General features: G+C 52.6%; 1 protein-coding gene and 1 long non-coding RNA gene across 8 annotated transcripts; one reads left to right on the top strand and one right to left on the bottom strand.

Moving 5' to 3' along the window:
* Positions 1–234: 234 nt before the first annotated feature.
* LOC147583429 (uncharacterized) lies at positions 235–22,947 on the bottom strand. 6 transcript variants are annotated; one of them, XR_015248197.1, is made up of 4 exons: positions 22,230–22,946; positions 14,600–15,021; positions 12,540–12,875; positions 235–762 (listed from the first exon to the last, which is right to left on the bottom strand). It is a non-coding gene; the product is annotated as an uncharacterized LOC147583429 (long non-coding RNA). The 6 variants fall into 6 exon arrangements; XR_015248198.1 differs by lacking the exon at positions 235–762 and adding an exon at positions 11,031–11,083; XR_015248195.1 differs by lacking the exon at positions 235–762 and adding an exon at positions 11,850–12,447 and having other exon boundaries at positions 22,230–22,945.
* Positions 22,948–23,113: 166 nt separating this feature from the next.
* KLF15 (KLF transcription factor 15) lies at positions 23,114–37,913 on the top strand. Of its 2 annotated transcripts, none has more exons than XM_086697255.1 (3): positions 23,114–23,342; positions 27,895–28,995; positions 36,677–37,913. In XM_086697255.1, exons 2-3 carry the CDS (start codon positions 27,920–27,922, stop codon positions 36,843–36,845), a joined length of 1,245 nt encoding a protein of 414 aa, XP_086553381.1. In that variant the 5' UTR covers positions 23,114–23,342; positions 27,895–27,919; the 3' UTR covers positions 36,846–37,913. The 2 variants fall into 2 exon arrangements, with proteins under 2 accessions (XP_086553381.1, XP_025778396.1); XM_025922611.2 differs by lacking the exon at positions 23,114–23,342 and adding an exon at positions 23,349–26,603.
* Positions 37,914–60,948: the final 23,035 nt, after the last annotated feature.

Genomic DNA, 60,948 nt, shown 5'->3' with positions numbered 1-60,948 from the left:
CACCCTGAGGCCCAGGAGAAGCAAGGGTGCTGTTTGTGGATGTGGATGTGGATGTGGGTGTGGACAGAGCGTGGGCCCCAGTGTTCATGCACGTGTGTGCTAGCCCTGAAGCTCTGGACGGGGCCGGGACAGGAGGAGAAGCAGGTAGACGGCGCTTCTGTTTCCCTCTCACCCTGGGTTCCACAGATAGTAGGGGTGAGCCTGCTGGGGTCAAGGGAGAGCAATCACCGAGGGTTGGTGGTGTTTCAGAGACATTCATGTGGAGCTACAAACCAGTGGCTGGGTGCAAAAGATGGGAATTCAGGGGAGAGGTCCCGGCAGGAGACGGAAATTTACAAGTCACTGGCAAAAAGACGGCAGACAAGGCACGAATACAGATGAAGTCACCTGGAAAGGCCAATCCCAGGGCATAGCATTGTTCCAAAGTTTTGATGAATTTCAATGAGAGCAGGGGGAAAAAAATGGTTCTCCCCTTGGGATAAATATCTTACTGGAAAGAGAAGTAAATATCAGAAAATGGCTGATTTCATTATTTGATGAGATGAAGAAGGCCTCAAATCTGTTACACGTGGACAAGGAAGATAAAAAGAAAAATCAACAAAGTCCAGGCGGTAATACTGGAATAATGGCTGATGTACGAAAACGGGAGATGTGGTTGACAGGCATCCAGAACACGGGAGTCAGAAGCTCGGAGGCCTGTGGACTGACACAGGAGTTCCTCTTCAGGGCAAGACAGATAATTGCAGCATAGAAGCCAAGGGCCTTTGGGGGAGGAAAAAGCAAGGAAGGATGTAAGCCAGCGTGGATGAAAATACGCCCACTAATAAACCAAACCAAACAAACTTGAAAACTCAGTGGTAACATACAGCTGGGACATGTTTACATATTTCGCAGAAAAATGCTGAGCCCCCAGAAGCTTGCTGGCAGAAGACAGAAATTATTTTTAAAGACATGAGCTTCGGGGCGCCCGGGTGGCTCAGTTGGTCAAGCGTCTGACTTCAGCTCAGGTCATGATCTCACAGTCCGTGGGTTTGAGCCCCACGGGCTCTGTGCTGACGGCTCAGAGCCTGGAGCCTGCTTCGGATTCGGTGCCTCCCTCTCTGCTCCTCCCCCACTCATGCTCTTTCTCTGTCTCTCAAAAATAAATAAACGTTAGAAAAAATTAAAAATAAAATAAAATAAAGACATGAGCTTCAAACTGCACCCCTGAGAAACAGCCCCGAGTGACAGAAGCCCTCCGGGAGCAAGAGTAAGACAAAAGGATTCTACAACCAGCTAAGTAGCGTTCCTGATCCTTTCTCAGAGTTGGAGTTATTGTCTGTCCCAGCCAGCTGCCCCTGGCATTTTTCTTCTCTATTTAACAGATGGGGAAACTGAGACCCAAACATCTGGAGGCCACACAGCTGGCAGGCCTCTGAGCTTCTGGCGGCCTCTTCCCCTGCATGGTTATGCCTTCCCCAGTGGTCAGTATCCCCTACATGTGGGCCCCCCTGTCACCAAGCATCCTTCATGTGACTGCTACTCTTAACTCCTGTCCGTCAACGCTTCCTCCAAGGCCCTGGGACGCAGGCTCCCCCTACCTCTGGTCCCATGTCCAACCCTGCCTGCCTGCTCTGTTGGGCAACCCGCACCATCCCAAGGGGGTGTCAACACTTACGCTCCTGAGCAATGCTCTGTGCCCGGGGCCGCCACCCTCCCGGGTAGCGATCATCCAGGCTCCCACCTCCAGTGCGGGGTCAGGGGTGGGGAAGTGGGACTGCCTGGCGGTCAGACCCGAGCTTGACCTTCTGGGCCTCTGTTGCCTCGCATCTCTGATGAGGACTCAGTCTTCTATTTTCTTTACAGATGTCCTCCCTCAGGATGAAGGTTGTGACTTTTTTTTTGTCCCAAACTTATGGTTCTTCAAGAGCCTGGGCTCTGGCTTCAGATGGCTTGCCTTCAAATCCAGACTCTGCCATCTTTCAGCTGTGTGACCGGGGGTGAGTTCCTTCACATCTCTGTGCCTCAGCATCCTTACCTATAGGACCGGACCATGAGTGCACCTGCTGTATAAGGCTATGTGAGCATTAAGTGAATTAATACTGGCAAAACTCTTGGAATAGAGCCTGGCCTGGGCTAAGCTCTTGGTCCCGCTGTGTGTCCTGCTGGATTCATGCCGCGGCCGCTCCCCTGCCTCAGACACCCTCATCCATCTTACAGAGTCTCCAAGTGCTCTCCTGGCTTCCACCTTATACAACCTCACCCCTCTCCTTTGACTCTCCCTGTGTTGCTGTGGCCACACTAACTTCCTTGTTTTCTCAGCTACCGCAGGCCGGCTGCCTCAGGGCCTTTGCACCCTATCCTCTTCCCTTCCCCTAGAAAGACTGCTGTCACTTCAACAAGCCCCACTCCCAGTGGCCTGTTCCAGACTGCCTCCTGTGTCTCTGGCCTGGCGCTCCTGAGCACAGCACTCTATTTCAGTTCTTCTCCACCGCGTATCCCCCTTCTGACCTCTCCTATCATTGCCTGTGTGGGCCTTTCTGCTGTTTTCTGTCTTCCCCGATAGAACGCAAGCTCCTAGAGGGCAGAAGTCTTTGCCTGTGTGTTTGCTGCCGTGGTTCAAATGCCCAGGTGGGGGCGCCTGGGTGGCGCAGTCGGTTAAGCGTCCGACTTCAGCCAGGTCACGATCTCGCGTGTCCGTGAGTCCGAGCCCCGCGTCGGGCTCTGGGCTGATGGCTCAGAGCCTGGAGCCTGTTTCCGATTCTGTGTCTCCCTCTCTCTCTGCCCCCTCCCCCGTTCATGCTCTGTCTCTCTCTGTCCCAAAGATAAATAAACGTTGAAAAAAAAAAAAAAATTCAAATGCCCAGGTGGTAGCGGACACGCAGCGGTGACTCATAATGCGACTGAACTGGGATGTTGTGTCTGAGGCGGGCACATTCTTCAGGGCCTTGCTCGGAAGGCGGAGGCCTGCACCCCAGAACTCCACCTGACTGCCACACGCCCCAGCGCCCGGCCCACAGTCGGAGGCTCACTTCTCGGGCCCCTAGCTGTTCTCGCCCCCGAATTCTCCTGGTTTCTCCGACAGTGGCAACACGCCCAGTGCTGTATGGGACACATTTGCTCTTGCAACAAGTGGCCAGAGGCACGGAATAAAGTCCCGGTGAGGACCGAACCAGATAAAGAGCTATTTTCAGGCAGCTAAAGAGGTCTTGCTCCTGAGGATGAAGGATGATGGCCTGAGGCTGGGTCAGTGTGGAGGGCCCAGCCCTGCAGGGGTGAGATAGTGATCCCTCTCCCCTCCTACAAGAGGAATGGGAGCCAGAGCCGGGAGCCGGGCAAGGCTGCTGGTGGGGCTGGCAGTAACTGGGCAAAGGGGTTAGGAGTGGGTTAACCCAATTCCCTTTGATTCTCTTATCAAGAGCCAGTGACACACCTTGCAGATGTTAACCCAACTTTAAAAATGCAAATATCCTTGACCTAGCTCCACCCCCCCTTCCCCTTCCCCTTCCCCTGCCCAGCCCATTATGCTACAGGGGGTGCTGGCAGTGAATGGTGAGTCACATGCACAGTGGAACTGAAGTATCAGGGAATATCCGCTGTATCCACACAGAACAACCCCAGGGAGATTGTTAAGAAGTGTGTGTGTGTGTGTGTGTGTGTGTATTAGAATCCACTTTGTGTATTAAAGATGGACACGCTTTTCTGCTTGGCAAACCCATGGAGATGGCCTCAGGGTGGCCTCTGGGCAGGGGCACTGCGGGAGGGGGTGACAGTAGGAGGCACACTGGCTCTTTATTGAACACCCATTTCCACTTTTTGACTTACTTGCTGTGCGCATGAGTTACACAGAAAACTCTGCTACCCTGAAAACAAACATAGGCGGCCACGGTCCCAGCAATGGGCATGCTGGGCACACAGTCACTCACCAGGCACGGACTTCCATTCCCTTCGTGCCCTGCTCGGGGCTCAGCACAGGGAGGGCGCCTCGGGCGTTCTGTTTTGGTTTTAAATGTTTTTTTTTGTTTTTTTTTTTTTAAATTTTAGTTTTTGGGAAAGAGAGAGAGAGTGCACGTGTGGGAGAGGGAGGGGCAGAGAGAGAGGGAGAGAGGAGTCCAAGCAGGCTCCGTGCTGTCAGGTCCAATGCGGGCCTCAATCTCAAACCGCGAGATCATGACCTGAGCCGAAACCAAGAGTCAGACAACCCACCGAGCCACGCAGGTGCCCCTGGTGCGTTCTGTTTTGAACCAGGGAGAACCCATTCATAAGTCACCAGGAAGCCGACTGAGAGAATGTGGCGGCCCTGGACCATGCGAGCCCAGGACCGCAGATCCGGGGCTGAATGGCAGGATAGTGAAGAGCTCTGTGCAACTCCTCACTGGCCTTGGCTGGAAACAAGCCCTTCCCTCTGGCCTGCTGACCTCTGCTCCACCGCCTGTGCTGACCATGCTACGGACACACTGGTGTTGTCTCGGTCTGTCTCACCTCAGTGCCTTTGCATGTGCCGAGCTCTTGGCTAGAGATGCTCTCGTGTGATTCTCAGCCTGGCTGGGCCCTTCCATGTAAGAGAAGCCTGTCTTGACATTGCAGTATAACTATGCCTTCTGCTCCTCTTTTTTCCCTGTCTCAGTCTGTGGCTGGTTTTCTTCAACCACGTTACAGGTAAGCTCTCTTCCCGACAGGTGTTCCTGTAAGCGGCAGGGAGCAGGGGCTGCGCTGACCTTGTCTGCTGCCTTCTCCTCAGCACCCAGAACGGAGCCTGTACCTGGTAGCTAGAGCACACACACCTGTCTCCTTGATGCCATCCCTCCCTAGCCCTTCTGCCCTGATTCTCATGACCCCAGAGCCCACAGGAGTCGGTAGGGGGAGTCCTCTCACGGCCCCAGTATACCCACCCCATGTGGCCTCCCCCATCTCCCCCCAGCCTCACCTGGGGTCAGTACCGGTGTGCACAGGCAGGGCAGGAAGCCATAGGGTCCCGGATGGGACATCCTCCTCCCTGGATTCCCTCCTCCCCAGTAAGATGGGGACAAAAACAGTCAAGAGGATGATGCGGTGAGCCAAGGGAGGGAAAAGCCAGAGAGGAGAGAGCTTGGGCAGGTCCCAGGGAGCGGGGACGGGACAGCAGCAGGATCTGGCCATCTGGAGCGAGAGTGCAGAGAAGGGAAGCAAGGACCCTTGTCTGCAAATGCAGTGACACCCCCCCCCCCACTTTAAAAAGTACCCGTCCTCTGGAGCAAGCCTGAAAGGGACTCTTCAGGGGACAGTGACTGTCTTGGTGCCTGCAATGAACTCCGATGTTTTCCTTCCTTTCCCTTTCGATTGTACCCTTCGGTTTTGTTCCGAACAAGGCTGATTGCACTTCACTAAAGGGATCGCCATGACCCACTTACTGGGCTCTAACTTGCAGCTGGACGTAGAGGTAAACACGTCTGGCAAGCGAGCATGGAGAGAAGGTGCCATCCAGGCCTGGCTCTGCCGCTTCCCGTGCCCCTCCCCCCAGCACGTTGGGGTCGGGGACATGATGAGTGTCACACACCTTCCTCCATCCTGCTGGGTTGGGCTGGTCCCCCCACCCCAGATGCCACCCCAGGCTGAGCTCGGCCTCTGTCTGGCCTCTGTCGTTTCTTGCTGTGCCTTAGGAACATTCCAGCATAATCCCCTTTAGCTCAAATGCCACACCTGGGTGGTGACACACCCAGGGCGCCCTGGTGTGGATGGACCAGCAGGGAAGAGCCCTGTCCCGACCTCCAAGGGTGCCCTGCTCCCAGCCACTCCTCTGCCCTGCGCCCCACTCTGCAACCCCTGGGCTGCCCGTGGCCCGGTGACGGAAGGGGGCACCTCACACAGCCTGCCCTGCCCTGGCACTCTGACCAGGGGACGCCTGCACCTTCCTGGTGGGGAGATACTCTGAGTGTCCCGGCTGCCCACGATGCCTGTGTGCCTTGACACCTGTGCTCTCCCCTCACCCACCCTGGGCCCCCACCATGTCTTGCATCTTGTGTTTTCCGAAGAGCCCCCAAAGTGGAAAAAAGCCCTTTCCGCAGGAGTCTAATCCAACCCAAAGGCTGGTCCTGGGGTTCCACACTTCATGTTCCCAAGGCCATTTCCTCTGCTGCTAGCCCGCCCCAGCCAGCGCCGGCTCTCACCTGGCTCTTCCATTGGCCACACTCCGCTCCCCACCCCTGTCAGGGACCTCTGCTGTGTCCTGGAGGCTGACCTTGCACCTCAGAGGGGATGTCTGTGTGATTGGGCCAATGAGAGGCGCTGCAGACAATGGGAGGTGGGAGCGGAGAGGGGTGAGGCGCTTCCCCTGAACCAAGGTTGTGGCCCGCTGCTGGCCCCTACCTTCCCACGCGGTTCCTCCAGCTCCTTCCGGCCTCGGTGGGGGTGACTGGTTGTGGGACTGCCCCTCACCTGCCCCACCTGCGCGGAGAGCCCTGTCTTTAACTCAGTATCACCCTTTTGAGGGCGTTGTCTGTCCTTCGGGGACTCTGGCTGAGTGACACACCCCAGACACTCCCTTTTGCATACAACAGCAGGATAGTCTTTTTAAAACCTCAGTCTGGTCCAGTCTCTCCCTCCCCTAAACACGCCGTGGACTCCCACTGTGCCGAGCAAACAAACAAAAATCTTTATTTCCATCTACAACAGCCTGGCATTAAACTGCAAGTTGCAGCCCCTCAGGGGGTCAGGAGGTTAATTGCAGGGGTTGCATTCCTTTCCTTTCTTTTTCCTCCCTCCTTTTGAGGAGAGCAGAGCAGAATAGACAGAATGGAAAACCCCAGCACTCAGTGCCGGGAGTGCGGGTTAGGTGATGGGGTGAGACTTTTGCTAACACACAAGCTGGTGAAGCCGGAAGGTGAAGTCTCACCGTGGGTTGCGGTGTGCTGAATGTTGGAATCCCTGGCCTTCTCTGGCCTCCTCTCCATTGCTCCTGCCTCACCCCCACAACTGCCTGGCTCACAGCCTCGGCTTCCTGTCAGCGTCTCAAACCCACATGCTCTTTCCCTCCTGAGGCCTTTGCATGTGCTGTTCCCTTGGCCTGGATTGCCTTCCGTTGGCTCCTCCTAAGAACTCCTCCTCACCCCAGTGTCACCTCCTCAGAGAGGCCCTCCCCGGTTGGCCACCCTGAAGCAGCTTCCCTCTGTCTGTCCTGGTCACAGGACATTGGTTCCTTAGAACCTCCATGAGGACATAAAAGCTGTTGGGTGAGTATTAGTAACTGTTCCTAGCACTTATTCACATGAGGAGTTACGCCATGTCCCTTTACTCCTCTCCTTGCTTATTCCCACTGGAATAAAAGCTCCAGAAGATGGGCTTTTGCCTCTAGTTAATGGCTGTATCCCCAGACCAGTACTGGGTACACGGTAAGCACTGCCGTATCCCCGGGCCAGTACCCGGCATACGGTAAGTTCTCCATAAATGCGCGCCAGGTAAATGAGTGGATGAAGTGCTCCTGTAACAGAGAACAGGGAGGTTTCAGGGAAGCACATCTCAGGATGCCTTGCGTGTTTGGCGACCCTGGGTGGGGGCTGGAACTCAGAGGAGTGGGTGTGGGTGAGATGGCTGAGGGTCCTCGAGTCTCAGGCTTCGGCCCCTTGCCCGCCCTGGGCCCTGCTCGTGTCAGCACCTACGGCTTGCAAGGTCCCACACAGCCCTGACCTGACAGCTGGAGCTCCCTACGGGTCCCTGCTCCTGGGACGGGTCCCTTCCTGTGGCAGTAACCTCGAGGATAGGCACCAGGAAAGCCCCCATCCTGCCTCTGCTGTGTGTAGGTGGTGTCACCAGACATGGTCCTCTGTGTGGCTCCCCCTTCAGCTGAGAAGTCAGGATGGAAAGCGATACATACTGTGAGGACCGAGGGAGATAGTGTGCTCTGCTGAAAGACTGATGTGCAGTGTGACATTGACAGTAAATCATCCCAAACTGGGGGCAGAGAGGGTGCCCGCCGGTTTGGCCAGTTGAAGAAGTAGCTCCTGGGTCCCACGATGGCTCGTCCATTACATGTCAGTGGTGGTTCCTGAAATGCCACTGTCTGGACCCTCCCCCCACCCCCAACCTGGTAGCTTCTCCCGAATCCTCTTCTGTAGGGCAAATGCCTTTGGGAAAGGCCGTGCGATAGGGCTCAATAGGGCTCCTGCTCGGCTCACAGTGGAAAAGAGTTTTTCTTGAAGGTGGGGATTATGCAAAAGGCCAACTCATGACGGGAGGAAGTGCTGAAGCCGGGAGAGCGTGCAGGGAAGACTGGTCATCCAGGGATGGCTGGCCTTGACTTTTAGACACAGGGGACGTCCTAATCTTAGCACACACCCATCCAAATAATCCCAGCTGGACTAAAGAAGCAAGTGAGAACACCGAACCGTGACAGCACTGGAAGCAATGCAACAGGGCGAAAATGTGACTAATCCACAGGTAACCCTGAAAGAGAGGAATTTGCTAGATATGACCCCAAAGGCAAATTCCTTAACTGCATTTGGCTCCATCAATCTAAAAAAAAATCCTGCAGCTTCAAAACGTGGCTGGTCACATCCCTGGTGCATAGAGTTCATGCACCCTTCCTGTGTAGTTCCTACACACCGGTAAGAGAAATATCAGTATCTCTATACAAAGTAGAGATAGGACTCCACGAAGAAACACAAACTGCCAGTAAAATATAAACACAGGAAAAAATGCAACTTCACCAATAATCCAAGAGATACACATGAAAACAATGGCACTTTTTAAAAAACCTGACACTCTGGCAAAAACTGCCCAAAATGTTGTCACTTTTTATGAAGTGCTAATATTCAGTACCAACCAGGATATTGGAATTTGGGGATTGAGATTCATTGATGGCAGGGATCCAGATTAATATAATTTTTGGAGGACAAATTGGTCAAAGAAACCAAATCTAAAAATACCCCTTGACTCAGAAATCTCACTTTTCAAATTTATCTTTAAGAAATAGTAGGATAGGGGTGCCTGGGTGGCGCAGTCGGTTAAGCCTCCGACTTCAGCCAGGTCACGATCTCGCAGTCCGTGAGTTCGAGCCCCACGTCGGGCTCTGGGCTGATGGCTCAGAGCCTGGAGCGTGCTTCCGATTCTGTGTCTCCCTCTCTCTCTGCCCCTCCCCCGTTCATGCTCTGTCTCTGTCCCCAAAATAAATAAAAAACGTTGAAAAAAAAAATTAAAAAAAAAAAAAAGAAATAGTAGGATAAGTACACAAAGACTATTGCAGTTTTGTATATATGAAAATTTGGAAACAATGTAAATGTCCTTCAAGAATGGATTTGGTAGAGGGGCGCCTGGGTGGCGCAGTCGGTTAAGCGTCCGACTTCAGCCAGGTCACGATCTTGCGGTCCGTGAGTTCGAGCCCCGCGTCAGGCTCTGGGCTGATGGCTCGGAGCCTGGAGCCTGTTTCCAATTCTGTGTCTCCTTCTCTCTCTGCCCCTCCCCCATTCATGCTCTGTCTCTCTCTGTCCCAAAAAATAAATAAAAATGTTGAAAAAAAAATTAAAAAAAAAAAAAAAAAGAATGGATTTGGTAGGGGGCACCTGGGTGGCTTAGTTGGTTAAGCATCCAACTTTGCTCAGATCATGGTCCCATGGTTCATGGGTTCGAGCCCTGCGTCGGGCTCTGTGCTGACAGTTCAGAGCCTGGAGCCTGCTTTGGATTCTGTGTCTCCCTCTCTCTCTGCCCCTGCCCCACTCATAGTCTGTCTCTGTTTCTCTCAAAAATAAATAAACATTAAAAAAATTTTTTTTTAAAAAAGAAAAACCAGATTTGGTAGGATCCCTATGTTATACAGCTGAAACTAATATAACATCATATGTCAACTATGCCTCAATAAAAAATAAAGATACATTATTTAAAAAAAAAAGATTTACCAAATATAGAATACTAGGCAACTTAATAAAAGTAATTGCTATTGGGGCACCTGCGTGGCTCAGTCGGTTAAGTGTCTGACTCTTGATTTCAGCTCAGGTCATGATCTCATGGTCATGGAATTGAGCCACATGTCCGTCTCCATGCTGGGTGTGGAATCTGTTTGAGATTTTCTTTCTCTCTCATTCTCTCTCTCTCTCTCTCTCTCCTGCCCCCCCCCCATTTGCTCTCTCTGTTTCAAAAAAAAAGTAAAATGTTTAAAAGTATCTGCTTTTGGGGCGCATAGGTGGCTCAGTCGGTTGGGCGTCTGATTTTGGCTCAGATCATGATCTCATGGTTCGTGAGTTTCAGCCCCACGTCGGGCTCTGTGCTGACAGCTCAGAGCCTGGAGCCTGCTTCGGATTCTGTTTCTCCCTCTCCCTCTGCCCCTCCCCTGCTTGCACTCTGTGTCTCTCTCAAACATAAATAAACATTAAAGTTTTTTTAAAAAAAGTAACTGCTATTAATTTATCATTATTGGCACAGGAAGAGGTACACAATATATTGTTCTGTTTGAAAAGGCTCTAGAAACAACCCAGGTGTCCATCAATGGATGAATGGATAAGCAAAATGTGATAGAATATGGTTCAGCCTTTAAAAGGAAAGAAACGCTGTCACATGCTACAACATGGGTGAACCTCAAGGACATTCTGGTTCATGAAAGAAGCCAGTTACCAAAGGACAAATATTGTATGATCCCACTCTTATGAGGCCCCTGGAATGGTCAAACTCACAGAGACAGAAAGTAGAGGGGTGGGTGCAGGGGCACGGGGAGGGGAATGGGGAGTTAGTGTTTAATGGGGACAGAGTTTCAGTTTGGGGAGATGAAAAATTTTCGAAATAGACAGTGGGGATGGTTGCACAACAGTGTGAATGTACTTAATGCCACTGACTGCACATTTCAATGGTTAAGATGGTCAATTTTATGTTACACGTTTGTAGTCACGAGTTTTACAAAGTCTCTAAAATAGTATGTATGATGTGTTTCCATTTTTGTAATATAGCAAGAAAACATTAACAATGATGGGATTACAGATGAGCGTTTTCTTCTTTTTTATACCTGTCTGTATTTTCTGATTTGAGGGCAGTGAGAGCATTTACTACTATACTAATAAAAAACCTATTAAAAAATAACATACCAAGTTGCACAAACGATATTTTTTTCTGGTTATAGAAGTAGGATATATTCATTGTAGAAAATCTGGAAAAGTGAAAAATAGAATGCTAAAAAAAGATCACTTGTAATCCCATTATTCAATGTAAATACTTTCATTTAAAAAATTTTTTTAGGGGCGCCTGGGTGGCTTGGTCGGTTAAGCGTCCGACTTTGGTTCGGGTCATGATCTCACGGTCCGTGAGTTCGAGCCCCACATCGGGCTCTGTGCTGACTGCTCAGAGCCTGGAGCCTGTTTCAGATTCTGTGTCTCCCTCTCTCTCTGCCCCTCCCCTGTTCATGCTCTGCTCTCTCTCTGTCTCAAAAATAAATAAACGTTAAAAAAAAAATTAAAAAAAAAGAAAAAAAAATTTTTCATGGTTATTTATTTTTGAGAGAGAAAGAGAGAGAGTGAGAGAATGAGTAGGGGAGGGGCAGAGAGACACACACACACACACACACACACACACACACACACACACACACAACACACACACAGAATCCGAAGCAGGCTCTAGGCTCTGAGCTGTCAGCACAGAGCCCAACGCAGGGCTCGAACTCACGGACCTTGAGATCATGACCTGAGCTGAAGTCGGATGCTTAACCGACTGAGCCACCCAGGAGCCCCTCTAATGTTTTCTATAAACATATATTCTTTACATAATCACATATAGAATAACTCCTACATAAATTTTTCATCCTGCCTTTTTTCACTGTAACTTTTATCAAATAGTCTTGTGAAAACCCAATTTAAATAGATAAATGATATTCCACTACATAGATGGGGCATTGTTCATTATCACTTTCCTTTGGCTGGACATTCATTCAGTGGTTTCTAATTTTTCTCAGCTGGAAGCAACATTGGGAAGAACAAGCTTGTATAGAAATCTGCCGACAAATCCGATCACTTCTTTGTGATCAGTTCCTAAAAGCAGACTTACAGACTGAAAAGTGATGTCTATATTGCAAGGTTGCTTTCTGGAAATGTACCTCTTCCCAACAGTGTTATAACTTAAAATATCCTTGTCAGTTGGATGAAGACGGCACGTTTTCATTTGTGTTCTTTTGATCAGTGGTGACGTTAGAAATTTCCCTGTGCACGCACTGGCCATTTGCGCATTCTGTTTACGTCTTTTTCCCACTTGGGTCACCGTTTTCCTTGTTGTGTTTTGAAATGACAAGGAATTCCTCCCTGAATCTGCCAGGTGGCTATTGTCAGGCTGGAATGGTGCCCGCCCAGTGCTTTCGGTATCTTCGTGTAAGTCCAAGATTCTGACACAGACCCCCCTGCTTACCTGTGAAGCCTGCCCTGTGGGTGCCAATCAGTGGTAACTTCCCAGCCCCACTGGTTCCCTGTGGTTTGCTTGGGGCCCAAGATAGCTAGTGACTTCCTGGACTACCAGGATAGGCACCTGGGGAAAGGAGATGGGGACCTCAAGTACAAGGGTGGCTTAAAAAGCACACACTAAACCTCGAGGGCTTTAACTAGGCAGGAATGACTCACCAACTCCCTGTTATCCATCAACATCTCCCTGCCAGAGCGAGGAGGGGCCGGATTTCACTGGGAAGGTGATTTTGGATCCATCTTCGTTTCTGCATGTGAATTCAATTCCTTCCATTGAACCGTGGCTCTGGCATTTTTCTCTCATAATTTCCGTCTGTTGCTCTGATTTGGTTCTCAGGTGTGTCCATTCTGCTATTCAGTCTTGGTTGGGTTTTCATGATTACTGTGAACGCTTACGTTTTCGAATGTTCTTTCCTGTTCTCTGAATGCTCCTTTTTCATAGTGGTTGGTTCTTGTTTTACAGGTTTGCTATTCCCGTGGTGATAACAACAGCGCCTGCATCACAGAGAAGTTGTGTGGCTTAAGCGAAGTGGAAGTTGTAAAGCACTTAAAATAATGCCCAGCATATAGAAAACACTCATAAATGCTAGCCCTTAGCTCCAAGCCTGGTGTATAACAAGCACTTAATAAAAGTTACCTGATGTATTAGCATCAGTTCATAGAAGCTTTTCCAAGAAAGCTTGGGAGCTCGGGGGCTGTGTCAATGGCCTGGGGTGCATTGCTTGCCCCCGGCCTCCCAGTACAGTCGAGGGAGCCACCCACAGACTGATTTCACCTTTCCTTCCCCAAGACTGTGCCTCAATGGCCTTGAGAGACTATTGGTTCAGAGTCTTCCACTGAGGACCCCTCAGAGGCTATTTTGGCCAAACGTTTGGTGCAGAGGGGAAAACAGTCCCACAGAGTATATATAGTGACTCGCTCTGATCTCTGCAGCTGGAGACAGGACAGGACTGCAGGTGTCTGGCTTCCCAGCCCCACTGGCAGACAGACACAAACCCGGCCACACAGCTCACACCCCAACCTTGTTTTCTCCCAGTGACAGTGGCTCCTTCTGCGTGGTGGCCTTAAAGGGCAGAGGCATCCCTCCCCTTTTTCTTTTCCCTTCCCATGTGCTAGAGCCCACGTGTAGCTGTGAGTCGTCATGTGGGAGAGGGCAAGACCCTGCGGGGAAGGAGCCTGGCAGGCAGCAGTCTGGCCTGGTGGGTGGGTGCGAGATGGATTCCTCTCTTATTTACAACGCTGCTAGTCTCGGAGCCAGTGTCACATCTTTGTCCTGGGCCTCCCCCCTCCCAACAGTGGGCTGGAAGCTTGGCTCAACCCCAGGCCTGTGCCCACTTGGCTGCTGGTCACTACTTGGACCTCCAGAGCCATGCAAGATCCCCTAGGCCTAGGTGCAGTGGGATGGTCCAGAGGTGTGGGGGTAAGGACAGTAAGGACTGAGTGACAGAAGATGCTGAAGAGGCGAATGCCAGGTGTCACTACTGGAGCTGGGCTTCATCTGTCTCCTGCCCTGGGAATTGTGTGAGGTCCGATGCCCTGACCCACCCCCTCCAGGCTCCCACCTGACACCTTGCTAGGGGACCCTCTCTCCAGACCCTTCTCCTACTGCCCCTTCCCAGGGTTTCAAAGCCTTCTCCAGGAAGCAACAGACGCCTCCCAAATTCCCATGACCTTGTTATTTTCCGGAACCTGGGCACCACCTCCTGCTGGCTGGGCTGTGTGATTTCTAGTAAGTGACTTCTCCATGCCTCTGTTTTCCCATCTGTAGAATGGACCAAGTAGGAGGGGGGCTATGGGGGTTAAATAAAGTCACCTGTTTAAAGAGATTAGCACAGGGGCCCCTGGGTGGCTCAGTCGGTTAAGCTTCCGACTTCAGCTCAGGTCATGATCTCACGGTTTGTGGGTTTGAGCCCTGCATCGGGCTCAGGGCTGACAGCTCAGAGACTGGAGCCTGCTTCAGATTCTGTGTCCTTTCCTCTCTCCCCCTCCCCACTCATGCTCTGTTGCTCTCTCTCTCTCTCTCTCTCTCTCAAAAATAAATAAACATTAAAAAAAATTAAAATAGATTAGCACAGCGCTGGGCATACTTCCTGCCTTCCCCTTGCCCACTTGACTTTTGCCCAGGGGACTCCTGCTGTTTCCAACCAGTGGGCCATTAAGTTGTATCCCATGCAGGGTTGCCGAGCGCCCCCCAGAGGAAGCTTCCCTTCTCCACTGACTTGCTAGGCCAGCAGCCAGCTTGGATGATGATGCTTCCCCCTTTCTGGGTACACGGAGATGGGGTAGATGCATCACCGAGAGCGCTGGTGGTCTTGTGAGGACTGCTGGTCCCAGGACTACAGGCTGGTGTGAGGTCTGAGGTGTGGGTCCGCCTCTGCTGCATCCAGCCGTTCTGGCTCCATCCTGACTCCTGACAGGGAGATCCTCTCTGAGTGGCAGAGAAGGGTACAGGTGGCCTGGGAGGAGCGGCAGGGTGAAGCGACAGTGGGGACACTGTCCTGGGGCCAAGCTCCACAGCCTGGGATGGGAGAAGAGAAGTCTCTGGAGCGAGATAGGTCTCAGTTCTCTTTTTGTCTTTGCCAGTGCATTTGCTGTGTGACTTTGGGTGAATTGTCCACCTCTCTGGCCTCAACTTTCTTTTCTGTAAAACGGGAAGAGTCACGATGTGAGCGCTGCCCCCCGTGTCACAGCGCCGGGCCCAGCATGCCGCAGACCCCGCCCTCCTCCACCTGTCTCAGAGTGTGTGGCTGTGAAGGGTCCAGCATAGACCCGGCACATGGTAAGTCCACCCTCTTTCTCCACTGCCCTCTCTGGCAGCCTGGGACTGGTGAGGCTGCTTGGCACCCCTTACCATGAGGCAGATCTGGGCTTCCTGCCCTCGCCGGTGGTGGTAGGTGTCAGCAGGAATTGGATGACTAGGGTGGGCTGGCCGCTGTGATTGGCCGTGCTGCCTCCATGACGTGAGTCCTCAGTGTGACCCTCACTGAGGGGGCCAGGAGCAGGGGCTCGAAGGCCTCCTTCGCCTGGTGGCCTGGCTCGTGTGTCAGCGTTGGGACAAGTGTCTACCTGATTTCAGCAGGCTGGCAGCTCCTGCATTAGGGGAGGGGCTGCATCTCAACACTCCCTTCTAGCCTGGTGTGCACTGTCCAGCGTGGTGGCCGCCAGCCGCATGCGGTACCTTACTGGACAAGCATACATGGAGCATTTCCTGCCTCACAGAAGGTTCTAGTGGATAGTGCTGCTCTAGATTTCTATACAACTTCACTCCATGAGCTGGGCGCTGCGGCGGTCCCCGAGATGGCTGAGAAAGGGTCCAGCCCCCAAAGAACTCATTCACTCATTCATCCTACAATAATCAAGGACCTTCTAGGTGCCAGGAGCACATGGTGATGACCAGGGTGGACCTGCTCCCTGGCTTCACAGAGCTTCCTGTTCTACAGGTAGCCAAATCTCTGCCGTTAACAGAGACTCAAAGTAGTGTTGGCTTAAACAAGCTACACTTTGAGTTTTCTCTCCTTGAAATCCCACGCTGGTGAGGCAGTGCACTCTGAGGCTGTTTGGGTCTGTATTCCTTCTACCTTGTCCATCCCTCCAGCAGACAGCATTGGCCTTGTCTGCCCGCATTCCAGCCAGCAGGGAGGAGGAGGGAACATGGAAGGAGGCACGCCCCTTCTCTTCCCAGGGGAACTCAGAAGGGACAGCCATCACTTCTGTGTACATCCCATTGGCTAGCTGCAAGAAAGGCTGAGGAATGCAAGCTTTCTTTGGGGCAATACTGTGCTCTGCTGAAAACTGGGAGTTCTGGGAAGGGATGGATAGGGATCTGAGGACTGGCAATCTTTGCCCCAGAGAGACAAGCGTGAAAGAAATGAACACACATAAATGGATAAACCTTGAAAAATTCTTTGAAGGAGAGGCACATAGTGTAGGGAAAACATATAAAGGAGGTCAGGTAGGCTTCCCTGAGGAAGTGACATCTGAGCTAACAGGAAAGAGGGGTTAGAGGGCTCACAGTAAAGGAACAAAGGCAGTGGTGGGTGCAAAGGCCCTGTGATCACAGGAAGCATAGCACACTTTGGAAACTTAAGAAGGCCTGGTCCACAAAAGAATACGCAGAAATCTATGGACAGGGCAGATACAGTCCCCAAGAATGGCCCTTAGAAAGGAGCTACGTGGTGTTGGGACTCAGATACCTACTCTGTTCCAGGCACCTTTCTAAGGTTTCTGTGTGTGTTAATGCGTTTAACCCTTGAACAACCTATGAGACAGCTACCCGGGCCAGTTCTCATCTTCAGAGAGCAGATGCCAAGAAGGGGTTAGACGTGCAAGAGGCTCGTGGGGCAGTGCCTGTGGAGGATGAGGGGAAGGAAGTAGGAGCAGGAACTGGCAGGGAGAGCCTTCGATCTGGGTGTGGGGTTGGCACCCGTGAAAGGAGAAGGGAGGAGGGAGGATGAGGAGGGAGAGCCTCGGGCTGCAGTGCAGCCGGGAGACAACTGGGCCACACTCGGTGGAAAGCCCCAGGGGTCAGCCTGCCTGTGGGGAAGTGGGGGTCAGGCAGGAGCGGCGGCTCCAGTGCCTAACATCCTGGCTTCTGGGTGAAGCTCGGCCAGATCCCCAGGTGGGGCAGCTGCTGGAGGCGGTCACTCAGCAGTGCTCCGTGTGGCAGCCCTTTAAGAGAGACTGAGCAGGACACCTGCATGGCTGAGGCACGATTGCTGCTGTCCCCGCATCGTAGGTATGGTGGCCCACAAGGGGAAACAACGCTCCTAGAATTACGCGGCTCGGGGGTGGCAGGAGCATGATGTGAGCCCAGGCAGGTCAGTGCAGAGTCCTTGCTGTCCTTGGGTGGGACAAGTGGGGCAGGAGGCGCGTCACTCAGAGCCATGGATGCCCGGGGAAGTTAGGGCGCCGACCTTTTACTGTGACCATGGGAGCCAGTGTGGGCTCTGAGGCAGGAGACTGCTCTGCCTGGCCACCTGCGTCCCCCTGCAGCATGGCCATCCTGCTGCCCCCACACATGACTAGGTGGGAATTGCTGGATGAAGCACTGGGTGAGGGGGGTGCCGGGATGGGGGCACCCTGGGGGGTTATGATGTTACTATATCCCCCCCAATTCGTACGTTGAAATCCTCAGTACCTCAGAATATGTACTGTATTGGGAGACACAGTCTTTACAGAGGCAATTGAGGTAAAATGAGGTCATTGGGGTGCCCACGCATCTCACCTGACAGGTGTTAATAAGAAGAGGAGGTTAGGGCCTGGCCCACGTGAAGAGTCGGAGAAGGCCACCATCCACAGAAGGAAGCAGAAGGAAGCAGGATTGCTTCATCTTGATCTCAGACTTCTGGCCTCCAGAACCGTGCGGAAATCATGCATGTTGTCTGAGCTGCCTGGTCCGTGTTACTTGTCACAGCAGCCTGGGCTTACTAGTACCCTGGGGCAGAGGGGCAGGCCTAAGGGGTTTTTCTTGGGACGCCTGGTGACATCTGCGAGCTGTCAAGGGGAGATGTCTGGGGAGGATTTGGAGCTGGGGGCTGGGGGGAGGCCAGGGCCGCAGACATCCCATGCCTCATGGACGCGGTTTATGGGACCACACACAGGGCTCCTGCCGGGGAGCAGGACGGCAGAACTGGCGAGGCCCACCAAGCATGTTCGGGACAGGCCCTGCCAGGCCTCGTGTCTCGTCCAAGCCATCTGGCTGTGGGTGTCCCGGGCCCTGCGGTGGGCCCAGCCCCTCAGCCAGGCCTCGGGAGCCCGCCAGGACAGGGCCGCACGGGCCCGAGGGGGCAAGTGTGTGCGGACCCTGCCATGACTGCGTCATTGGCCCCTGCGAACAGGCGCCCCCTCTGAGCATCATTTCCTCATCTGTGATGCCGGCCTCTGGGGTGCCGTGAACACACAACAAAGTGAGCATCTTTGAAGTGCGATGCGTGCGCCTCCATATTATTAACCCGAAAGCTGGAGATACCCAGCCAGGAGGGTTGCCCCCAGACGGGCCTGTGGAAGAGAGACTTTGGGCGAGGATGGGGGCGCGGTGGGAGGCAGAGGCTTTCTGGGCAAAGGTTAGGAGAGGGGGGGCTTCAAGCTCTGCCAGGCTCCCTGAGAGGAGCCATGCCCACTGGAGAGACACAGCCAGCTGACAGTGACCCACAGGGGACAAATGCAACGTCACGTTCCTCCCATCCTCACCTGTCACCAGTGCCTCCCACTGGCCAAACCCTCTCGGAAACCAAAGGGCCCCCGTTCACGGTCTGTGCAGATAAGCCTCTGGGGGCACAGAGCAGGGGCAGGAGGGCAGAGAGAGATCTGGAGGGGCAAACACAGAATGTGCAGCACACAGAAAGGGGCATCATTCGCTTCCTTTGTAGACACAAAAGAGACAAGCATAGTATGTACAATTAGGTCACATGGAAACAGAAATGCTGAGTGGAACTGAGGCCGAGTGCAATTTTACTCTTCATTTCATGCCTTTCTACAGTGCTTCAACACTAAAACAATGTGCAGGCGTTACTTTTAAGAGGCTCAAGGGGTGCCCGGGGGGCTCAGTCGGTTAAGTGCCTGACTCTTGATTTCAGCTCAGGTGGTGATCTCAGTTTCTGAGATCGAGCCCTGCGTCAGGCTCTGCGTTGATGGTGTGGAGCCTGCTTGGGACTCTCTCTCTGCCTGTGCGCTCTCTCTTTCTCTCTCTCAAAATAAATAAATAAACTTCAAAAAAGAAAAGAATTATTCAAACAAATGGCTTGGATGTCAGTCCAAGTGGCTTGGGCTTGCACCTGCAAGGGGACAGAGAATCTACACCTTTGGTTCCATCCACAGTGTGGCCACTGTTTCATAGGCTGTCTTGTATTTTCCGGCATTCCAGAGCACGTCCTGGACTGCCTCCTCTCCAAGGGGGCCTGGACATACGCTTCTCAGCAAAGTTGCTCCCTCCTCCCCAGGAGGGGCTCCTTGCTGCCCTGTTAGAGCTCATTTACTGCCATTATCCAGCTGCCCCCTGGGTGGGGGGTGCTGTGTGCCAGGCTTCCCATTCCCCAGCATTGCCCAGTGCTGCTAACCGCCTGTCCTCAGTCTCTGGACCTTTCCAATGCCTTTTCCCATCTATTACTGTTTTGGCTCCTCCAACAACCCTGGGAGGTAATGAAGTCAGGGGTCCTGGCACCCATTTTATAGATGAGGAAGCTGAGGCTCTGATGGGCAAAGTAACTTGGACAGACTCTACCAGGACCGGAGGCCAGGCTGCCATAAACACAGTCCCGTCGGGCTGAGACCCAGGCTGCCTCCCAGTCTGGAATTCTAGCAGATGCCAGAGAGACCACCATTTATGGCAGAGATGGGGAGGAGGGAAGCTGAGGAGCCCTCTGTCTCCCGGAGCTGTGCCTGTGTCCTCGAAAAAGGGAAAGCTGGAGCCCCTGCCCTAGAGGTGAGCCCCACTTCTGTCCCTGGGGTCTTTGCAACCGTTCAGGGCTGGACAGGCACCAGGGACCCGGGTCCTTTTCTGTGGGAGATGATGTACAAGTAGGGAAGGAATTAATTGCATGGGAACATTGGGGGTTTTCATTGCTATGAAGAGAAATATTTCTTTCTCTTTGTCATCTGTTTGGAAAACCACTACCTGGTTTCTTTTTCTTCTAACAGAGTCTCCCCACAATATGGGGAGAGTTTTTCTCCTTAGATACAGCCATACCTAACTGCTCAGGTGGACATTCAGCTACTTAGGCTGCCAGTGTCCCCACATTCACTCATTCATTTATTTATTTTCTCAACAAAAGTTTACTGAGGCCCTACTACATGCCGGGCACAGTGCCACAAAGGATAGGCATGTGAGACCTGGTCTTGTCTGGAGGTGGGAGAGGTTTTTACGGGACTATGTCCCCAAGAAAGGTAAGTTTGAGCTGATGGCTGAAGGATGAATACAGTTCACCAGGCCAAGGTGGGTGCTGGAGGGAGGAGGAGACTGAAGCAGAGAGAAGGCACCCTGTACAAAGGCAGTCCTTGGAAACTAGCTTGAGGGTGCTCTGGGTCTCTTTGGGGAAAACCGTTCTAATTTCTCCAGTGGCCAACTCCTTAACTCATTTGGGGTAGGTCCCTCAGCCCTGTTGAATTCCTCTCAAGCCGACCTTTTTGCTTTAAGTCAGAAATTCATTAATTCAACAACTGAGCACTTACTATGTGCCTGATGCTAGAAATATGAAGGGAACAGGTGGAGAGAAATCACTGCTTTGGTGGCGCTTACATTCTATTAGAGGAGACAAAAACAAATAAAATATAAAATATATAATACATTAGCAGGGAATAAATGCCAATTAAAAAGTTAAACAGGATAGGGGAATAGGAAATACTAGGGAGAGTGTTAACATTAAGAGAGAGAGAGAGAGAGAGACAGAGTGCAAGTGGGGGAGGTGCAGAGAGACAGGGAGACACAGAATCCAAAGCAGGCTCCAGGCTCCCAGCTGTCAGCGCAGAGCCCGACTCGGGGCTCAAACTCAGACTCACGGACCGTGAAATCATGACCTGAGCAGAAGTCGGCCCCCCAACTGAGTGAGCCACCCAGGCGCCCCAGGGAGAGTGTTAACATTTTAGACTGGGTGGTTAAGGCAGGCCTCCCTGAGAAGATAACATGCGGAGAAAACCCTGAAGAAGGCGAGAGAACCATGTCATTTGTGTGGAAAGAGCTTGTACAGGCAGTGGGAAGAGCACATGCAAGGGCTCTGAGGTAGGACTGTGCCTGGTATGTTTGGGGAACTGCAAGGAGGCCAGTGTGGCTGGAATGATGTGAGCAAGGGGAAAGGAGTAGAGTGTAAGGTCAGGGATCTAATTTTGGGGGGGAGGCGATCCTGTAGGGCATTGCAGGCTGTGATGCTGGGAACCCCTGGAATGTTCTGAGCCAATGAGAGACATGATCTGACTCAGGTTGTAACAGGAGCACCTTGGCTGTCCTTCAGTTTCTTCCCCTCCCCCCAGTTTTATTGAGACATAATTGACATGCAGTATAGTATGAGTTTAGTGTGTACAACATAACAGTTTGACACCTATTTCGTGAAATAATTACTGTAGTTTTTGTTAGCAGCCATCATCTCCTATAGATATAATAAAAAGGAAACAAAAAAAAGGAAAAAAATTTTCCTTCTGGTGAGAACTCTTGGGACCCACTCTCTTAATCACTTTCCTGTATATCACACAGCAGCACAGTGCATCATGTTGCACATGACTTCCTGGGACTTAGTTCTCTTACACCTGAAAGTTTGTACCTTTTGATCCTCCTTCTCCAAATCCTTCTCCCCTGACCCTCTGCCTCTGGGACCACAAGTCTGATCTCTTTTTCTATGAGTTTTTTTGTTTGTTTGTTTTTAGTTTTTAAAATTTCACAGAGAAGTGAAGTCACACAGTATTTATCCTTTTCGGCTTTTCAGTTTCTGACCACCTACGTGCTGAAGCTGCTATGGATGTATTTCACCTTTAACACCAGTGTCCCCTAACCTGTCCCCCCCCCCCCCCCAGCCCCTGCCACCCCCAGCTGGGTTTGGCTCCTGGTGGCAGCAGGAGCCACATACCTGGCCCCAGCTGGGTATACAGGGAGGACCACATGACCCAGGGGCAAGCACCAGCCTGGACTTAGGAGCCCAGACCCACAGCATTCCAGAGAGCAGGGAAAGGTCCTGGCTATGAGTACGCTGCTCTGGCAATACACTGGGAGAAAAGTGGAGGGAATGCTCTCTATCTCCCAGGCCAGAAAGGGAAAGGATGTCCACTCCTTAGAAGGAGCTCTGTCCACGTGTCCCTGTGTTGCCCGGAAAATGCCCTCCGGGGGCAGGCGGACAGGCTCTGCCTCACCCCCTCCTCTCTCCTTACCAGCTGAGTCACCCGGGGAGGACCCGTGGCCCCTCACAGTCCATGTCTTCATCTGTAGGCTGAGGATCCAACAGGAGTGTGAGTTAAAGGGCGTTAGCAGGGTGCGTGGCACCGTCGGCTCACTGCCACCTCTTGGTTAAGTTCCTCTGGGCCTTGCTCTTCCCACCTCCGCGCGGAGTGCCAAAGCGTCCCGGGACTGCTGCGGACCACAGCAGCCTGAAAGTGAGGCACAGGTCGGTCCTCAGGAAGGTGGCCCAGACCTGGGGGTGTCACTGATTCGAGTCAGGGGTCAGACGCCCTAGGCCGTCCTGGAGGCTGGGAGGCTCCGAGGCAGCGCAGCGAGCATGCACTTTCCCGAAGGTAACCGTGATCGCTAGGCAGAAACACCATACCGTATTTCTCCAACAGTACGTCCCCAGGGTAACCCCCCACTTTATCCGGCCCACAGCCGGAGGCCAGCTGCGGGTACCGGAATGGAGGTGGGAGTGAGGGTGGCGGTAGAGGCCAGACCTGCCCTGGCGGCCTCATGACGCCCGCCCCCTCCTGGACTCCATTTCTCGCGGGGCCCGCGGCCAGTTTCCCGTCCTCACCTGGGGACCGACCTGCAGAAGCGACGCCCGCGGACTGCGCGAGGCCACGGCCGGGATGCGGGGAGGGGAAGTGGCCGGAGAGCCCGCGCTGCGCGCAGCCGACAACTCCCGAAGCCTGAGCGAGGGGCTGGGGGCGGGACCAGGGCCGGGACCAGGGCCGGGGCTGGGGGCGGGGCCAGGGCCGGGGCCGGGGGCGGGGCCGAGGCGGGGCCGGGGCCGGGGCGGGGCGCGTGACGCGCGGCGCGGGCCAATGGGGCGCGCGGCCGGGGCCGAGCCTCCTGCGAGCCTTCGCGGCGCCCGCGGCGTCACGTGAGCCGCGGGGAGTGAGCGCAGAGCGAGCGGCGGCGGGCGAGTGCTCCGCCGCAGCAACCCGCGGGCCAGCGGGCTAGCGAGCCAGCGCAGGACCCGCGGCTGGGCCCGCGGCCGCCGCCGGACCGGGAGCCAGGCCGCCGCCCCCAGCCCAGCCCCCGGGGCCTCAGGACCTCCGGGGCCTGGCCGCCAGCCGGGCGTGCTCCAAGTTCAGGTGGGAGAGGCTTTAGGAGGCCGGAGGGGAACCCAGGGGGCTGATCGGGACGCGAGTGGGGTGGCGGGACGCCGCCTGGGCTCTGGTGGTGCGGCCGGGTGCCGGCGCCGCTGTCCGGAGCTCCGCGCCAGTGTCGGAGGAAACGCCGGAGAAGCCGGGCGAGCCCCTGCGCGGGGCCCGGTGTCGGACAAGCCCGCGCGAGAGTGACTCCCCCAGTGCCCATCGGCACTTTCCCCGCGCGTGTCCGGGCCGCTGCCTCGGCGCCTGGCCCCGCGGGTCCTGCGCGCCTTGCGAGCCGGCCCTCCCATATGGCGGGCACCGGCGGGGCCTGGCGACCGGAACGGGCCGGCGAACGCGCCGGCCAGTCGGGGGCCGAGGAAGGGGGGATCAGGGGGCTGTGGCGGAGGGGTTACTGTCGGTCACCGCAGCCGTGGCCTCTGGGAGAGGGGCACCGGCCGAGGGCATGGTGCCCGGCCGGCAACGCTCCCGGGCTCTACCGAGGGGTCTTCCTTTCCCACGCTCCTCCCACACGCGGGCGGGCACCCACGCCAGCTCCACGCGCGAGTATGTTGCGGACACCCTCCGGCACAGCCACACCGCTGCCGCGCACCACGCCCCGCACACGCACAGTCACACGACATGAACTCACACCCCTTCGCGCACACCCGCACTGCTCACACACCTCTTACTTCTACTGCCCACGCAGAGTCCCTGCTGCTTTCCACTGAACATTAGCAGAACGATGGCCAAGGGGTGGCAGGGGCAGAGGAGAGGCCACCCCCACCCACCGTGGCCGTGCTGTTCCCTCTTACCTCCGCACTGTGGTATTCCCTAAGGAGCCCCCCCTCCCAGGGCACCGGGGGGCTGTTTTCTCGCCCAATCCCTAGGAAGGTGACAAAAATCCCCAAATGCTTTAGTCCCTCAAATCACCTTTCCCCCAAGGACCGGGTGGCTCGTGGGAGCCCCCGCCGTCCTACAGGTGGGAGAACGCCTGGGCTCTGCGACTTTGGGGCCTGCGGGTGGCGCAGGGACCAGAGACTCTTATTTTGAAGGGCGGCCCCCACCCGCCACCCCCGTGATTTGCACGCTGACCCAATGGCAAGCCCTTGGCCGGCGCTGGGCTTGTTATCAATTACATGTTGTTCCTGCAGCCGCTGTGTCCCCGGGAGGATAAACAGCAGGCCGGGCCGGGCCTGGGGGGAGGGGGCGGAGTCCGGCTGTAGGCCGGGGACGGTGCCCGGAACAGCGTGTCCCCTCCCCCTGCACGCAGCCTGTGCTTCTGGCCATGCCATGTGCTGCTGTGTTTTAGCTTCCTAGCCGGCTCCCTCCAGCCCCGGCGGGCCCTTTTTCTATCGCCAGTGCCCCCGGGTGTCCCAGAACCCCTTCTCTGCTTTCAGTGCCTCAGTGTGCAACCCTGGCTGACCAGCCCTGCCTGAAAACCCTGCTGCCTGACCCTGGCCATTCCATACCTGGGAGAATCCCCACACCCCCACCCCCTGCCCAGCTTCCCCAAGCACCTCTCACACAACCAGCGCGTTCTACCAGGTCCTGTTTCGGAGGCTGGGGTGGTGGCAGACTGGGTAGTCAGAATAGCTTCTATTTTGGTGGGGAGGTAAACAGAAAAGTACACAAACCCATAACCAAGATGATTTCCCCCCTGGTTACCAACTACTGGAAGAATAGTGTGGGATGATTTAACAGATGGTGGCCAGGGGAGAGCCCCACAGGCAGTGTCTTCTGAGCTGAGCTCTAAATAAGGCACTCCCACTTGGAGTGTTGGGAGAAGAGGGGCCCACAGAGACAGCACAGTTAAGGTGGAGTGGAGCAGGTGAGGTGAGATGTGGGAGAGATGGGCAAGGCCCAGGTGCTGGGAGAAGATGGGGTCACATTTCCTAGGGAAGTTATTGGATGTTTTCTCCTACCCTACCCTACCCTACCGTACTTACTCCTCCCCCCTCCACACTATTTCTTTTCATACCATTTCATCTGTGAATATCTAATTATCAACTATAATACCATCATCACACTTAAAAATATGAACACTAACTCCTTACTATCATGTAATATTCGGTTGGTGATCACATTTCAGGGGAGAGTTTTAAGTGGGCAAGAACATGGCCTGATCTGCCTCTTAACCACTAGTTAAGGCCTGTTCCTAGGTTCTAGGAAGGCTGGAGTCTCTCTGATTCCTTAGGATCACATCGGAGAGGCACAAAGACCACGTGTTCACCCATTTGGAGGTTAATCCTAATGGCTGGTACTGACCAACGCCTGAGTGCATGCCAGCCACTGTAGGAAGTGTTCACCTGGTGTTAGCTCATTGAACTCTTTGAGTAACCTGGGAGCTAGGCACTACTGGCAGCATCCCTAGCCAACAGACCGGACACAGAGCAGTTGTGCCACCTGCCCGAGGTTGCCCAGCTAAGTTGCAGAGGCCAGAGCAGAGCCCCCTGCTCAGAGGGTGGGCCAAAGTGGTGGTGGGGGGGCCCAGGGCCCAGTGTGGGCTCCGCACAGCCTTGTTGCCCTTCACGTTATCTGGTACTTTTATTCCTTCCTGGCACCTGATTGGGTGAATAGCATGTATTTTAAAACTTCCAGTTTTAAATCCTCAGATAAGTATTAACAATTAAAGAGCCAAATATCCTCCTGGCAAAACTGCCCTGGGGTATGGACTCGCCAAAGGCATCCACCCTGCCTTAGCTTCCTGGAGCTGCATGAAGCTTCCTGGATTAGTGGGGAACTGAGGTCACTGGGGCCCAGAATAGATGGGGAAACTGAGATTCGGGGAGTGAGGACTTGTCCAAGGTCGCAGCTGATGATGATCCTGGCCCTGACAGGTTTCTGTCCATGGCCAGACCTGTCGGCCGTAGAGTATGCTGTGTGCTAAGTCCAGCAGTGGCCCTCGAGACAGAATATAGGAGTGGGTGCAGAGTGGGGATAGGCAGCAGAGAATCTCTGGTTTTAGACGTGGAACATTCCCTGTTCCCCAACCTCACTGGTCATTGGGCAGGGACAAAGGTCCACAGAGGTGGCTCCATCATAGCCATACACTGTTGACTCTCCTTGGACACCGGACCTAGCATGGCCTTCAGAGGACACAGATGTCCCCTCTCTTCTCTGTTGATGTTCCCTGAGGCCCTCCTGGGCACTAGCTGCCATGCCGGAAGCTGGGAACACAGTGGGGACCCAGCAGAGCAGCCTGCCTTCCTGGAGTTCACGGTCTAGTGGGAAGACGGGAGTTAGCTGGGCCTTCTTGAGGTGGTGAGTGCTCCATGGGGTACAGGCCAAGGGCATCCTCTCTCTCATCCCACTAGGTGGTCGTGTAGTCACATGGGGTAATAGCCGTGCAAGTACTCTGGGACCTGGGTCCACTTTTGCCCTTGTGAGTTATCACTGTGGGGCAGGGCCCTGTCCACCCCATGGTAAAGCCTCAGTAAAGTGTCTGGGTACAGTCAAGAGCCTTTTGTTCTGTCCCTGCCTCTCCCACTTCACAAAGGAGGCAGCTGAGGCTGGAGGGGTCCGAGAACAAGAGGGTGGATGAGGTCTCTCCCTTCAGATGGGGAAACAGAGCTGGTGAGAGCAGGTGCATATGGGTCTTTAATTTTTTTGCGGGGGAGGCACAAATTCGACTTGTCTGATTAAAATATAGACTGCCAAGTTGAGGTTCAATCTCAGATAAAATATTTTTTTTAATTTTTTTTCTGTTTATTTTTGAGAGAGACAGAGAACAAGCAGGGGAGGGGCAGAGAGAGAGAGAGAGAGAGAGAGAGAGACAGAATCTGAAGTGGGCTCCAGGCTCCAAGCTGACAGCACAGAGCCCGACGCAGGGCTTGAACTCACAAACTGCGAGATCATAACCTGAGCCGAATCGGACGCTCAACCGACTGAGCCACCCAGGCGCCCCTAAAATAATTTAATATGAGCATATCCCATTTAATATTTGGGACATACTTATGTTAAACGTTGCTTGTTTTTTAAAACCTGAAATTCAAATCTAACCGGGTGGCCTGCAGTTTTATTTGTTTAATCTGGCAACCTTACCCAAGCTCCAACCAACACAAGGGTCAGGGGGCAAATGGCCATCCTCCTGCCCCCTTCCAATGAGTCAAGAATGAAGCTGAGGTCAGGTGTCCTCAGAAGTGCAGCCACTCCAGTCAGCTGGACAAGCTTCCCCAACGTTGGCCATTTCAGGGTACAGACATCCTCCTTGCATACTTTCTCGCTCACACGTGCACACACTCAATCATTCACAGATACACACGTGTTCTTTCCCAGAACTGTTCTGGAAAACCTGTTTGAAACCAAAAGTACCCCGGATTGTGCAATGGGCTTGGAGAGCGCTCTTTTGCAAACAGGTGGTGCAATTTCGGAAAACACTCTTGCAGACAGAGTTCTCCCACGGGATGGGATGGAGACAGGATCCAGGCATTTGGCAATGGGAGACTGTGGGCAGGCAGCGGAGGTGGGGGGGGGGGGGGTTGTGCACAGGCCCACGAGGTGGCAGGTGAGCATGCCATCCTTCTGACCAGGCCTCCTTTGTTCTTCTCTGCAGCCGCCACCGGCACGGCCAGGCCAGCATGGTGGACCACTTGCTTCCAGTGGACGAGACCTTCTCGTCACCGAAATGCCCAGTTGGTTATCTGGGTGACAGGCTGGTCGGTGGGCGGGCGTACCACATGCTGCCCTCGCCCCTCTCCGAGGATGACAGTGACGCCTCCAGCCTCTGTTCCTGTGCCAGCCCGGACTCGCAAGCAGTCTGCTCCTGCTATAGCGGTGGCCCGGGTGCTGAGGGCCAGGATAGCATCTTGGACTTCCTGCTGTCCCAGGCCACACTGGGCAGTGGTGGTGGCAGTGGCATTGGGGCCAGCAGTGGCCCCATGGCCTGGGGGTCCTGGCGGCGGGCACCAGCACCTGTGAAGGGGGAGCATTTCTGCTTCCCCGAGTTTCCTGTGGGTGACCCTGATGACGTCCCAAGGCCCTTCCAGCCCACCCTGGAGGAGATTGAAGAGTTTCTGGAGGAGAACATGGAGCTGGGGGTCAAGGAGGCCCCAGAGGGCAGCAGCAAGGACTTGGAGGCCTGTGGCCAGCTCTCAGCCGGGCCACACAGGAACCACCTCCATCCTGGGTCCAGTGGGAGAGAGCGTGGCACTCCCCCTCTGGGCAGTGCCAGTGTGGGTGGCAGCCAGAGTCCGGGTGGGGGGCCCACATCTGATGGCCCCATCCCCGTGCTGCTGCAGATCCAGCCTGTGCAGGTGAAGCAGGAGTCGGGCAATGAGCCTGCCTCCCCTGGGCAGGCCCCGGAAAGTGTCAAGGTAGCCCAGCTTCTGGTCAACATCCAGGGTCAGACCTTTGCACTGGTGCCCCAGGTGGTGCCCTCCTCCAATGTGAACCTGCCCTCCAAGTTCGTGCGTATCGCCCCTGTGCCCATCGCCGCCAAGCCCATTGGGTCGGGACCCCTGGGGCCTGGCCCCGCCGGCCTACTCATGGGCCAGAAGTTCCCCAAGAATCCAGCGGCAGAACTCATCAAAATGCACAAATGTACTTTCCCCGGCTGCAGCAAGATGTACACCAAGAGCAGCCACCTCAAGGCGCACCTGCGCCGGCACACAGGCGAGAAGCCCTTTGCCTGCACCTGGCCGGGCTGCGGCTGGAGGTCAGTATGACAGGTGACAGGCCAGGCCGTGAGCACGGCCAGCTCGTCTCTGCTCCCCTGGGGGTGTGGTCAAGGCCCAGTTCACCATTAGATAAGGCTGATTAGGAAGGGGAGATGGGGCAGGCAGGCAGAGGGGCCAGAGCTGGCGTGGCTGCCCACAGGCTTCCTTGTCCCTGCTTCCCTACTGATCACTGAAGCCTGAAGCCACCTGGTCTCCAGGTTCATAATGACCTGGTCCGGCTTGCTGCGGGTGAGGGGCTGGGCCATGGCAAAAGGGCTCTCTTAGTAGTAACAATGGCAGCTAAGAATGATGGAGTGAGGGCTGTATGTCAGATGGGGTTGTGGCCCTGTGTGCACTGTTCCCTCAGTGCCTCACAGAACCCCTAAGGGCAAGTGCTACCCTTACAGCTGAGCAAACAGGCTCAGACCAGCTAGGTAACTTGCCCAAGGCCACACCACTTGGTAAATGGGGTTTGGGCCCAGAGGGTCGCATCAGAGGCGTCACATCCCGAAAAAACGCTGCTTTTCTGACCGGAGGGACCAGCTTCACTTGTGGACGTCCTCAGACACCTGGACAGGGCCTGGCCCTTGCTTCCCTGCGATACCTGAAGGTGTATCTGGGAAGCTGTGAAGGAGGACCAGGCTGGGGGTGCTGCCCAAAGGTGGATGAGTCCTCCCGGACTCTACTCTGTGTGGTGCAACACGAGAAGCCAGCTCTCAAAGGGTCGGAATCTTGCTCCAGGGCTGCTCAGCCAGCAGACGGCAGAGCTGGATGGGATCCCCCCCCGGGTCACCCTCACCTGGGCCCCCAGGGGTCCCCAGATCACCCTTCAGGTGGACTGGGTGCACCTTTCCCTGAAAAGCAGGCAGCCGGGAGCTCGCACCCTCAGGGGCACCGCAGCTGGGCTGTCTCCAGTTTTTAGGACACCTACCCTGCAGGAATCTGGCCTATCTGGTCGGGGGTGGGTGCAGTGTGCATTACCAGCACATTCCCGGTCTTTACTGCCAGGGCTGCTGTGGCCGCCGCTTTGTGAGCGTTCGTGAGAGAGCGACCGGGCATGCCCCTCTGTGTGCAGACCTCACAAGTGGGCGTGTAGCTGCATGTGCACCTACGTGTACTTGCTTTCTTCATGTGTGTCTGGGTGTGCTGCAGGACTACGCATGTCATGTACCTTGCGCGTGCGTGTGCATCTGTGTGGGTGTGGCCTACAGGGAGCAGTTGGCAGCTTCTTGGTCAGACTCATCCGGCAGGTCGGGAGGGTTGGCCCCAGTTGGGAGGTGCTGGCCACAGAGTCCTGGCCAGCTGAGGCCCTGACTGCAATATGTGATGTGACCCTGCAGCTGCTTTCCGTGGAGTGCTGAGCTGACCAAGGAAGAGACTTTTCCCAAATAGTGTCTTGGGTTATGGAAGCCCTTCCTGATGAAGGGTCTCATGCAGCCACTGCTCCAGAGGCACCCACCGGACAGGCCCACGGGGCTTCTGCCAGAAGCCCATAGGGTGTTGGTGCTGGTGTCACATCCCTCTCTGAGCCTCTGCCGTAGTCTGTTGAGTGGGCCCCCAGGTGACAGATGTACCTGCAGAGCCACTTTGAGACCTGGTACACTGGTGGGTATGCGGTGTTGGTGGTCAGAGCTTGGGGGTGTGGGGAAGCCGAGGCACTGGAGCCATAGAGGCAGGTGTTCAACTGTAGAAGGGAGGGCCATTGACCTTGGGTGGGGGGTAGCTGGCGGCAATGGTGGGAGCCTCAGCCTATGTCAGCTTCTGACTTGCTATGTGCTCTCGGGGAGCTCCCCCCTGGCCAAGCCTCACTTCCCCATCTGTGAAGTGGGGGCCCTGCTCTCTCCCTCTCCCTCTCAGGGCCAGGGGCGCAGGGGTGCTCGGCACCACCCCTTTCTCATTGGTGGCACTGTTACTCTTACAAGGGCAGAGTCTGAGAAGAGTATCATTTCGGAGGTGGTCCAGACTCACAGGGACTCCTCTTAGATGCATTTTCTCTTGGTGGTGGCGGGGGGGTGCAGGCAGGGCTGTGGAGGGGTCAGGCATGTGGCTGGACAGAGCACTGGTCCGACTCCTGATGGGCTCACCTTCCTGGGCACTGTCCCCTGGCCACTGCTAACTCTTGGCGAGTGGCCCTTCCTGTTGGGATGAGGCTGGGCAGGGCTACAGGGAGGAAGGTGTGGTCCTTGGTGAAGGCTACCCACTTGTCTCATTCCCCCAGGAGGAGGGGACCTGCTTTCTGGGCTGTCTCAGAGAACAGACAGAATCCTCAGCCCAGAGCGCATCTTAGGGAGGCAGATCTCATCCCCAACACCGCAGCCTCAAGAGATAGTGAGTTTCCCATGGTAGGAGGTGTGCAAGCAAGAGTGGGATTTGTGGAGGGGATTCAGCCTTGCCACTGTCTGGGTCCTGGCACTGTTCTTGCCCAGGACCCACTTGGCAGGGGAAGGCACGGCATGTGCCTGGCATGGTGAGTTCCTGTGGAACTGACCCTGGGGCCATCCTTGCCTCCAGCCACTCCTAGGCCTTCAAAGGCCTCCCCAGCTTCTCCCAGGGTTCCCCTGGAATGGGATCTGGCCTTTTACACGTGATGGAGGCACAGGCAGCTGAGGGTACCTGTGTTTTGGGAGAGCTATTTCTCTGAGGATGCAAGAGTCCCTCATTGGCCTTCGGGAGTCCAGAACCCCTGGGGATGTACATGAGATGTGTGTGTCCCTTCTATGCGGAGGGAGTCCTTGCAGTAGTTGGGCAGGCAGGCTGACCGGCGCTGGGACAGCTTGATCTGGACAGGACAGCAGAAGTAGTGGTGATGATGGCAATTGGGTGCCACATTTTCTGGCCACCGACTGTATTCTGGGCACCACCCTAAGGTGCTCAGAGTGGGAATCCCTTCCACAAATCCACATTACTTGGTTGTATACTTCCTGCCATGAGGAGCCCATTACTTTATGAGGCTACTCTCGCCTCTTCATGTACTTGGTACTCTTAGATTCCTATCCACACTTCGCATTCTGGCCTGATCTGCTGGCCAGCCTCCCTTGCACAGTGCAGGCTCCCACTCGGGCCCCCACCCTCTTTGCCCCCTCTGTGTGCCCCCTGTCTCCAACACTTCCCTTCTGATGGCAATGGTAGTCGATCTTGCAATGGTCCCTGCTTTCTTCTGCACATGTCACAGAAATGAGCTCGTTGAGCCCTCAGGACAGCCCCGTAACATGGGCGCACCAGTCTGCATTTCCCAGAGGGCCCACAGGGGTGGAGCTAGTGAGCGTGGCTCTGGGTGTGCCCTCAAGCAAGTGCCTCAGCCCCACCCTGTCCCACCAGCAGTCTGGTGGGCATGCCTTTCACACCTGGACAGCTATGCAGCTGGCCTTTCCCTCATCCTCTCTCCCTGTGCACCTGGTACCATGATGGCTGGGCGTCGTCTCTCCCCGATGAAGCCATCAGCTCTTTCAGATGTGAAGCTTCTGGGCGAGGAGCAGAGAGCTAACAGTAACAACAGCAATAACAGAGCTCTCGTGCACGTGCTGAACATTCCAAAGTAACTCATTGAATGCGCCACATAAGTCCACAAGGTAGGCACCAGTATGCTGCCCCCATTTAGAGAGGAGGAATTTGAGGCACAGAAGAGTTAAGTAATTTCTCCTTGGTCACACAGCTAATGAGTGGCAGCGTCCGGAGTCCAACCCAGACTGTTTGCCCCTTGACCTCCTACACCCAGACTCAGGACCTCTCTCCAGCCCCCTGCGTACCCTCCAGTGAGGGATGGCCAGCCCCTGTGCTGGGAGGGAGAACCTCCACCTGCAGCTGGTCTTCAGGCCGCACCCCTGCACACTTGCCTGCCTCCTCCTATGGGGAGTTTACCACTCTCAAGGCCACCTATCTTCCTGGTGGCCCTGGCCCTGTGTCCTGTGCCCGTTTGTGAAATGATGGTGGCTCCCCCACTCCCCCACCCCTGCAACAGCCAGGTCGTCATTTTGCCAGGTCACCAACCCCCCACTTCCTTCAGCTTTTGATCCTGAACCCAGTATTCTCTGTCCCCTTCCTTCTCGTGACGTGGTTCTGGCATCCTTGACGGGGCCGAAACCAGACTTTGCCTGTTCCAGTCTGTCTGGGAAGTGGCTGTTTGCCCGCCTTCCTAGAAGTTCCCTTGCTACGCTCTCAGACACAGGCGCCTTTTGTTCACGGCAGCAGAACATCCTGTTCCGGAATGGCCAAGCCATTCTATCCAGTAAGAATCCCCTCCTTCCACAGCTAATATGAATATTAATAACTTCTAGCAGTCCTGTGTGGCAGGTACTGCTGTCATCCCTGGGGGACACAGGGGGCCCAGAAAAGGGAGCCTGTGGGCCTGAGGCCCCAGAGCCAGGATAGGATTCAGACCTGGTGGTACACTGCTGGCCTGCTTGGTTCCCATGTCTCTGCTGCCCTTATTCAACAAGGCATTCTCTCACCCCTTCCCCCAAGTGGTGTTGGACAGGTTGTACACTGTACAAATCTGGGGGGCACCATGCCCATTGCAGGCCTTGAGACCTGTCTACAATAATGGCTTTCTGGCTGATGGAAGGAGCACTTTGCACAAAGGTGCTGTGTGTGCCAGCGGTGGGGCTGATGTTACGGGCTGCTTCCCTCTCTAGTACCTCAGCAGCACAAATCATGGTGCTGACCCATATGCTCCTGGATGTCACCAAGGAGCAGGTTCTGCGCTGAGCAGCTTGCAGGTAATCAGAGCTCACCGTCACTGAATCATTGCCACGTGCTGAGCACTGTTGTAAACCCTCAAGTACCTTCCCCAATCCGCATAGTCCCCCGAGGCAGATCTGTCGTTTCCACGTCTCCAAGTGGGGAAACTGAGCCTCACAGAACTTGGTGACTTGCCCGGGTCACCTGGTCATAGGTGGCAGAGCTCACAGCCTGCAGAGCCTGCATCTTAGCCACCCGGCCCCCCTCCCACTATGTGGTCCCCGGGCTCCTCCAGTGGCTGCTGTCTGGGAGAATGTGAGGGTGTGAGGTAGGGATTCTCTGAGGGCTCAGTTCCCAGGGATGGACCGCTCAGGTCACAGGGCCCTAAGGCAGCAGGGAGGAGGCTGGCAGGTAGGGACAGCTTGTTCTCAGGCCTAGCTCTCATGATGTGCCCAGGATGAGAGGGCCACTGTGTCCATTGTGTCAACTCCTTTGGCCTCTGAGACGAGTCCCAGCAGGTGGGCCAGAATCCCAAAGTCTTCATTGGATGAGTGAGGAAATCTTGCCCAGGACCACACCAGGGCTCCTGGTGGGGTAGGGACCTGAAAGGATCCTGCCGTTCTGCTGGCTCTGACCCTGGCAAGCCCCTTATCCTTTTGAGCCCTTGCTGTGGTGTTGTCAACCCTATGGGACTGATCCTGGCTCCCTGGCCAGAAAGGTGCAAGGTAATCCCAGTGCCTCGTGCCCAGGATGGCTCAGATATTGCTGGTGGCGTTGTTTCTGTGGCTTCCTGCTTACCCCTGCCCTGGGCAAGCCCACCTGTATAGAAGCTGTATGTGCAGCTCCTGCTGGGGCAGGTGGCCCTGGCCTGAGAGCACGGTCCAGGCTCTGACTGCCGGGGTGCACTGTGCAGCTTCCTCACTGGCTCAGGGCTCCAGTGATATACCGCCCAGCCAGGCAATGTGGAGGAGGCCAGGCACAGCAGGGAGCTGGATCAGGATCTTCGCTCCGGCCTTGACTGCTCTGTCATGCTGGGGATGCTGGATCAGGCCCTCATCATGCTGAGCCTTGGTTTCCTCATCTGGCAAATGGGCCAGTCAGTCTTCCACAGCTCCAAAGATAGGATGAGAGCATTGCTCTGTAGCAGCCTCAGTTGATGCTCTGGGATATGAAGCGGAGTGCCAGCCGCCTGTCTTCTGTGCTTCTGGGCTCCCTATCTGGTGCTCAGGCCTTCCTACTGCCCACCTCGAGCCTTCCTCAGGGAATGTTCTGCTGTGTCCTTCTGATTCTTGACAGGCTGTGGGATTAAAGCTTCCACCAATAGGGTCAGGCCACAGGTAGGCTACCGGTCCCAACACATTGGCTGGTCTGGGGACAGCTGTTCCACCCAACCTACCTCTTGCTGTGTGGCCCCAGGTTTGGGAAGGGACTGTTGGTCCCGGTACCTGTGTGTGTGTACATGTGTGTGCTCACGTAGGTACACGTATGCCCATGCACATGATGTGCATACGTGTACATGTGTGCGTGTGCACACCCTGTGCACCCATGTAGAGTGGACGCATGTGTGTGCAGTGCACCCATGCTTATGTAGCACATGGGTAGCTTGTGTGTATGGGTGTGTCTGTGTGCATTGCATGTTGTGCATGCATGTGCGTGTTTGTGCATGCCGTGGAATTTGAGAGTGCCCTGTAACAGTCCTTCATCCTCCTGTGGGTGCTTGCTGTGTCCACGCTCTCACGTGAATGCACTTGCTGGCATCTGCCAGGCACCAGGCCCTGGGCTGCTTGTGGGATGGACCACAGGGAACGAGACACACATCTTTCCTCATGGAGCTGATGGTCTAGTGGTACAGGCTGACATTCATTAAGAAGTTGGAAGCGAATTTAAAGTTACAATAGTGGCAGGTCCAGGAAATTGAGGTGCATATAGTGCTGTGGGAGCCTAGAATGGGATGCAGTCCCGGAGGGCTTTCTTGAGGAAGTGACATTTGAGCTAAGTTCTAACAGATGGGGGGAGGCAGCAAGGAGAGGGGAGAGAAAAGCATTCCAGGACTGGAAAAAGTATGTGCAAATGTCCTGTGGCAAGAAGGACCAAGGATAGGTCCGTGTAGATGGAGCAAGAGGAAGACAGTATGTGGCGGGGGAGGGGGACGAGAGGGATCTCGTTGTCAGGATGAGGGTCACGGGATGGGGAGAGCTTCAAATCCCTGAAGTCAGTGACAACATTCTGAGCCCTGTGGTCCAGCTCAGATCCTTACCTCTTGCATTAGCAGCTGCTCATTCTCAGTGGCCTCTGGGCTGTGGGAGCACTTGCTCCCAGGCAGGCTGAGGCCGAGAGAGGGAAGTGGCAGGGGAACCATTTAAACTCTCAGAAGTACCTTGCAGTGGCATGGTTTTGTTTGGTGACGTTTTAGGGGGCCCAGCCTTCAGGAAAGCGGTGTCTGGGACTGGAGTGGGGACTCAAGTCTGAAGACCCCCACCTCCGCTGTAATGGAGGCAGGAGGAGCCGGGAGATCCCTGCAGGGCCGGGGAGACACCTCTCCCAGGCTTCAGCTTCGGCTCTGGACAGGCCTCCCCACGCACACGCTCATAGAAGCCCCAAGTTCTGGCCTAAGGGGGAAAGGGAATGCGAGGTGTATCAGGGCCAGGATGACCCCACTGCACACTGCCGGGCGGGAGGGGGCTGTGGGCAGTAATCCCGGACTCTGGTGGGCTTGATCGCCTATCGGAATATTTACCAGCTGCTCGCAGGCCCAGATGCCTGAGAGCAGACCGCCGTGCAGCATTGGGCCTTTTACTGGCAGTTCTGGAGGGGGGGGGGATGGGCGATGGGGCTTGGGACAGTGACTTTTCAGCAGTGGATTCAGAAGTTCTCGGGAGCCGGAGCAGCGCCGGGGCCGCGCCTGCCGGGCCCCTGCGTAGAGCCCTGCACCTGCCGGCCGCGCTCTGGGTGGGCGTCCGGCGGGGCGGGTCTCGCTGACCTCTGCCCGTGCGTGTCCCGCAGGTTCTCCCGCTCGGACGAGTTGTCGCGGCACCGGCGCTCGCATTCGGGCGTGAAGCCCTACCAGTGTCCCGTGTGCGAGAAGAAGTTCGCGCGCAGCGACCACCTCTCCAAGCACATCAAGGTGCACCGCTTTCCCCGGAGCAGCCGCTCGGTGCGCACGGTGAACTGAGCGCCCGCCGGCCCCGCCCCCTCACCCGCCCAGTTCTTTTGTAGCAATAATTTATTTGCCTCTTCAGAGGCACGTGACGATGTTGCAAACCCACCTTCTGGAGCCCGGGAGGTGCAGGAAGAGAGGGGCTTGCCTGGGAGGCGGGAACCGGAGCCGCCCGGCCCGCTGCCTTTCCCGGGAAACCTAGAGCCACGCCCGGGTCCCTGGGGTCTGAGCCCCTAGCACCCGCGCAGGGGGCCCTGCCTTCCCGCCTTTGTGCCTTCGTGCCTTCCAGCGGGCCGGCCTGTGCTGCAGCGGCGCGGGGAGCCTGGACCTTCTCCCACTGGGCTCCCTGCCTGGGCCAAGGCCGGCACTTTTTGCTCAGAAGAAGAAATGTGCCGTTTTGAAATGTCAGTTCCCAGAGGGAGCTGTGCTGGGAAGAAGGAAGTAGGCCAGAAGTCCAGGGCTGCACTGTGGTGTGAGGGTGGCTTGGTCCCAGACCTCTGGCTCAGCCTGACTGCCGGAGGAGGAGGAGGGTACGGGAAGGGCCGTCAGGGGTTTAGAACCTGGCCTCTGGGCAGATAATGGAATTAGGGTGAAAAGCCCCCTCTTTGCGGGGGGCGGTCTGGCAGTGCATGTGCTTGAGTTAAACAGTGCAGGGCAGACAGGTGCAGTCTAGGTACCCAGCATGGCTCATCCCCTCGTCCTGTTTCCAGACAAATCCAGACACCAGCCTCCAGGATCACCTTGGGGAAAAGAGGGGAGCAGGCTGCATTGCGTGTAGACGAACTAGATAGAGCCTCCGAATCCTGATTTAGAAATGCATTCCTTATTTTGTCTAGAAATTAATATCAAATGAACTAGCTTGTTTTGACAGGTTTATTTCACATCCTATGAATGTATGTAAATAAGCTGTACATAGGTACATCTACATAAAATATCTTTTAATAACATATCAACATTTGTGTACATTTGAAATTAAAAAAATCTATAAAGCTGGTGTACATATGTTACAATTATGTATATTTTCTTTGGTCCTTCATAAAAATATATTTACTTTGCCAATAAAAAGAAAAAAGAACTCGATAACTTTATGGCATTCCAGTGCTGTTTTCCTGTTTCTCCAGAAAGTGGGTGTGATTCTGAGGGCCGAGGCTCTGTGTCTGTGTTTGCAGCATTTAGGGAGCCTTGTTTTGTATCCAGAGGGACACGAAGATCCCTTAGGGGTTCAGCCCCTGGCCCATCAGTGCAGGCTTCCCAAGGCAAGCCCTCCTCCATGCTGGCTGCTGGGTTTTTGCTCATTGTGGACTCCCGGAGGGCTCTCTCTCCCCTCCCCACAAACCCAAATCCAGCTCCCATCCCAGCATCACCTATGGGAAGCCACCATGGGCTAGGCCAGGCCTGCAGTGATCACTATGACGACTATTGGAGACCCTCACACAGTGCTTCCTGTGCAGTCAGTCCTTCAAGCATCTGCTGTGCAGAGGAGAGTCCCCTTCGGAGATGGCATAGTTATTCTCACCGGCTCGGGGCATAGTGAACGAGTGGACTGGTGGAGGGGAGATTAGAGAGGCCAGTATATGCCAGGAGGCCGCCTCCTGCACCCATCCCAGCTGCTCTGAGCTCTGGGGAGACAAGTCCTCCTGAATTCCCCCAGATTCCTGGCATCTCCACCGTGTGCTTGCACAGTTGAGGTCTGAGTGCATCCACATGTCCCGGTGGGTTGGAAGCAGGGGACAGTGGGAGCCTCAGAAGAAGGAGAGGCCGTGAGCTAGCAAGGGGCTCAGTGGGGTGGCTGAGATTGGGCAGAGAAGGTGGGCTTGGTGGCTGTAGTAACGAGGCAGCCCCAGCTCTCCCGTCCACGTGAGGTGACAGACAAGGACCTTCTAAGGGTGACCCTTAGAAGTCCAATGCAAGTTGGGCAAGTAGTTTTTAGGGACCTCCTCGGAGATGGAGGCAGGTGGTGATGCACCCATGGATTTGTAGCAGAGCGATGTCTAAGTGAGATGTGTGTGCACGTGTGCGTGAGGTCACGGGCCTTTGAGCCACTGTTCCTGCTGATGGGAGTCATCTGCCACCATCATCTTTCCTGCCTGGCAGGAGCTGGCAGGTGTGAAGCTTTCACGTGTGCCCAGCACACAGCATGAGTGATCGGGGAATGGACGCTTCCATCCTGACCAGCTCTGGTCCTGGGGAAAGGACTTTGCCTTGTGACCTCTATCCTTTGACTTACCCTCTGTGGTCAAACATGCTGTGGGGAAGTGAGGCATTGATTTCCAGGTGCATTAACGTAGCCTTTCTTTATTCATAAACAAGCGGTGCAGCCCAAATAAGAGGAACAGTGGAGGTCAGGACGGTCACTGGAGGAGGAATAAGTCTGTGAGCCCATGTCCCCGTGATGCCAGGCACCAGGACTCTGCTTACCTCCGTGTATGTCCCCCAAAGTCCACTGCTCCGAGCTTGCAGTGCCCTGGCTAACCTGTCCTGGCCAAGGTAAGGCTGGCCGGTGTGCAGGGTGGTCTAAGCCATCGCCCTCGGTCTGGGCTCTGGACTCCCCACCTAATGTGTGTGCTGACACCTGTCCCGCGTGGGCAGCACAGCCCCAGGCTCTGCTTCCCTGAGGCGCCAGCTGAGAGAGAGCTGGCAGGGACAGCAGAGTGAGCACGGCAAGAGGGAAGGATGTGGGCACGAAGGCGGCTGTCTCTGGATCCTCACTCTACCTTCAGACGAGTTTGTTAAAACTTTCCGAGTTCACCCTGCAGGATGGACACGATAGTCCCCGGGTGCCGTTGGTGAGCGTGAATGTGACTTTGGACAACAGCAAAGCCCCTTTCTAGGGTGGGAGCCTGTCTCTCGGCCAGGTGGAGAGGCTGGGGAGGCGGGGTCTCCGTGCTGGGCCGTGGCCGGCACCTGTGCGGGCACCCCCGTAGTGGGACCCACAAGAACACTGAGAGCTCTGCTGAGGCGCCTGGCTTGTGACTTGGCCCTTGGAGACCCCCATGCCACCACCTTTGTCACCCTTTGTGACCTCTATGACTGGAAAAGTAGTGTTTGTCTTGGCCCACAAGCTAAGAAAATGGGTGAGAGGTGAGCCAGCGTGCCCCCAACTGTTTGTAACAGAGGAGTCTGGATGGTTGCAGAGCAGAAATCTGGCCTTGACAGCCTCTGGCACCCTGCCCTGCACAGTACCCCTTCCCCAAGGTGCACAGAGGGGAAGGAAGTACCATGTATCGAGTGCTGTATCAGGCAGAATATGGGTCAGGTTGCTGTAACAAAGAGACCCCAAACACTGTGGCTTACACAAGGTAGACATGTATTTTTCTCTGTTGGAATAGTCTGGAAGCAGGCAGCCTTGGCTGAGAGGTGGCTGTGGCACGGGCTCCTTCTCTCCTGTTGCCCTCCACGCCCTAGGTGCTGGTCCAAGGTGTCTCACCAGGGTATCAGGCGAGCCCATAGAAAGTAGGCAGGGGGCTGCATGTTCCTTTTCCCCGTGAGTGCACGGGCTGGGATTTGCATGGTTGGGCCTGCTTGGGTCTCTTGGGCTAGTCACATGCCTCATCCACCACAAAGGAAGCTGGAAAATGTGGTCTTGAGCTGTGAGGTCGTGCACACAGCTAAAACGCAGGGGTTCTCCAATGTTTGTAGCAGCACTATCCACAATAGCCAAAGTATGGAAAGAGCCCAAATGTCCATCGATGGATGAATGGATAAAGAAGATGTGGTATATATATATACAATGGAGTTTTACTCGGTGATCAAAAAGAATGAAATCTCGCCATTTGCAACTACATGGATGGAACTGGAGGGTATTATGCTAAGCGAAATTAGAGAACGCCAAATATCATGACTTCACTCATATGAGGACTTTAAGACACGAAACAGATGAACACAAGGGAAGGGAAGCAAAAATAATATAAAAACAGGGACGGGGACATAACATAAGAGACTCTTAAATATGGAGAACAAACAGTGTTGCTGGAGGGGCTGTGGGAGGGGGGATGGGCTACACGGGTAAGGGGCATTAAGGAATCTACTCCTGAAATCATTGCACTATATGCTAACTAACTTGGATGTAAATTTTTAAAAAATTAAATAAAAAATAAATAGAATGCAGGGGTTGTACTGCAGGAGAATGAAAGGGAGCCTAGGAGCTGCCTTTCTGCCGTGAGCACATCCTCCGCGCCTGGCGATGTGTGCAGAGCGGGCCCTACAGCTCTCCCCAAACCCCACGCCTGCACAGTGAAGTCATGGGGGTACTGGTGGATCTCCTGACGCATGGCCTCACCCACATGCTCAGAATGGGTGTCACTGAGAGCTCTGGGACCAATAGTCAGGCTTCCAGGGACAGCAGGGGATCACCAAGGGAAACCGTGGGAAAGAGGTGCTAAGATGCTTTGGTGGACAAGCCAAGGCTGCCAAATGGCAGAATCCTAAATCCTGTGGACAAAGTAAACAAAACCAAACCCTTATAATGTCATCAGTGTCTACTCCTTTATAGGGCCCAGAGTCTATACAGGTGCTGTGAACAGAAGTGGAAATCCCCTGGGTCCAGGCTTTTAGGGACTCGTAGTCTTTCCTGGGCTCCCTGAGTTCAGAGTACCAAGGCCCAGGGCAGTGAGTACAAGGGAGACTCTGCAGAGAATAGGTGTGTTAGTCTGGACAGCAGTTGTTATGACTAGGGGCTTTGAATGTCACATAAGGAGACCCAGAGTGAGGACAAGTTCTGTCCTCTGTGTGACAAACACCAAGTCTCAGCAGAAAAAGACCGCAGATGGAAAAGAGGAGCATTCAGAAGACCAAAGGAAGTGCACACTCCAGCCATTCACTGCAGGACAAAGAAAGGCATCCCTGCAAGTTTCCTGTTACTATCAGTCTCCTGGGAGGCCATAGGGAGAGCTCAGGTTGAAACAGAAGAGCAGCTGGGACACCTGGGTGGCTCAATGGGTTGAGCATTTAAGCATCTGACTTCAGCCCAGGTCATGATCTCGTGGTTCATGGGTTCAAGCCCCGGGTTGGGCTCTGTGCTGACAGCTCAGAGCCTGGAGCCTGCTTAGGATTCTATGTCTCCCTCTCTTGTGCTGCCCCTCCCCCGCTCACGCTCTCTCAAAAATAAATAAATGTTAAAAAAAAAAAATAGAAGAGCAGCAAGACAGAGTGCAGAGAGAGATGGAGGGGATCAGGGAAAATCCCAGGGAAATAAAGATGGTAATATCAGAGTCAAAGCCTGCCTTGGTATACAGCAAGGGGGGTTGGGAATACTCACATAGATCTTCTAGAACTAGTGGGGAAGGAAGGATGGAAAGGAGATACATACGTGTGGAGGGCAGAAAATACAACACCAATAATTGGATTCTGGATCAGATTCCAGAAAAATAACATATATACCAATACAAACACATATAATATACTAATATATAGCATGTAATACACTAATATGCAACATATGTAATATGCTAACACACTGATACATAATATTCTAATATATAATATATAATACATAATACATAACATACCAGTATATAGTATATGAATATATAACATATAATATAATAATGTATAACATATATACTAATAAAATATATAATTCTGACCATACACACATGTGACATAAGCAGAGGACAGGGAAAATATCTCAGCTTGGAGGACAGGAAGGCATAGTGGGGGATCTTAGAGGCATTTCGTTGACATGAAGCCACGTGAGCTTGGTTGGCCTGTCTGAACTTCGGAATCCTTATCTGTGAAATGGGTGTGATAATGCTGACCTCTGGGCTGGGTGGAGATGGGACAAGTCACCCTGTTTAAAACAATGGACCCAGTGCATGGTGGATAAGAAGTGGCAACAAGTGACAAGGTGGAAAGGAAAAAAATGCAGTAAGCAGAGAAGGGCCTACCACTGGAGGAAGCAGCTGAGATAAGGACGTAGAGGCTGTGCTGGGAGTGGCCACATCTCATAAGGTCCTGCTGTGGGTAGGTGGGAAGGGACACCTGGGGGCCTTGCAAGAAGGAGCCTGTTGTGGAAGGAGGTCTAGACCCTGAGACGCAGAAACCTTCCAACCACCATTGGTCCTTCCCCATTTCAACTCATTTGCGCTGACTCTGCGAGCCCCCCACACACGACAACCTGCCAGCATCTGCCTCTGATAGAGACCTGAGGACACTAGTACACGTTTTTCAAGTAGTGATGACACCCCTCAGCAGTGCAGCAGACTCTGCTTTCTATGACAGCACCAGTTTGTCATGCTTGACCCCTCCACTGGTTCTGAGAGTCCAGCCACTCTGGTGAGTGCCATCTATGTGACTTCTCCTGAAGGTCTGTGGGGTCCCCTGGCCCCGATGGTTTCCCGTGGAAAATACTTCAACTTATTCTGTTGAAATAATGTAATAAAATAAATTATAATATATACTAAGTTCTATTATAATTATATTATTTATAACATAAATACACATATGAATGTAATATATAATATAATAATCTAATGTAACATATATTCTAATACCTAATACAATATACTAATATATAACATATAAAATATATAACATATATACTAATGTAACTACAATACAATACTGTAGTATAGCTACAGTAAATAGCCTAATAACTATATGCACACATATAGAGTTTAAAGAACACAACTTTATTATATGCTGTTATTTATAACTTAAATAATAGAACTATATGATATATAATGCAACCAAAGACTATAACTGTACTTAACTGTCACATGTGCTGTGAAGCACCCAGGGACTTGCTTCTTGAATCTGTCCCTTGACCACCTTGTGAGCATCTTCCTCTTCCTCTCGGAACATCCAATTCCCTACCTTTTTAAATACACAGAAGAATTTAGAGCCAGACTCCCTGGGTTCCTATAACCTCTCCTTGCCTCAATTTCCTCATCCGTGTGGGACAATGATGGTACCTCTCTCATAGGGTCACAGTACAGACAAAATGACTTAAAGCATGAAATGCACTTAGAAGAGCCTCTGGCAGGGAACAAAAGCTGTTATTGTTGGTGGTATTCTATTACCACCCGTTGTCACTTGAGTATTCCCTCAGTATCCCCATCCGCTTCACTCCAAGGGGTATAATAAGACACTTCTGCTAAATGAACACAGTCCCCTTCCGATATGCATGTTTCTCAGATCAAACATTCTCCAGCACTGGCACCTTGCTGTCTAGTGTGCAGATGGGTCTAGCAGAGGCCAAGCTCATTCCTTTGGCAAAAGGATCATGAGGCTCTGTTTAATCAGTGTCTTCTCAGTCTTCATTCACAGACCATCAAATACTTAATGCTAGGGAGAACTATAAGCCAATGTGTTCAAGCCACTGCTGATTAAGTATCAAGCAATAAACAAGATAAAGCCAATCAGAAACTGTAGTGGCTGTAAAAGGTCATGCATGTCTCATGGGTTTCATTTGCATTTTCCTTGAACAGAAAGCCGGTCATTGGACTGTTCCACTCAATGCCACACACCTGGGAATACTACCTAGGCCTGAATCCTCTCTTGCCAGCACTCTTTTCGCCTGCACAGAGGGGCAGGCCTGCAGTGCATAAGAAGGCCCCCCAGGTATATGGCCCTGTGCTTCGGGGCCTGAGACCTGAGGGTAGTGGCCTGTCTCCAGAGGGTAGTTGTGCTCTCGGACAACTGGGCAGTTGAGGCTCACTTAAAAATGCCAGGTGGATATTCTGGGCACCCTGTGGTGGGGGCTGGTGACTCTTGAGTTTCTGTCCATGGAGCTGAGGGTGAGGGGGTGTCTTAAGTGCTTCTTTTTCTGTCCCTCTGCCTCCCTGCTGTTCCTATAAGAAGGATGCTAGATGGATTTACTGTGTCTAGAAGAATGTTCTCAGGCTGCTGGAGACACTGGATCCCATAATAGCCCTTGTATTCACAAACAGCAGCACACTCCTGGCACGCACAAAACCTAACTACACCCTTGGTATTGTTCGTGAAGACCTTGCCAATGACAACAACAAAGAGGAACAACAATAGCAAAGGAAGGAACAGGGTGATCTTTACTGCATATGATGTGATTATCCAGGGGAAACCATCCACTGAAGGTCTATCAGAATTCGTGACTGTTTACCTAGTGGCCAGGTGCAAGGTACACACGTAGAATTAGATTGCTTACATATCATTGTGTCAGCTAGGAATTGCTGCATAATGACCTGCCCCGAAACTCAGTGCTCTAGAACAGCATTGATTTAACATTCTAGCTGATGCATCTGGCAACTGGCTAGGGGTCCGCTGACGTAGGCTGGCCTCACACACGTGTCTGTGGTTTGGTGGGGAGTTCTGCTCTAACTTGGGCTGGGCGTGGGCAGTTTAGTTGGACCTGTGCTCTGCATTCACTCATTCTCTCCTGGGCCCAGTGGTGGGCCACCATGTTTTCGAGGGGAGGGCAGAGCTAGGATCCTACATGGAACTTCTAACTATGGGAAGGGCAAGAGCGTGAGTTTGAATGTGCAAGCCCATTTCGAACCTCTGCTCGTGTCCCATCCACTACAACCCACTGACCAATGCAGGTCATGTGGTCAAGCGTCAAGGGGTGGGATAGGTTATCCCTACCCTAAGTGAGAGCATGTGAGGTCACATGGTAAAGGACATACATAAATGGAGTGATCATCACTGGCACCAATGATGCAGTAAAAAACCAACTAAAGCTGTAACAATAAAGAGCATCCATGACTTTCATAACAGCAAGAACAACATGGCAGTAAACTGATTAAAAATATGTGAGAATAGGAGCACCTGGGTGGCTCAGTCCGTTACGTGTCTGGCTTCGGCTCAGGTCATGATCTCGCAGTTCGTGGGTTCGGGCACCGCATCAGGCTCTGTGCTGACAGCTCAGAGCCTGGAGCGTGCTTCGGATTCTGGGTCTCCCTCTCTCTCTGCCCCTCTCCACTCATGCTCTGTCTCTCTCTGTCTCAGAAATAAATATTAAAAAAAAATTAAAAAAAAGAATACACATCATGGATAGGGTTGAAGGACAAGTATTAGATATGGAGAGAAGTATGTGAGTAATGATCCAAATATATCTGGAATGCATAGAACTGTTCTATAAATTACCGAATAAAAGGTAAAAATTCCAACAGAAAAGTGTGCAATGGATATAAGCTAGTAACTTGTGGGAAAAGAAATGTCAAGTGGCAAATAAGTATAGGAGAAGATGTTTGACCTTGTAAATACATGGGAAAATAAAAATAACAATATATCCTATTTATGCTGGCTAGAATGAAAACAGGTGAAAGATTGACAATATGTCCAGGGTGGGGAAATGACTACTGTCATCACTGTTGACTGCAACACAATTGGTTTTTGGAGGATAATTTGGAAGAATGTATCAAAATTTAAAATATACCTGCTCTTTGACCCAGCAAACCCACCATTAAAAATCTGCATATGGAGGGCATTATGCTAAGTGAACTAAGTCAGACAGAAAAAGACAAATACTGTATGATCCTAGTTAGATGTGGAATCTAAAAAGGAAAAAAAAAAAACTAAATTAGAAGAGATCAGACTTGTGATCACCCGAGGCTGGGGCGGTGGGAGAGGGGAATTGGAGAAGGGGTGTCCAAAAGTAGAAACTGGCAGTTATAAGATAAGGAAACACTAAGGATGTAGCATACAGCCTGATGACTGTAGTGGTATACTTGAAAGTTGTTAAGAGAGTAAGTCCTAAGAGTTCTTATCACAAGGAATAAAACATATTTTTCTTTCCTTTTTTTTTTTTGTATCTATATGAGATGACGGACGTTAACTACTGTGGTTGGCATGTCATGATACGTGTATGTCAAATCGTCATGCTGTATACCTTAAGCTTACGCGGTATTGGGCATCACTTATATCTCAAAACTGGAGGGAAAAAGAACACTTAAGGAATATATTTTAAAAACCCACACACAGGTGCTCCTGGGGGGCTCAGTCGGTTGAGTGTTCGACTTCGGCTCAGGTCATGATCTTGGTGGTGTATGGGCTTGAGCCCTGTGTTGAGTTCTGTGCTGACAGCTCGGAGCTTGGAGCCTGCTTCAGGTTCTTGTTTCCCTCTCCTTCTGCCTCTGTCTCCTGCTTGTGCGCACTCTCTCTCTGTCTCAAAAAAAATCCATGTACAAAGATATGTGTACAAGTGTGTTCTCTTTTTTTTTATTTTTATTTTTTCTTTCTTATTTATTTTTTAATTTTTTTTAACGTTTATTTATTTTTGAGACAGAGAGAGACAGAGCATGACCGGGGGAGGGTCAGAGAGAGGGAGACACAGAATCTGAAACAGGCTCCAGGCTCTAAGCTGTCAGTACAGAGCCTGACGCAGGGCTCGAACTCACAGACCGCAAGATCATGACCTGAGCCAAAGTCGGACACTTAACCGACTGAGCCACCCAGGCGCCCCAATGTGTTCTCTTTTTTAATGTTTATTTAGTTTTCAGAGAGAAAGAGAGAGCGCGCGCGCATGTGCACACACACAAGCTGGGGAGGGACAGAGAGAGGGGGACAGAGGATCCAAAGCGGGCTTTGCATAGATAGCAGCGAGCAAGATGTGGGGCTCAAACTCATGAACTGTGAGATCGTCACCTGAGCCGAAGTGGATGTTCAACCGACTGAGCCACCCAAGCGCTCCCAACTTTGTTCTTTAAAAAAATCTTTTTTAATGTTTATTTTTGAGAGAGAGAGAGTGCAAACAGGGGAAGGACAGAAAGACAGGGAGACACAGAATCTGAAGCAGGCTCCAGGCTCTGAGCTGTCAGCACCGAGACCAACGCCGGGCTGGAACTCACAAACTGCTAGATCATGATCTGAGCCAAAGACTGTCACCTGACTGAGCCACCCAGGCGTCCCTGTTCTTTTTAACATTATTTATAACTGCCAACAATGGGGAACAGTGTAAAAATCTACTAATGGAGAATTGGGTAAAGTAAGGTGCCCAGAAACTAGTTCTTTACTTGGTTGGCAGTGAAATGCTCATAATTAGATACAATTTACATACATAAAAATTATGCATAGGGTTTTAATTTTTAGAATCACCCTGTGCACAGAGGATAGAAGGCTTGGTTAAGGGACCTAATTAAGGTGCAAATATCCATGACACGAGCATAGCTGACAGAGATGCGACAAGAATATGGAGAGGTATGCTCCGGGGAGAACACAAGCCCTAAGAATCATGGAGTGAGTCTAGTTCATGAAGGAACATCTCCTTTATCAGCAAAATATAACTGGAATCTCCTCCCACCCACTGGGGCCCAAGCCACCCCTGACCTCTCGCACGGACTATTACAGTAGCTCCCACAGCTCTCCCTGCTGTGGCCTCACACCCCTAGCACAGCAGCCAGAAGGATCCAGATAAAATCTGTCTCATGGTGTCCCTCCTCCTCTCAGAACCTTCCAGGGGTTCCTGTGTTTCACTCAGAGGAAAAGGAAGACAGAAAGCCCTACAAGGGCTGTCTGCCCTGCACTGCATGGACCTCACCACTCTTCTCCATCCACTCCAGCCTACTCTGCTGATCTGGGAAAACAGCTCCCGCCTTGTGGGCTTCACGTTGACGGTTCCCTCTGTCTGGAGCACTCTTTCCTAGCTACTCCATAGCTCCTTCCTCGCCTCCTTCAAGCCTGTGCTCAGATGGTACTGTACAGGAAAGGACTCCAGTTGATAGCGGGGGTCTACCTTCATGCCTTGAGTCTTGATAAATATACCCTCCATATGTAATGTGTTCCTAGGGTAAACTGGGGGAGGGCATTCGGGGGCCCTCTGTACTATCTTTGCAACTCTTGTAAACCTAAAATGTGTCAGGACAAAAACAAGCAGAAGTTCCACCCACCAGCCCTCCTTCTCCCTCTGAGCTCTTGATCTTTCTCCGCAGCACTTACTGCCTTCTGCACAACTTGATGTACTCGTGTGTTCATTCCCTGCTAGACTGCTCTGTGAGGTCAGGGTTTGCCATAAACCCCCATCCTATAACAAATATCATGTTAATCTACAAATTCTAGATTCTGGGCACCACTTATTTAATGGTAAGTTGTTTACCATCACTACATGATTGATTAGTTCCCAAATGTCTGCTGTCATAAATGTTGCTATAAACATTTAGCATATAGAACATCATAGACAGATTTCTTGTTTATTTATTTTGAAAGAGAAAGCAGGCATGCGCACGCATGTGTGCATACACACACACACACACACACACACACACACACACACCATGCAGGGGAGGGGCAGAGAGAGAGGGAGAGAGAGAATCCCAAGCAGGCTCAGCGCTCTCAGCGCAGAACCTGATGCAGGGCTCGATCCCACAAACTGTGAGATCATGACCTGAGCCGAAATCAAGAGTAATACCCTTAACCGACTGAGCCACGCAGGTGCCCCTCATATGTAGATTTTTAATGGTGGGTTTGCTGGGTCAAAGGGTAGGCACATTTAAAATTTTGATAACTTTTGCCGAATTATCATCCCCAAAACAATTGTGCTGGAAACATGTCTTACTTATTTATTCCTTTTATTATCTGTTCTTTACTAGAACATAAGCTCCTTGGGAATGAGGAAACAGGGAAACCGTTTTGTTCGGTGCTGTAAACCCGGCTCCCGGAACAAGTATTTGTTGAGCAAACTGGGTAGTAGCAAGGGCTATGGCTAAAATGGATGGGATAAGGTATAGAGGTTTAAATAGATTATTTAAAGTTATAAAGGTAGTGTGGTAGACAGAACAATGGTCCCCCAAAGATGTCTGCATCCTAGTCTCCAGAACCTGAGAATGTATTTCTTTGCACAACAAAAGGGACTCTGCAGCTGTGATTCTGCTAAGGCTCTCCACCCGGGGAGATGATCCTGGATTATCTGATGCACCTGGTGTCGTCACAAGGGTCCATACAGGAGGGTCATAAGGAGGTGTGACAATGGAGGAGAGTTCAGGGGGACAGGTTGGAAGATGCTGCTGGTTGTGAATATGGAGGAAGGAACGCGAGAGCCTCTGGAAGCTGGAAAGGTGAGGAAGCAGAAGGGACGCCACCCTGCCCACATCTCATTCTAGGACTGACCTCTAGAACCGTAGGAGAATGCATTGGTGCTGTTTTCAGCCACTGAGTTCGCGGTGATTTGTTACAGCAGCAGTAACAAATTAACCCAGGTACCAGGAGAAGAAGTAAAATAAAAATGTAAGTCCCAAACATGAGCTGCGGAGGAGGTGGGATTAGAAGACAGAGGGAGGGTAAGGCTGCCGACGTGACATCAACCGGCAGAGTCCAGAGTCAGCAACTCCAGACACAGGACCCGCTACACTCAGATGCAGCCCCTAGAAGGATAAGAACCAGACAGGTAAAGGAGGCCGTCCCTGGAAGAGGGCCAGGCTCACGGGGCTAGTTGTCACCCGCCCTGTTTGCACTTTGGTGCTCATGGATTCATTATCGTGGGCGCATCTGACTGCCATAAAAATGCACTCTCAAAACCTGCTCCTGGGGCACCTGGGTGGCTCAGTCGGTTGAGCATCTGACTCTGGATTTCGCCTCAGGTCATGATCGCAGGTTTGCGGGATGGAGCCCTTGTTGGGCTCTGTGCTGAGCGTGGAGCCTGCTTAAGATACTCTCTCTCCCTCTGCCCCACTCCCCTGCTCACGCACGCTCTCGCTCTCTCTCAAATTAAAAAAAACAAACAGGGGCGCGTGAGTGGCTCAGTTTGTTAAGCCTCTGACTGGCTCAGGTCAGTCAGATCTCATGGTATGTGGTTTTGAGCCCCACGTCAGGCTCTGTGCTGACAGAGACTGGATCCTGCTTCAGATTCTGTGTCTCCCTCTCTCCCTGCCCCTCCCCTGCTCACACTCTGTCTCTCTCTCTCAAAAATAAATAAACATTAAAAAATTTTAAACAAACAGCCTGGCTTTGCGTTGGTGCTCTGGAGAAGTGACAATGTGTCCTCAGCTGTGCATCCAAGGGAGTCCAGTGGCCGCAGAAAGGCTCAGGCAGACTGGTGCTGCCTCTACCTACTGGGAGGACGTTGTGCCTGGGCCTCCGACAGCTCACCGAAGCATGCCCAGTGGGAAGGGAGTCCAAGCAGGAAGGCAGAAGGTCCAGAAGGTACCATGCAGGTACCACGTAGGGGGTGGAGTCTTGGCCCATGATACCCCATCCCTCAACCACAGAGACTGGACTGACCACCATCTTCACCCAGGCCCAAGGGGGCATCTCTGTTCTCTAGGCCTCCCTGCTGGAGAGTTCCAACACAAGGCCACCTGTGCGTGCGTGTGTGCAGTACTTGTGTACATGGGTGTGCATGCGTGTGTGCAGGCACGTGCAGCTGGGTAAATTGAGGCATGAGTGAGGCATGTGTGTGCAGGCATACATGCTCATCTGTGTGCACACTGCCAGGGCTGCGCAGAATGTGCACGTGTACAGACACATGTGAGTGCGCAGGCTCTTGTGTGGGTGCATGTGCGTGTGTGTTCACGTATGCATCTTTGTGCATGGAGAGCTCATGGTGGCCTTGTTGCCAATGTTAGCTCCTGGCAACATTCTGTTTGGTTCTCATGATTCAAAAGCTCGGAGCTAGTATTTAAAAAATTAAGTTTTACATGGGGCGCCTGGGGGCTCAGTCGGTTGAGCGTCTAACCTCGGCTCAGGTCATGAGCTCACACTTCATGAGTTCAAGCCCCACATCGGGCTCTGTGCTGACAGCTCGGAGCCTGGAGCCTGCTTTGGATTCTGTGTCTTCCTTTCTCTCTGCCCCTCCCCCACTCACGCTCTGTCTCTCTCTCTCTCTCTCTCTCTCTCTCTCTCTCAGAAATAAACATTAAAAAATAAATAAATAAAAAATAAGGTTTTACAAACAAACTTACACGTTCAGCTTCTTTTGAAAAGTAGTAAGGCGGGGCTCCTGGGTGGCGCAGTCGGTTAAGCGTCCGACTTCAGCCAGGTCACGATCTCGCGGTCCGTGAGTTTGAGCCCCGCGTCAGGCTCTGGGCTGATGGCTCAGAGCCTGGAGCCTGCTTCCGATTCTGTGACTCCCTCTCTCTCTGCCCCTCCCCCCTTCATGCTCTATCTCTCTCTGTCCCAAAAATAAATAAACGTTGAAAAAAAAAAAAAATTTAAATAATAAAAAAAATAAAAAAAAATAAAAAAAAAAAAGAAAAGTAGTAAGGCAGTACTGGGCCCTGTTTCTGAACGGTGTAGGCTCTGCCCTGACCCTCTAGAGGGGTCATGTGACCTCCAGTGAGTCAGAGTCCTCACCACTCCCAATTGTCTCACACATTGCCTGCCTGGCCCATCTATGTCACCTCTTTGGCTCTTACAGGAATTTGAGATCTTTTGACGAAGTCCGGACAATTTAGTAGCAAGTTTCAGCCTGGTCTAGTGTGCACCCCCGCCCCAACCCGGGCAGCTTCTGCACTCCTGCCTTCATTCACCTTCAGGGGCTTTATCCACATGGTCACTCTGTCCACACGGTCACGACAACTCCTGACACTGTCTCCCTAGTCTGCTATGCCCGCCCCACCCTGTGTCTCAACTAGAGTCTTGCTCTTTCTTCAGCAGCACTTCAGATGGGCCCCCTCCTCTGGGAGGTCTTCCCAGATCTCCCCCAGCCATCAGTCACACCTTCTCTTCTCCCTGGCTCGCGATGCTTCACTGCCGATCGTACTTCTGGCCGGGGTACGCGGAAAGGTCATCTTATGAGCTGGGATTAGAAATCCTCCAAGGGAGAGAAATATCTTTTCTTGGGAAAGCCTTTGATAAGTCCACGGTATGAGAGAGGAGGCACAATTGTGATCAGGAGCCCAGTCACTAAAATCAAAGAAAGAACTCCTGAAACTCAGCAATAAGAGAAGGAACAGCCCGATTAAAACATGGGCCAAAGACCTACAGAGACACCTCATCAAGGTGCACAGATGACAGGTCAGGATATGAAAAGATGCTCCACATCATCTGCCATCGGGGAAATGCAGATTAAAATGACAGCGAAACACCACCGCATGCCTATTAAAATGGCCAAATTCCAGGACACTAACAAGCCAAGTGCTAGAGAGGATGTGGAGTGACAGAAACTCTCCTTCATTGCTGGCGGGAATGCAAAATCGTGCAGCACTTTTGGAAGACAGCGTGGCAGTTTCTTACAAAACTAAACCTGTTCTTACCATAAGATCCAGCGATCACACTTCCTGGTATTTACCCAAATGAGTTGAAAACTTATGTCCACACAACAACTTGCACATGGATGTTTACAGCAGCTTTATTCATCATTGCCCAAACTTGGAAGCAACTGAGATGTTCTTCAGTAGGTGAATGGATGAACTGTAGGACCATCATTCAGTGGGATGTTATTCAGGACTGAAAAGAAATGAGCTATCAAGCCATGAGAACACATGGAGGAACCAGTCTGAAAAGGCTACACACTGTATGATTCCAACCATATGACGTTCTGGGAAAGGCAAAACTACAGAGACTGTGAAAAGATCAGTGGTTGCTGGGGGTTGGGGGGTGGTGGAGGGGAGGGATGATTAGAGCACAGAGGGTTTTTAGGGCAGTGAAAATACTCTGTGGGATACCATAAAGATGGATACATGTCATTATTCATTTGTCCAAACCCATAGAATGTACAATGCCAAAAGTGAACCCTTTTGTAAACCATGGACCTTGGGTGATAATGACGCGTGGGTGTAGGTTCATCAATTACAACAAATGTACCACTCTGGTGAAGGACGTTGATAACGGGAGGTTGTGCATGTGTGGCACAGAGAGACTCTCTGCATTTTACTAAACTTTGCTATAAAAATAAAGTTTACTGGGGTGCCTGGGTGGCTCAGTCAGTTAAGTGTCTGACTTCGGCTCAGGTCATGATCTCACAGTCCATGAGTTCGAGCCCCGTGTCGGGCTCTGTGCTGACAGCTCAGAGCCTGGAGCTGCTTTGGATTCTGTTTCCCTCTCTCTCTGCCCTTCCCCTGCTTGTACTCTCAGTCTCTCTGTCTCTCAAAAATAAACATTAAAAAATAGGGGCGCCTGGGTGGCGCAGTCAGTTAAGCGTCCGACTTCAGCCAGGTCACGATCTCGCGGTCCGCGAGTTCGAGCCCTACGTCAGGCTCTGGGCTGATGGCTCAGAACCTGGAGCCTGTTTCCGATTCTGTGTCTCCCTCTCTCTCTGCCCCTCCCCCGTTCATGCTCTGTCTCTCTCTGTCCCAAAAATAAATAAACGTTGAAAAAAAAATTAAAAAAAAAAATTAAATAAACATTAAAAAATATAAATAAATAAAGCTTATTAGTTAAAAGCAATAAAAAAAGCAAGATGAGTCATGTCTTAAAAGGGGAGTTAAACCCTAAAACCAGCTCAGCAAATGAAATCCCAATTAGCCAAAATTACTTTTGAAAGTTTTCTTAAATCATCCATAGAGCACAGTGTGTCATGTATACTGGCCACCTTGGTCACTGTCATCCCCTCTGTCCATATGGCCATCACAGATATATTTTTCCCTTCATGCTGGGTAGAATCAGTAGTTGGCTTGCATTTAAGAGGCATTTATTTTGTATGATAAATACATGTCTCTCAATGCTAGGAATAAATGAGGCTGGAAACTCACTCTGAGAACTGGAGTCAGGATTGAGAAGCACACCTTCTAGTACACGGGTGTGGATGATCCCACACAATCTAAATTAATGTGAATTTTTCTCCTTCATTTTTGGGAACTGCCGTAGTGTGAGATAAGTTCTCAGAATGAGGTTATAGTCAAGTTGCTTGGCATGATAAAATGGAGGAATTTGTTGGAGAAAACCAGATGGAAAGATGGAGAAGGGTGTGTGAAGGCAGAAAGAAAGAATTATGGTGGATTTGGAGAGAGGAGCTGCTTTTTCACAGGTCCAAGTTGGCTCTGTATAAAGCAGAGCCAGCTAGCCCTGAATTAGGGGCTTGGAGCACAAAGTGATCACAAAGATGTTTTTTCCTGGGACATTTGTAGATATATTTGGGAGGGATTTGAATGCCCACAAGACATAGAATTAAGGATGTAGAGTCAGTGCTAATTAGATCTCAGAGCACAGGGCAGCCCCAGGTGACATCTAATCTACCTGCCATTATATTCATGGCTTGTGGTATTACTTTCTGTGTTCGACTCAAAGGGATTGTTGCCCCATGGTGAAGGTGGGAAGGAGATGGATAGAATCTAGAGGACCTCCTGGTACTTCCAAATCTTATGGTGAAATTTAGTGGAAAATCCTAGGGATCTGGGATAAGATCAAGCAGGGGTGAGATCAAGAAGTTTCCCGGAAGCTGGTGGAGAGCGCAAGGACTGGGCCAGGAGGGGAAGGTCGCGATCACAGGCAGCAGCCATGGTCTCATGGTCAGTTGCTGAAATGAGAATGTGGCCATATTTGCATGTCTTTCCTTGTTAGGTTATGGAGATATTTGTATAGAGTAACTTTCCTTTTCTTCCCTCTCTTTCTCCCATTGATGCGTTTGGGATGCTCTGTAAACTTTTGGAATGCTAAATTGTAAACTTTGCAATTCCTCCATAGGTTTGGTATGTTAAAATGGGACCATGATGGTCAGAGGAGATGTGGTCATCACTCAGGACTTCGAGTTTGGAGCTGAGGTCACCAACCGAGTGTGTCAGTCAGTCGAAGGGGTGGACTGTGCTGGGCAATCTGGCCTGGGTGCCACACTCAGTTCAAGGAATCTGATTCTATGTGACACTTGCTTACCTTGACCCTGGGTAAGTTATGGGCCTAGGACCTGTGCTTGGCCAAGCAGATGCTTCTGCCTTGATCCTTGGATCTGGAGCAAGTGAAAAAAGAAGAGACAACAGCTCATGATTCACTGTGGTGGCTTTCATGACCTGGCACGTGGTACCTGGGGCAGAGTTCACAACAGCACTGGGGCCGTGTCCAGGGCTCAGGAGCAGTGCCAGCCAAGACCAACAAGTCTCTCTCTGTGGTGTGGTCTTGAAGGTGACTCTGCCCACAGCTCTTGCCCATTGATCTGAACCTTGTTCTCTGATAGATGCGGTGAGCTACTCTGGGTCCTTCCATTAAATCTCTTTTCTGATTATTTAAAGTCAAAGTCCGTTTATTGTTTGCAAAAAGGAACCTTGAGCAAATCAGTCTGTCTGCCAATGTGCCCTTCAGGCAGCTTGTCTGTCCCTTGGCTCTCCCAGCATGTGAAACAGACCCTGGGAAGGCTTGATCCTGTATGGGGGCAGGCCAGCTAGGTGGAGGAAATATTCAGTTTGTACTGTTCATCTACCCGCCCCCCTCACCCCCACCACCCGGCACATTTCTACATCCTCCATGGATCTATTCTTAGACATCTTTGGCTCTCTGTGGCTCTCCCAAGCTCCCCCAAACCTTTCGTCCCTTCCTCTGGTCTCCCCTCAGCTCTGAGCCCAGAGAAACCTCCCACACCTTTGGGTGACAATAGGTGATTTTATTGGCTGAAAAGAAATCCAAAGGGAGGATATAGAGATGTAGGAGAAAGAAACTAATCGGTGGAACAACTTTTCTAAGGAGGATGACGGACGCCCAGAGGATTTACCCGCCAACAGGTGGGACCCACATTTTTCCCAGATGGCAGAGCAGGAGAGTGGGCACAGGTGATAGTTCACATGTGGTGACAGTAGGGAAGTGGGTTGACTCTGTCCTTCCTTTGCTGTGACCTGCCCCACCCCTTTCCCCCTGAGAATAAAGCCTCAGCTCTTGGGCATTGCATGACAGGGCCTCTCCCAATGACACCCTTGCCACTCAACAGCACATAATCTGTTCCAGCCTGGCTGGCCTGCTCCTCTCTCTTCACATCCACATATATATGGCCATTCCCACATTGGTGATTTTATTCTATTTCTACGTATTTGGAATGCCTTTCTCAGATTCTCTAGCCTGGGTTTCCCCAAACGCTGGCCCGGAGACAGAGATTTGGGTACCAGCTGTTTATTCAGGAACAGATCCAAAAAACATTGGTAGGGGAGTGGGAAGAGTAGGGCAGGCAGACGCATGGGTTGCCACTATGGGCAACTGGGGCTCCATCTGGCCTCATCCCAAAGAGGACTGAAGACCTTTGCAGGTGGGGGTCACTCCAGAGGCATTCATCCTGTGGCACTTCTGCCTGCCCTACCTGCCAGATCACGTGTGCTGCCTGGTGTCTGAACACCCATTGGCAGGCAGGGGGCATCTGCAGGTGGCCTCTGGGTCATGCACAACAGTCTTTGCCTCACCATCAAAGCCTAATTTGAGGACAGGAGTAAAATACCCATGATGCCTCTAAACTTTTGGAATGCCAAATTGTAAACTTTGCAATTTCTCCATAGGTTTGGTATGTTAAGATGGGACCATGATGGTCGGAGGAGATGTCGTCATCACTCAGGACTTTGGGTTGGGAGCTGAGGTCACCAACCGAGTGTGTCAGTCAGTCAAAGGGTGCCCAGAATTGTCCTTCCTTACTCAGGTGGAGGAATCTGATTCTGTGTGACACTTGCTTACCTTGACCCTGGGCAGGTTATGGGCCTAGGACTTATGCTTGGCTAAGCTGCATGAACTTCCTCAGTCTTCACAGAAGCCCAGTGAGGTAGGTATGACTGTGGCTGTCCCTGCTGTGTAGATGAGGAAGCAGAAGCACGGATAGGTTAAGTGACTTTCCCAGGGTCCTCACTTCAGTTGTCTTGCTACGTAACAAGCTACCCTAAAACTTGGTGTCTTCAGCATTGCCACGACTTCTCTCAATGCTGTACATTGACTGGGCTCAGCTGGGTGGTGGTCCTGCTGGTCTCACTTGAGGGGCTCATGCTCAGGTGGTGTCTGGGCCTGGAATCTCCAAGTGGGCTCCATGTTCATGCCCTGGTGGGGACAGCTGGAAGGCTGGGTCTGTTCTTTGTCTCCACTTTTGCTTTGGCTTCTCGAGGGGGTGCTGGATCCCAAGAGTAGGAAAGTGGTGACGGCCAGGCCCTCTTTCAGGCTTCAGCCAAAAATGGCACAATACTCTACTGGAGAAAGTGAGTTGGCTGCCCAAGTCGCAGGTGTGACTGCTGGGAAGTGAGGCTCATGGGAGTCATCTTTCGAGACCGCTGACCTTAGTTTCACAGTGAGTGAGAGACAGCAGCAGATCCCAGCCATGTTGCCAGGCTCTGGAGCCCATGCTCACGGCATTACTCCCAATGGCTTCCCTGCACCCAGAGTGTCACCATGCAGACCCTTGGTGGCCAGTGAAGGGTGGCACACATGATGTTGGTGGGGGAGGGAGGTGTTACAGTTTTCATACATGCCACCAGGGAACCCCCTGGAGTGGGTGGCGGTCCCCCAAAAGATATGGCCATGCTCAAACTTCCAGAACCTGTGAATGTGACCTTACTTGGAGGATGGAATTGAGTCCAGGTTCTCAAGATGAGATCACCCTGGATTATCTGGGTGGGCCCTAAATCCAATGACAGGTGCCCTTGCAGGAGACAGAAGAGGAGGAGATACAGAGAAGAGAAGATGGCCATGTGAAGAGGGAGGCGAGCTGGAGCTGGTAAAGGCTGAGAGAGGTGGGGAGCCTGGAGCCTCTGGGGGGAGCACAACCCAAACACTTTGATCTCTGGCTTATAAGCCACCATTATGGGGGTCCGCCCTAGGAAGTGGGTATACCCCCAGACCCCTCCAGGTCAAAATGAATTGAACTACTTAGCTGGAGAGGGTCTTAGGCCTTCTGAGCTTTCTGCTGCTTTCCAGGGCCTTCTGTGGGGATTCTTCTAGTCCTGCTGAGAAAATGCTCAGCCCTTTCTTGACTCCAGGTATTCCTGACTTTGGAGTCCCTAAGGAGGATGCAGGAGCAGGGGGCAGTATGGGACAGGAGGCTGCCCACAACCCCCCTATGCTCTCCATCTCCCACTTTTTATACTGTGACGGAATCTGATTTTTCCTATAAAGGGGAAGATAGCAAATATTTTAGGCATTATGAGCCACATCTACATATGGTCTTTGCTGAAATTCTTTTTCTTCTCCTTTTTTTTTTTAACAATCCTTTAAAAGTACAAAAACCATTAAAAAAAAAAACACACCATTTGTAGCCTGCACAAGAACAGGCGCTGGCCCAATTTGGCCTTCAAGCAGTTTGCCAATCCCTGTTCTAGAATTTCAAAAATTCCTCTCTGTCTTATGCAGAGTGAGGGGTATGGTCGGTGTGGGAGCAGGGGATGTGGGGGGGCAAGGGGGACATGGAAGGATGCTCAAGTTGAGTTGTGTTGGACCCATCTGTGAAATAAATGGCTCTGGGCCCTGCTAGTATCACCCTGGGAAATGTCGACTTCAGCTCTCAGGAGGCTTACTAGCCTAGGGCTTAGGCTCAGAGGTGCAGGGAAGCAGGAGGACCTACTGAATGGGAGGAAGCGGGGGATGTGACTGGGAGCTCTGAGCACTAAGAACACCACACCAGCCATGGTGAAAGTCATTCTGTGTGATATTCCTTTCTCCCCACCCAGTCAGTAAAGCTCTGTCAAGGACCCTAAGCTGAACTTAGCTGAGCTGTTGTGTTCAGGGGAAGACATTTGTGTGATTTTTGTAATGATTGTGGCAGTTCCTTCCACTCTTGGTATGTAGACACAGCGTCTCCATATGGGAACTTTCCCTACTTCCTGAATATGGCTGTCATGTGACTGACGTGTGATTTCTGAGCCCAGGCTTCCAGAAACTTTGCAGCTTCTGCTCCCAGCCTCTTGGAATCCTGACACCACCTTGTGAGGAAGCCTAGGCAGGCTTCCCTGAGGATGACTATTGGTACCAGCCACCTAGCATGAGAATGATGCTGCCTGACACCAAGGGTCAGAAAGCTTTTTCCATGAAAAGCAAGATAGTAAATAGTTTAGGTTTTGCGAGCCATATGCAGTCTCTGTCCAACCACTCACTCGCTTTATTGAAAGTGACCATCAATAATACCAACAAATGTTCCTGGTGAGCTCTCATCTGAGAAGGAGAAACCTGTGCAATCAATGGAGGAGCACGCTGAAAACTGATTCTTAGAAGGCAGCTGTCCTTCCCGTGAACTCTGACAGGCACAGGTGTCTACAGCATGCTTGACTCTGACACCAGATGCTGCAAGGAGGGGCTGGGACAGACTGCAGAACTGGGGCTGCCTGGTGGGCCCAGACTAGTCAGGGGCTGGACAGCTACTACTCCCATTCTCGACAAAGGGATAGAGCACAGCGTGTACATGCAATATGGATCCAAGCAAGAGGGGCCAACCCAACTATCTGCAGTTGATAGGGAACTGGTTGGACCAGCTGCCGTCCCACCTCCAAGCCACCTGATAAGCAAGGGGCTGGGGCTGTGCCACCTTCCTGGCTTATTCCTGACCACTTAGTAGTAAACACGGTGGGGGGCGGGGTCCACAAACACTGGGCCCAGGCTGGCAGTAGGGTCTGTGCTTTCTAGTACATTCTTACATTTTCTGCTGCCCTTGGACCTGGCTGACTTTCCCAGAGGTTAGTGAAGGTTGAGGAAATAAAGGTTGGAGCCCTGGGGGAGAAAGGCACCAGGGTATAAAGGGTTCTCTCCCCCATGGGGTAGCTGATGAATGAGTTGTGATTCCAGAGGAAGAATGAGAAGTACGCACTGTGTCCAGGCACATGACTTAGGGCAGGAGACAGCTCCCTTCTCTCAGCTCAAGGCCTAGTGTCTTTCACAACTTCTGAGTTGTGTTGAGAAGACAGGATAGGGGCCTCTGGAGAAATGGCTCCCATTAAGTAGGTCCTCCTGCCTCCCTGCACCATGATTCCACAAGGTGGAGGATACACTTGGGCACCTTGGACTGGCTGAGCCCAGGACCCAGATGTTAACATAGTCAGCCCCTTCCCAGGGTCTAATGTTCACCTGCTTATACACAGTGGTGTTTGTGTGTCCACCTGGGAGAAGACCAGGAGCTTGACTTGGCAAGAGAGTGGAAGACGAAGGAATATGCCAGGAATTCTCTTCCTCCAAAGGCCCTTTGGACTGAGCTCAAGCTTCTGCTGTCTGGGCAAGGCCCCTTTTCTGGTGTTGGGGGGGGTGAGATTCTGGAGTAGCTATCATGGCTGGAAGTGATGGACACGCATAGCAAGGGAACTTGCAGATATGGACAGTGAGCTGCAGAGGGAACTGTGACAAGAGTGGCTTGGGGCTTGGGAGAGACCATCCCCTGCCTCAGGCCAGGACCCAGCGCTGCCCT

The sequence above is a fragment of the Puma concolor genome, chromosome A2, assembly GCF_028749965.1.
Source record: "Puma concolor isolate L17-30 chromosome A2, mPumCon1.1.hap2, whole genome shotgun sequence".
Taxonomy (NCBI): domain Eukaryota; kingdom Metazoa; phylum Chordata; class Mammalia; order Carnivora; family Felidae; genus Puma; species Puma concolor.
This window is presented reverse-complemented; position numbering and strand designations above follow the sequence as displayed.

Bases quoted from the DNA above. Each gene is read 5' to 3' on its own strand.
- KLF15 (XM_025922611.2), top strand. From the start codon at position 26,500: ATGCCGGAAGCTGGGAACACAGTGGGGACCCAGCAGAGCAGCCTGCCT. The intron at 26,604-27,894 runs GTGAGTGCTCCA...TCTTCTCTGCAG, and splicing joins AGCTGGGCCTTCTTGAGGTG to CCGCCACCGGCACGGCCAGG. The intron at 28,996-36,676 runs GTCAGTATGACA...CGTGTCCCGCAG, and splicing joins TGGCCGGGCTGCGGCTGGAG to GTTCTCCCGCTCGGACGAGT.